Genomic DNA, 68524 nt, shown 5'->3' with positions numbered 1-68524 from the left:
CCGGCCCCGTAGGACTCAGGGACCCTCATCCTTTGGTACCCAAGGTGCCCAAGGATTCTAGGCACGTCTGCTGGGAACCGAGGGATGTTGGGATAGTGGGTCAAGGTGAAGCTCAGGCCACGTGCCCAGTGAAGTCCCCTGGTGACCCCTTACCAGTGGGGCAAGGCTGTCCATGGGGGCACAAGTCATCTCTGGAAAGGGAACAGCCCCATGCAGAGGGGCTTGGAGGGGGAGTGGGGGGTAAGGGAGCAGGGAGACAGATGCAAATGAGGGCTGGGGCAGCTTTCCCTGGAAAATGGCCATTTGCATAGATACTCTGGCCTGGTGCCTGAGGGCAGCGAGAGCTCCTGGTCCGAGTTCCTGAAGTGCCCGCCCAGCACAAGGTCAAGTTCACTGGGCTTAGAGCCTGTTTAATGTTAAAACCTGTGTCCATTTATCTGGATCTTTTAAGCCCTTTAATGGAATCTGTATTTATCCATAAAGGCATTTTTTTGGGGGGTCACCCCCCCAACATTGCATAGTATGCCGGATCCTAATTACCCAACCAGGGATGGAACCCGTGACCCCTGCAGTGGAAGCTGAGAGTCTCAACCACTGGATCGCCAGGGAAGTTCTTGTCCATACAGATTTTAAGCACCCTTTCTTAGATTAAAAAAAAAAAAACCCTCATATTTCCTGATCAGAAACCTTATATTTCCACAGTTGTATTTACTGTCTACAATATTTTCAGGTTGTCTTGTAGGAATGCTCTTGATTTTTCTGTGTTGATCTAGCTTGTTAAGACTCATTTACGGGACTTCCCGGGCAGTCCAGTGGTTAAGACTCCATGGCCCAAAAAAGAAAGAAAGAAGTTTGTTATCATTCTTTAGTAAGTTGTATCCAACTCTTTTGTGACCCCATGGACTGTAGCCCGCCAAGCTCCTCTGTCCATGGCATTTCCCAGGCAAGGTTACTGGAGTGGGTTGCCATTTCTTTCTCCAGAGTGTCTTCCCTATCCAGGGATCAAACCTGAGTCTCCTGCATTGGCAGGCAGGTTCTTTACCACTGAGCCACCAGGGAAGCCTGAAAAAAAAAAGTCTCATTTACCATTTTCCCTATAAAACTAACTGAAGTCCACTCCCCTCCCTGACCATGGTGTCAATGCCCCTCCTTCCAGGGGGGTTGACCGGGGAGCAGGATTTGTGACCCTAGTTCAGCATCCTCTAATCATAAGGGGAAGGGATGAAAGTCATCCCTGGCTACAAAAGTGGCTGCAAACCTTACTGGTTATGTCATCTACTCTTTCGGGCAGTGTGGCAGGTGGATCGAGACCCTCCTCATAGCTTTTAACTGATAGACCCCAGAACAAATGGGTGAAGATTTAGGCCCCGAGTGGTACCTGTGCTGGGCATCTGTGTTGCTAACAGCCTTTTAGGGGTCTTAGAAAAGTCCCCGGGACCCCCCCTGTCTGTGTGTGCTGGCCTGCTGGTTTGCAGCGGGCTTGGGGTGGGGTTGCTGGCGGTGGGGGCAGCCTGCTTTTAACACTTTGCCTGCAGGTGCCCTCAGCAGGTGGCTGCACCCTTCCCCTCACCCCGCCTTGGGTGCCAGGGGCCACCCTCCTGGCTCCACCCACCAGGTCTGACCTGACAGTGCCTTTCAGCCCATGGGGGAAGGGGCTGTCCTGACAGGTGCGGCTGGCATATGTCAGACCGGGGCTCTTTTGTGGCCCCTGTGGCTGTGTTTACACGTCAGCTCTCTCCAGCCCCAGCGCCCGCGACCTGCCTTTCACGTCGGGCTTTCATCTGGAACAGATGTAAAACTGTTTCTCTCCTAGGAGACTGAAGCAGCCCGCTCCCTTTGATGCAGACTCTGGCCATGTATTCTCTGTGGAACAATGCTGTCCTTATGCGATTTCTTTCTCAAAGGCCAGGGTGCCCCAGACACCCAGATGCCTGTCTTCGCCATCCGATGATGTCATGTCCATCTCTGCGTGCAGTTTGGTTGCATTGTTGGGAATGACTTGTCTAGACTCGCCCGGTGACACCTGGAGGACCCAGGACGCTTACCTGCCGGCCCACGAGCCCCTGCCCCGTCTTTGCGTTTCCAGCCGTCACCCTTTGCCGCGGGAAGCACGTGGTGTGCTGAGTGTAGTTCTGCCTCTGAGCCGCAGTCAGGAGTGAACACTGGTCCACCCTGGCCTGGGGAGCAGGAGGCCTGGGTGTGAACCAGTTGATTATTGATACAATTAATTTTTTTGGGGGGGGGTGCCACATCCATGGCATGTGGGATCTTAGTTCCCTGACCAGCAGTGGAACTGGTGCCCCCTGCAGTGGAAGCACAGAGTCCTAGCCACGGGACTCCAGGGAGGTCCCTACCATTAATTATTATTGAAAGAATAATGCATTGAGGTCCAGAGGTCATAACAGTGCTGCTCCCCACCAGGCTCTGCTCAAAGTATTAGTACTTGGGACGCCCCTGGTGATCCAGCGGTTAAGAGTCTGTCTTGCAGTGCAGGGGATGGAGGTTCATTCCCTGCTCGGGGAACTAAGATTCCACATACCTTGGAGCAACTAAATGGGCACATTACAACTAGACAGTCAGAGCACCGGAATGAAAGATCCCACATGATACACTGAGACCCAACACCGAGCCAAATAAATGAATCAATGTTTTAAAAAATGTTTTGACACTTAAAGGAGGTTCCTTCATCCCCCAGCAGCCTAGTGGGGGGACTCCGGACACCTTACAGATGAGAAAACGGTGACATCACACAGCTCCTGAGTGGATGAGCTGGGATTTGAACTCGGGCCCTTTGGTTCTTCATTGTGTTCTGGAGCGAAGGCTGTTTGATACCGCGTGGGGTAAATTCTGGTGAGCACCGTCATGGGCCTAACCAGCTGTCACACGTGATGATGTAAACAGAACTGCCCAGTCCATGTCTGCTCCCTTTCAACCCCCAGGTCAGACTCTGAGACCTCGTTGACTGGAAGTGGGTTACAGGCCCACCACTAGCTGCAAGGCATGCCGGGGAAAGTGAGAACAAAAGTGTTAGAACTGGCGTAGATGACACACGTCAGGGCCGCCCCAGTGAAAGCTAGTTCTATCAGCAAGGAACCCGGGGAGTGGAGAGGTGAGACAGTCAAGTGGAGAAAGGAGGTTATAAAATACTGGGGAAGGAGTGATTCCATTTTTTTTTTTTAGGTTCTCATTAGTTAACTGTTATGCATTTTGTTGTTGTTCAGTTGCCAAGTGGTGTCCAACTCTTTGTGACCCCATGGACCTGCCGCACGCCAGGCTTCCCTGTCCTTCACCATCTCTCAGAGTTTGCTCAAACTCATGTCCATTGAGTTGGTGATGCCATCCAACCATCCCATCTTCTGTCATCCCCTTCTCCTCCTGTCTTCAATTTTTCCCAGCATCATGGTCTTTTCCAACGAGTCAGTTCTTCGAATCAGGTGGCCAAAGGATTGGAGTTTCAGTTTCAGCATCAGTCCTTCCAATGAATATTCAGGGTTGATTTCCTTTAGGATTGACTGGTTGATCTCCTTGCAGTCCTAGGGACTCTCAAGATTCTGCTCCAGCACCACAGTTCAGAAGCATCAGTTCTTCGGCTCTCAGCCTTCTTTACGGTCCAGCTCTCACCTCCATACGTGACAACTGGAAAAACCACAGCTTTGATATACGTCAGTCTCAATCTCCCAGTTCATCCAACCCCACCCCTAGGAGTGATCCTGGTTTTGAAAATGTGTGTGCTATGCTGTGCATGTGTTTAAAAACTGACACTATCTCTCTGGCAGTTGGGATCGTGAATGACTTTTCCTTGCTTAGTTTATGATATTTGCCTTTTTCTGCTTAGGGGGAGTAGCAGTAGGAAGCTGGCAGAACCCAAGGAATTGGCACTCTGGATGGAGCCCAACCTTAGTCCACTATGACACCAGACATTTAGAGTTTTTTGCTTGACTATAGGCCTCTTGGGGACAGCATCAGAGCCTTGCATTTATAGTCCAATTTTCTCTTTTTGGGATGGCCACACCATATGACTTGCAGGATCTTAGTTCCCCGACCAAGAATTGAACCCGGGCTGTGGCAGTGAAAGTGTCAAGTCCTAACCACTGGACCACCAGGGGAGAAGTCCCTGATTCTCTTTTCACAAAGGAAGAAGGCAAGACCCCTTATAAATCTTCTCCAAATCCCTGAGAGATGGATGAGAGAGAACAGAGAGGCATGGTGACCCTCCCAGAGGCACACAGCAGAATTCATGCCGGGGGGAGCTGGGGTAGAGGTGAGGTGACTAGTAAGTGATACCCCAGACGGCACACTTCTGAGCATCCAGTCCTTGTCTTTTTTCTTCCAGAGAAGAAATGTATCAAGCAAGACCCCTCTCTAGGAACCTCTTTTTGTACACCTTCCTACAAAACCATGGCCCAGGCTTCCTAGATGACCAAGACTCAGGGCTTCCCGGCGTGACCAGTATCTTGGAGTTCCACCCCGTCTCCCCCTACAGGTAGGTCCCAGAAGCCTCTGGGCCTGGCCCACCCCCGTTCCTGGTCAATGACTGTGGCAGGCGGTTAGCAGAGTCCTCTGCATTCTCCGGGCAGGGCTGCGGAGTGGAAATTCCCCAGGTGTGATCACGGAGGCAAGCGCCCTGGGCGGAGCTGCTCATAGAGGAACCCCTCTGAGCACCCAGCACAGTCAGTCCCAGGACCGCCATGCGGTGCGGGCCATCAGAATGACTCAAGCTTATGGCCTTGACGGAGTGCCTCCTGGCCCTTCTGACCACAGTCACGTCAAGGCCTCATAAGAGATGGATTTGGTTTTAGAGAACCAGAAGGAGGTGGCTTCAGATGCAGTTCCGAACCCTGGCGTTCAAGGCAGAGAGGAGGAGACTGTCCCAGCATCAGTGCCAGGGTACTAGAGGCTTCCCTCCCACTTCAGGCCGTGGAAAACTCTTAGTCATTAGGCCTTGGACTTGGGCTTGGGGCTGGTCCGGATCTTAGGGATGGAGGGACTTGGAAACCTGCCCCCTTCCCCTCCCTGTAGATGGAGTTGGGGGCAGAGTCACCCTGACTTCAGCCTGCCACCTGATTGCCCGCCAGCCCTCCCTAGCGTCACCATCCCCGCCTCCCCACCCCACCCCCCACCCCCGCCCAGACTGGGCAGGTGGCCGGGGCTAGGCTGGGAGGGACTTGGAGTCCGGGGAATTTCCAGCCAAGTCACCGGGTTGGAATGTGGGCAGCCCCCTGGGAGCAAGGCTGAAGCCGGCCCAGGTGCCCAGGGTGTGAATGTGAGCATCTCCGTTTCCATCAGGGAGTCAGTGGTGGGGGAGGGCCAGGTAGCCCCTCCTTTCTCAGAAGGGGTGGTGACATCAGGGGTGGGCTCGGGATTAGGGACCCGGGAACACGTCCCAGAGCTCCTCCCTGCACTCGCTGGGGCGCTCGGATTACCTTGGAGGGGAAGGGAGGCTAACTGCTGCCCCAGGCATTGAGTATCTCCCTGCCCTCCCACAAGCTGGGGGGCAGGGGGCAGGCTCCACCCGGGCAGCCCCCTCCCCAGGGTCCAGCACCTGTGCTCCAGGGAGCCCCCTGAGGATGGGACCTCCCTGGCTTCTCCTGAAGCAAAGTAGGAGCCAGAGGCGGGGGCGTGCGAGGGTTCCCTGCCCCCACCCTGGTGGATCTGGGGGTGGATCTGGGGGTGGGTCTGGGGGCGTGGGGTCACCAGCCCAATCCCCCCAGGTCCCTTTCCTTGCCTCCCGCAGTGACAGTCCACACTACCTGGCCATGCAGCTGGCCTCCATTGCCGACGAGATGGAGCTGAGGTTGCTGCTGCCCCAGCTCGATGAGCCCTTCTGGATGACCACGTACAGGTGACAAGCCCCAGCGGGTTCCAGGATGCCCACAGACCAGGGCTGGCCCCTGAGGCTCCATTCATGGCGGGGGAGCCCAGAGCTCAGAGCCCCCTGGTCCCTGGAGCTGGCCTGGGCCACAGACCCCAGTGCCCTTCTTGCCCCCATCCTCAAGCCGAGACGGCCCCTTTCCCGCAGGGTCTTGACTGAAGACGACAGGAAGTGCTCAGGGAGCCGGGATGGAGCTCCGTGCCCAGCTTTACGGGCAGAGCCTTCTGCGTGGGGGAGGGGGTTCTTGCAGGAGGACTCAGCTGCCAGCATTTGCCAGCTTCCCTGCAGGTTCTCAGAACCTCGCAAACTTGCCCGGGTGAGACCAGAGAGAGCCTTGACTACCGAAGACCAGGATGCAAGCTGGCAGGGGCTCTTGGCGTCCAGGGAGGCAGCCTGCCTCAGAGGGGCCCGGGCCTCGCTCGGAACACGACTCCTCTGGGACGCAAGTCCAGATCCCCACCGGGGTGAATTTAGAACCAGAGGGCCGGGTGACAGTGGGTGGCAGGGGACAGGCCCTCTCCGCCCCAGCGGTCACCTGTGGGCCACCTCTGGCCCCTTTCCTGTCTAACGGCCCTGCCCCCTTTTCTGTCCTGCAGCTTGTTTTTCCCCTACAGCCACGTAGGGCTCAGGGATGTTCTGAGAAGCTTTATGGCTGCTTTCACCAACCTCAGGGAGAACCGAAGGCTCTGGAGCTTCCTGACTCTCAGGGACCGGGTAAGCGAGCCTTGAACTCCTGACCTTGATTTCCGTCTGGCGAGTGGTGACCGCTCTGGAGCAGCTGCTCGGGGCTCGCCCTCTCTGGATGTCACTCCCGACTGTCTCGTCTTGCCCGCTCCCCCCATCTTCTACTGCGGCCTGGTCCCCAGGGGCCTCTGGGTGTGAGGCTGTGGTTCATGGGCTGGATGGACGCATCTGCTTCCTCACCTGGGCTGTGTTTCTCCCCCTCTGCCAGGAATTGCCTTCATCGGGCAGACTGGCTGCTCACAGTTGCCTCTTGTCCTCACGAGCAGCTTTCCGGACCCGTCCCCTTCCCTCCCTACCAGTGCAGCAGAACGCCCCAGTCCATCCTGTCCGTATCACACCGGTTCTCCCAGCATACCAGCAGCCCCCAGTGGGCTGGCCTCCTCTCCTGCCGCATCCTTAGGGCCACGGTCCGCTCCTACCTCTCCCGTGTTTCTCATCTTTCCTGTCACCCGGCCCCAGACCCCTCCAGTCCTTCCTGCGGCCCCCACATTACCCGACGACTCCCCGCACCACCCCCGTTCCCACCCTCGCCTGGCTGATTCCCCGTGTCCACGGGGCGGGGGGTTGAACGGGCGGGCCTGCTGCCCACTGGAGGTCCTCACCTGTCGCCACCTTCATCCCACAGGTGTCGCCCAGCCTGTGGCCCGAGCTGGCGCTGTCCCTGCTGGTGGTGGCGATGCTCAGCTGGGGGTGCCGCCTCCACTGACCGAGCAGCTGGTCAGTGTGGGGGTGGGGCTGGCCCCTCCCCCTCGACCACCACCCTGGCGGTGGCCCGTTTTTGGTTTTGTCGTCTTTTAACTGTTTTCCGATGATGCTTTTTTTTTTTTTTTTTAAATATTTAAACTCTGAGTGCTGGGACACTGGGGTTCATACCAGTTTTTTTTTTCTTGTTTTTTTTTGTAAGAGAAATGAATTTATTATACCTCTGGGGTCGTTACTGGTTAACGACCTGCTCTCCCGGCCCCAGCCTGCTCTGCGGTGGCCTGTCCTGAGACGGAGCCTCCCTCTCACGGGCTGGTCGAACAGGGGGCTGCGGGGGGAGTGCTGGTCACACCCCCGTGTCTGGGATGCCCGTGGCACAGAGAATCTGCTGGAATAGATTTCTGCGGGGCGAAGAGAGCTCAATAAAATGTTGCTTTCCAGCCCGTCTGTGGTCCTCTCTGGGGGTCGCTGGGCTGCATCCTGCTGGTGGGGTGTGGGGGACGGCAGGGCGGGCGCCGGGTCACCAGTGCGCCTGTGGTACCACCAGCTCCTTCCTGCACCTTCCACGGCTGGCGTGCTGCTTGGCCCGCACGAGCTGGATTGCTCCCTCATCACGCCTTGGTGCCGGAAGCCGGCCATTAGGGAGTCCTTCCTTTGGGCTGTCAGTGCCTCTTACAATTGGGCCACCTGCCCTCCTCGCATCTCCTCATCCAGGGCTCCCTGCTGGGGTGCAGAGAGGGGGCTGGGCAGGGGCACCCGGGGCAGGAAGCCGGGCCCGCACCCTGCGGGCTCAGCCCACCCCAGACCTGACCTGGAGGCGGTTTCTAGACCCTGCGAGGCGGGCCCTCTTTCCCCTGGTGCTGTCTCTCCCCACCCCCTCGTGCCAGCCCTGGGCTAGGGTGAGCCACCTTCCAGCTCCCCCACCCCCGTTCCACTCCCCGGCCCCCAGCATCTTCTGCAGTCTCGTCCTCCACCCCCTCCAGGACTCAGGGATGCTGAGTCTTACGCTCACCCCCACTCGGCCCTGGAGCTGACCCAGCAGGTGCAGCTACCCCCCAGCAGCTCCAGGTCCAGCAGGCTGGTCAGACCCTGCCCGCCCCACCGCACACCTTCCAACCCTCATGACTGAAGGGACCGCCTCGCACCCAGGCCTTATGCCACAGCTCCCCAAGGTCTGGCCCTCCACGGTTTTGAGACTGGACTTCACTCCCTTTCCCAAGGTGTCACCATGTCAGGCCCTGAGAACCTCACGGCGGGGCTGGGGGGTGGAGCCCAGAATCTCCCAGTTCCCAGGCAATGGCTGGGATGTCCCATCTGTGCAGCCGGCTTTGTCTGGAGAGCTCACTCTCCATTCCAGACTGGTACCACATTCCCACCAAGCTTGTAGACCCGGGAGTGACCCCAGGGCTCACCCTGTGTGATCTACTGACTCCTAGGCCCAGGGACCCACTGTAGAATGGCTAGGGATGTGGCAAGGCCAAATCCAGAAGTGCCTCTTCCAGGAAGTCCTCCCAGCTTGTTCCATCTTGAGCTCTCAGGACAAACTGCCCACCCCGCCGTGTAACCCATGTGGATGCCCATGCCTTTTCAAGGAGTTTGGGGCTCCTCAGAGGAGAGAGGAGCCAGAAACACCGTATGGAGCCTCCGGGTGTGGCTGATGCTAGCTGGGCAGACTTCTCCCTGCGTGAATTCAGGGTTACTCGTTTGCCAGGGTCATCCTGTCCTGGGGTTTGCAACATTCTTTCCGTCTGTGGTATCAGGAGCCCCAACTGCATTACATCAGCCACTGGTGTAGGTTCTGGGGATGTAAAGAAGGCAGAGATCCCTGCCTCAGATCTCACATTCTCTTTAGGGAAGGAAAAGATGCACACTCATCAGCTAAGAGCACTGTCCGGTGTGTGCTGAGGGCACCAGGGGACTGAGAAAACGCTGGGGCCTGCAGAGGGTGAGGCGAGTCCTCTCCAAGGAGGGGCTTGGGGAGCTGGACTGCAGAACAAAGGCCCTGGGGTGGGGACGGGCTGGGGCGCGGAGGCAGAAGGGCCAGCGTCGGCCTCACTGTATCTCCCAGTTCACGCCAGCCCGGGCCTGGGTTAGCTGCCTGCCGTAGCTCTAGCTCCCACGCGGCACTTGACCTTCTGAGCCGATGCAGATCCGGCCGTGGAGGGCCAGCACTTCACTCCCGTCCACCTGGACAAGCCCCCAATGGGGGAAACTGAGGCCCAGAGGCAGGGGACTTGACCAAGGTGGCCCAGACTTCCATCACCCTAGGATCCTCCAATCCACAGACTGGGATCCAGAGTGAAACCCGCTCTGGCTGCTCCAATGTGGCAGTTTCCATAGGAGCAGAGGAGCTGAAAGCAGTCTCAATCTTGAGTCCACAGCAACACCAGAAACGACTCTCCAGTTTCCAAAAGGGAGAGCCGGCTTGTCCCTGTCAGGCAGAGGGCAGGGTGACATTCGGTTACCCACTGGCCACAGGACTCCTACTGGGCGGTCCCTGAGACAAAGAGCTGCGCCCAGAGGAGCAGGGAGGCCTGCAGCCTGGACGGCCCGCCCTCCACCGCCCGCCCGTGGGGCTGTGCCCCTCAGAGCTACCCGAGACACAGCCAGACGCCTGCGCCTGGACTGGACCGCTGAGACGCATGGTCTCCCAGGCTGCCTGTCACTGACAGCTCTCAGCCAAGGGGGCTCCAGCAGACTCAGCAACTGTTCACAAAGTAACGAGGGCTTCCCTGGGGGCTCAGGGGTAAAGAATCCGCCTGCCAGTGCAGGAGATGGGTGCGATCCCTGATCTGGGAAGATCCCACGTGCCAAAACTCCCGAGCCCATGCTCCCCAACAAGAGAAGCCTCCGCAGTGAGAAGCCCTCTTTCAGGGCAGCTAGAGAAAGCCTGTGCAGCAATGAAGACCAAGCACAGCCAAAAATAAAATAAATAAAATACAAACAAACAAAGTTCTTTGTGAAGATCTGATTCTCTAACAAAACAAAGGAGATCCAAGCAGTCCATCCTAAGGGAAATCAGTCCTGAATATTCATTGGAAGGACTGATGCTGAAGCTGAAACTTCAATCCTTTGGCCACCTGATGAGAAGCCGATTCATTGGAAAAGACTCTGATGCTGGGAAAGATTGAAGGCAGGAGGAGAAGGAGACCACAGAGGATGAGATGGTTGGATGGCATCACTGACTCAATGGACGTGAGTCTGAGTAAATTCCGAGAGTTGGTGATACACAGGGAGGCCTGGCGTGCTGCAATCTATGGGGTCACAAAGAGTTGGACATGACTGAGCGACTGAACTGAACTGAATAAAACAAAGTCTGAAGAAATAGTTCTTCACTGTGCTCCAAAGGGCATGCAAACCTAGGCCTTGGTCAAACAAGGATCTGTGGCAGTGATTCTCAGCTGTGGGAGGGCTGTGGGCTGTGGACACGGGTGGGCGTGTCTGGGGTCACAATGCCCAGAAATGTGACTGGCATGCAATCGCTAGGCGCCAGGACAGCGGCCCACGAGCACGTGACCATCCCACACAGTGAAGGCTGGTTCTGCTCAAAGACCAATAGCACTCTAGTTGAGAACCACAAAATTAAAAATGAGAGACCCTTAGGAGCTTGGGGTTTGCAGATACAAAGTACTACATATAAAATAGATAAAACACAAGATCGTACCGTACAGCACAAGCAATGATATTCAGTTATCCTGTGATTAAACCATCATGGAAAGGAATATGAAAAAGAATGTATATATATTAGTATACCTAACTGAATCACTTAGCTGTACACCAGAAATTAATACAACAGTGTAGATTAACTAGACTTCAATTAATTACAAAAGAGACACCCTACTGAGGGTTTGATGCATGCCTACACGAGTGACGTTTCCAGACGAGCCCAGACATCTCACCCCCAGTGAGGTTCCCCAGATCACTGTGTAATGAAAAAGCCACCCCAGAAGGTGAGAACTGATCACATTTAATACTGATATCAGCAGCGGGCCCCTGCGTGTGCTCCCGGTGTGGGGCAGACTGAGGATACGCTCGGAGGGCGGCCCGAGCTGGACGCGGCCCTGGGCACACACAGGCACTCGGGTGACTGCAGTCGAAGGGGTGACGTGGGGTGGGGGAGGACGCAGGGCCCCCAGCCGCCCTCCCCACGCCGCTCCCGCCTTGCTGAAGGACCCTCCTCCCCACCAAGGCAGAGGCCACTCGCTCCCTGGCACACAGTAGGCACTAGAGGTTTTCTGTTGGGAAGTAAACACATGGGGCACCGTATGAGTGATGGGGACAGAATGGCTGCCAAGGCCCGCTGGGTCCTAAAGCCCTTTGGATTCAAGGGGCACAGGAGCTAAGGTTTTGGCTGCGTCGTGTCCAGAGGAGGCTGGGCCAGCAGAGGAGGGTGTCCAGTGCTGGCCTCAAGCCATGGCCCACGGCGCCCACACGGCCAGAGGCCAGGCCTTCCCGGGCCTCAGAACACTTCTGCCTACGGAGGAGCCGCCTGGGGCCTGGGGAGGCGACGTGGTCTGCCCAGGAGGCGGGGGTGGAACCCACTGGTCTGCACAGAACCGGCACATTGCAGCTCCCCAGCGCTCAGACATGTTTCAAGGGCGGGAGAGACGGACACCGGCGTGTGAAGAAACACTCGTTTCTAGTGCTTTCCACAGGGCATTCAAAGCACACTATCCTCCCGCTCACGTGGAGGCGGCGGCCTGACAGGAAGGCCAGGCTGGGCTCAGCCCCCTGGAGCCCGAGTCCTCCTCGGCCACAGCCCGTCTACGCCAGGGTCCGCGGGAGGCCCTACAGCGGCTGCTCTGGGTCCTCGTCGGCCTCCAGCACCTCCACGTGACTGTAGGACCTCCAGGCCTGCAGGTTACAGCTCTTCAGGATGGTGCCCAGCTGCTTCCCGGGCCCCACCTCGAACGTCTGGGGGAACGCGGTGCCCTTCTTCCTCTCGTATATGGCGTGCATCGTCTGCTCCCACTTCACCGGGGAGACCAGCTGCCGGACCAGCAGTTTCTGGATGTGTCTGGCATGCGTGTATTTGTTCCCGTCGACATTCGAGTGCACGGAAACCAGGGGCTTCTTGACATCAATCGCCTTTAACACCCGCGCCAGGGGCTCCACGGCCGGCTCCATGAGGCTGGTATGGAACCCACCGCTAACTGGCAACATCTTGGTGCGTCTGAAGTGATACTTAGAGGAATTCTTCTGGAGAAACTGCAGAGCCTGGGAGAAACAAGAAGGGAGGTGTAAGCCAGCGAATCTTAGGGGAAGAAACACACAGGGAGGCGGTCACTACTGACCAAAGTCATCAGTCCTCCGTAGAGAATATGTGTATCTCTACACACCCACGCGTGTATTTCACCCCGCACAGTTGCAAAGTCGGTGTCCTGGAAGCCCCTCTGACCATTTGCATGCCCCGCCTGGGTAGGTGACCATCCTGGGCCTCAAAGAGAGCTGAGGCCGGGAAACGCGGTCCTGTCCCGGCTCCGTCACTCACTAGCTCAGTGGCCCCAGGCAAGTCTCTGAACTTCCTTTATTCCATCCGTGAAGTGAGCACAATTTCATCTACTTCATAAGACTGCTGGGAAGTGACCAGACAGGAGGTGTGAAAGGATCTGACACACAATAAAAGCGCTATCTAATCCTGCTACTCATCGTAACTGTTAAAGCTTGTTTCCTTGTTACTCCGTAAACTTCAAGATGACAATTCAGGAGGCTCCGAGTCTCATGTCACAATCCAGGGTCTGAAAGCTCCCATCTGGGGTTTCTCTAGAGAAGACCAAAGCTCTCCTTCCTGCAGCCCGAAGTCACTCCCCGAAGGCTCCTCTGTCCAGAGGGGCCTCTGGGACTAACAGGCCCAGACTCAGAACCACAACATACTTGGCAAGTATCTTTGAACAGTGTATATTCTTAAGAGATCCTGAGCCCTCAGGACACAGCCCAAGGCATACGACCCTGATAGCCATTCCCTGGGATCCAGCAAAGGGCTTCCTATGCGCTAAACCGTCTGCTGCGGCTCTCCAACCTGACGCCACCCATGGCCTGCTCAGAAGCTGGGCTAGCTGATCCCAAAGACTCAAGGAAAGTCACGGTAGCTGAATGACCTTGGGAAATTTTGCTTTATCCATCTCTGCCTCAATTTCCTCACCTGCAAAATGGGGATAACAACAATAGCTATCTCCGGACTGCGATAAGAACCCTGCCTGGCATACAAGCCCTACGGAAGGGTGAGCAATTACTGCCTTGTTACCGAGCCCTGGGATTGGGAACACGGAAAATATAGCAGGGGAGCTCTCTGTGCCACAAAGGGGACGAGGGGCTGATATTTTTGGTTGGATGGTGCTTGCTTGGCCCGCCCCGTGGGCCCCGCCCTGCAGGAATGTAGCCTGTGTCCAGGCAAGGCCGGTGCAGCCTGTGGCTCATAAGAGGTCACTAGCCTGGGCCCTGAGTCTGTCTATTCCACACCAAGGTCACTGAGCTGTCTGAGCCCTGGAGCAAAAGCCACGTGGAACAGAGCCCAGCACAGAGAACCGTCACGGAGGGTGATGCACACGTGTGGGCAGCACAGAGGGGGCTGGGCCGTCACTGCAGCAGAGTCCAGCCTGACCTGGTGCTTCACGCCCAGGACCATGCTCCATCCGTCTCCATCACCCCGAGGGATGTGCCTCTGGTGCGTCTCAACAGAGGCCTCATGGACTCCACAGCCCAAGCCCTTCCCACCTCACCTGCAGCTGTCTGATCACCGGCCCCTATGGAGACAGCTACTCAGCAGCACTTCCTGCATCACTGCTGGGGTCTAAGTCTTTCTGGGGGAAGTCTCTGGACTCACCCCACTCGAGTTCCAGGCGTCAAGGCCACAGTCCCAGGGTCCAGAGGCTCCTGTGCCTGGCGCTCAGCCCAGGCCCGGGTCTAGCAGAGGGCAAGCTGTTCCACATCGACCGCTGGGAAGAGCTCCGCTGCCCGGGGGGCCTGCTGCACCTGAGCTCTTTGCTACAGTACTTCCCGCTGCACCAAAAGGCTGAATCTGGGAAGCCCAGGAGTTGCCGCCTGGACTGGATGCCCACCTGTCTGGGAGCCCTAGAGGGAGACGCCTGCCCCTCCTGGCCCATTCCGGGCTTCCTTCTAAGACTACTAGTGGGAATGAATAGCCAGCTCCGTGACGAACTTGGGGCCACTGCAGCTGATCTTCCCGTCATCTCAGAACGGTTCCAGGAGGAACCCGCTGGCTCTCCCTGATTCAGAGAAGATACAGAAGGACCCCTGTACACCGACCGGCAAGGCCTTACCGAGGGGAGGAGCCCAGCACGGTTGAGTGGAGAACAGACGGGAGCCCTCCTCCCGCCTCCACCATCACGGGCGCTGGCCTCTCTGCCTCAGCTTCCTGCAGCGAAGCTGCCCTGGTCACAGCACATGACCAGCCCTGAGGACTGGATGAGCTGAGCCAAGACGGGGCAGCACCGGCCTGACTTCTGCACCCCACAGGCCCCAGCCGGGCTCACAGAACTGCCCCTTCTGTTTGGGGCGCCTCCTGGCCTGGGATGCCCCTGCTCTTGGCAACCCCACTCTCTGCGTGTCCACCAGACATGTCGGCCCTCAGATACTTCCCAATACCAGGGTTGAGCAGAGTGCCCACTAGGCTCGGCGGGCCGCCGGGTATGCAGTAATTCCACCTTCTGCACCTGACCGGGCTCTAGGAAGGCTGCTCCTGCCAACACCAACCTCCAGGTGTCCTGAGATCACCCTGCAGTCAGGAAAGAGGTAGTTGGACACCTCACACACGGGGTTCTCTATGCCCCGAGTCCTGCAGTGTTCCTGGGCTTCCAGACAGGCGAAGGCGAACTTGGACTGACGCTGGCCGAGGACGGACAGCATACCACTGGGGACGGCTTCCGAGGCTTCCTGCATGGCCTCAGCTCGAATTTTCACTGCGTACAGACCTACGCGGAGAGAAGTGCATTTGGAAAAATCAGGGCACGTGATTGAGAAGGGAAGCCCAGACCTGAGGAACAAAGCTGGAGACGTGGGCACTGGGGTCCATCGCCAGCCTGCAAGCCGCCACTCCAAGGACCCGACTGCACAGAGACGGTCCCCAACCAGCAGGGAGCAAGGCACAGTCCCGGCACAGTACAGATGAACCCACGGAGCTTCCTGCCTGAGAGCTGGCTGGTGTAGGACGGCGGTTCTTAACCAGGGTGATTCCCCCCAGGGCGGTGTCTGGAAACAGCTTTTGATCATCGGGGCGGTGGGGGGGGGGCACTGACATCTAGTGGGCACAGGCCAGGCATGCGGTTCAACAGCCTACGCTAAACAGCCTCCAAGTAAGGGTCATCTGGTCCAAAACGTCAACAGTGCTGCTGAGAAGCCCTGGCATAGAGTGGAAAGGAAGAGACTTTGAGCTGCATCACTTAAGGGAAGTCATAACCTCCTTCCAGGTCAAATTTCTGGCTAGTACAATGAAGATAATAATATCTAGCCTGCCTGAACTGTAGTGAAAACTGGGAACTACAAATTATTTCAGAGAAATGGCGCTGAACAAGGAAAATAATTAAGAACCTTTAGATGCTTGGAATGTGCAAAGATGCTTGTACAAACTACAAACAAGTACATGAATTTTAATGACATAATTATCGTAAATCAAGCATGACTGCCCTCACTGGAGAGCTCGGCACTGGCAAGGCAGATGAGCTGGAAGGCAGGGCTCCCGGCTCAGTGTGGCTCAAGTGTGAAGCGGGAGGACAGGGCTGTGTGCCCGGGGAGGCAGCTCCCGTGATCGTGATGTGAGAACGGACTGAACACGATTCACAACAGCCAGGACACGGAAACAGCCCGTGTCCACAGGTGAACGGATAAAGACGTGGTGTGTATATATACAATAGAGTGCCACTCAGCCACTAAAAAGAATGAAATAAAGCCATCTGCAGCCACATGCGTGAACCTAGAGACTATCATGCTAAATGAAGTAAGTCAGAAAGACAAGTACCATGTGGTATCAGTCACAGGCGGAATCTAAAATACGACACAGGGGGACTTCTCTGATGATTCAGTGGTTAAGCATTTGCCTTCCACTGCCAGGGACGCGGGTTTGAACCCTGGTAGGGGAACTAGCATTCCGCATGCGGCAGGGCAACTAAGCCACAACTAGAGAGAAGCCCACGCGCTATAACAAAGAGCTGATGCAGCCAAAAATAAATAAATAAAATATGAAAACAACTAAGAAAACCCCAACACCAATGAACATGCCTCAGAAACAGACTCAGATACAGAGAACAGACCACTTGTGGCCGCCAAGGGGGAGGGGAGGTGGGGAAGAAGAGGACCGAGAGTTTGGGACTCGCAGACGCCAACTATGATGCACGGGGACACACTCAATATCCTGTGATAAGCCATAGGTAAATGAAGATGAACAGGTATATATGTATAACTGAATCACTTCACTGAAGAGCAGAAATTGACACAACATTGTAAATTCACTATAGTTCAGTAAAAACAGAAGAAAAAAGAATGGACTGCGATTACTGGATAGCGTCGCCCTGGTCCTGGGCCTGCTCCCTGGTGGGGAGGAGATGATCAGACCAAGAAGCAGTTAGGGGACGAGTCCAGGGTTTGACGGGACAACAAGGTCAGAGGAACAAACCCTGCACCCTTCTCTCAACACATCTTCATTCTCCCAGCACTGTGTGTGTCTGTGCTGGAGTTTTAGCCCCTTACACAAGCAGAACTGTGGAGCAAACACATTAAGAGCCCGTGTTAGGAGGCAGGAGGGCATACACAGAAACGTGGATACCTTCCCAGGCAGGCATTAAATAATGCAAACGTCAAGTGAAAATACACATGTCAATAATTCTGCAAATTTTGTACACATTAAACTATATTTCTATAAAGTATCTTTATTAGGGTGAAGAAATACGAAAAATTTTTTCACTTTCTTGACCAGGCTTTCTTTCTATAATGCATTTTAAAAAAAGAGGTGAAATTCACATAAAATATAACCAGTTTTAAGTGCACAAATGCAGTGGTATTTGTGGTATCCAGCATGTACAGGACCTTCCCGGTGGTCCAGTGGTTAAGAATCCACCAGCAAAGGCTGGGACACAGGTTCAATCCGTGCTCTGGGAAGCTTCCACATGCTGTCAGGCAGCTAGGCTTGTAGGCAGCAACTACTGAGGCCACACCCTAGAGCGGTGCTCTGCAACAGGAGAAGCCTGTGCACCGCAACTAGAGACAAGCCCCCGTGCAGCAACAAAGACCCGGCAAGGCCAAAAAAACCTTCCCATCAGCCCACAAAACACCCCACCCCCACCGAGCAACCGCTCTCCATCTCTCCTTCCCTCCACCCCCCGGAACCTCTAATCGGTTGTCTCTATGAATTTATGTATTCCGGACATTTCATATAAAAATAAGTGAGTTCTGTGCCTGGCTTCTGTCACCTAGCATGTTTCTGATGTTCATCCATGCTGCCACATCAGTATTTTCTTTCTTTTTATGGTTGAATAATATTCCACTGGATCAATCTACCACAATTTGTTTATCCACTCATCTGATTATGGACATTTGGATCATTTCTACCTTTTGGAAATGAATATGAATAACGCTGTTACAAAGATCTCTGTACAAGTTTTCCAGTGTGGACATGTGTTTTCATTTCTTAGGTACAGACCTGTGAGCAGAACTACTGGGTCACAAGGTAATTCCATGTTTAACTTGAGGATCCACCAAACTGTTTCCACAATGGCTGCACTGCTTTGTATTTCATCTGTGTGTGAGGTTCCTACATCCTTGCCAACACTTACTATTTTCCTCTTGTTTTTTTAAATTAAAGCCATCCTGGTGGGCATGAAGTGGTACCTCACTGTGGTTTTGATTTGCATTTCCCTAATGGCTGGTGGTCTGGCATTCCCATCTCTAAGAATTTTCCACAGTTTGTTGTGATACACACAGTCAAAGGCTTTGGCAGAGTCGATAAAAGAGAAGTAGTTGTTTTTTTGGAACTCTCTCGCTTTTTTAATGATCCAACGGATGTTGGCAATTTGATCTCTGGGTCCTCTGCCTTTTCTAAATCCAGCTTGAGCATCTGGAAGTTCATGGTTCACGTACTGTTGAAGCCTGGCATGGAGAATTTTAAGCATTACTTTACTAGCATGTGAGATGAGTACAACTGTGTGGTAGTTTGAGCATTCTTTGGCATTGCCTCTCTTTGGGATTGGAATGAAAACCGACCTTTTCCAGTCCTGTGGCCACTGCTGAGTTTTCCAAATTTGCTGGCATATTGAGCGCAGCACTTTCACAGCATCATCTTTTAGGATTTGAAATAGCTCAGCTGGAATTCCATCACCTCCACTAGCTTTGCTCATAGTGATGCTTCCTAAGGCCCACTTGACCTCACATTCCAGAATGTCTAGCTCTAGATGAGTGATCACACTAGCATGATTATCTGGGTCATGAAGATTTTTTCTATATAGTTCTTCTGTGTATTCTTGCCACCTTTTCTTAATATCTTCTGCTTCTGTTAGGTCCCTACCATTTCTGTCCTTTATTGCGCCCATCTTTGCATAAAATGTTCCCTTGGTATCTCTAATTTTCTTGAAGGGATCTCTAGTCTTTCCAACAAACTATGGAAAATTCTTAAAGAAATGGGAATACCAGACCACCTGACCTGCCTCCTGAGAAATCTGTATGCAGGTCAGGAAGCAACAGTTAGAACTGGACATAGAACAACAGACTGGTTCCAAATTGGGAAAGGAGTATGTCAAGGCTTATATTGTCCCCTTGCTTCTTTAACTTATATGCAGAAAACATACAAAATGCCAAGCTGGATGAAGCACAAGCTGGAATCAAGATTTCCAGGAGAAATAGCAATAACCTCAGATATGCATATGACACCACACTTACGGCAGAAAGCGAGAAAGAACTAAAGAGCTTCTTCATGAAAGTGAAAAAGGAGAGTGAAAAAGTTGGCTTAAAACTCAACATTCAGAAAACTAAGATCATGGCATCTGGTCCCATCACTTGATGGCAAATAGATGGGGAAACAATGGAAACAGTGAGATACTTTATTTTCTTGGGCTCCAAAATCACTGCAGATGGTGACTGCAGCCATGAAATTAAAAGACGCTTGCTCCTTTGAAGAAAAGCGATGACCAACCCAGACAGCATGTTAAAAAGCAAAGACACTACTTTGCCAACAAAGGTCTGTCTAGTCAAGGCTATGGTTTTTTCCAGTAGTCATGTATGGATGTCAGAGTTGGACCATAAAGAAAGCTGAGCGCCGAAGAATGGATGCTTTTGAACTGTGGTGTTTGAGAAGACTCTTGAGAGTCCCTTGGACTGCAAGGAGATCCAACCAGTCCATCCTAAAGGAGATCATCCCTGAATATTCATTGAAAGGACTGATGTTGAAGCTGAAACTCCAATCCTTTGGCCACCTGATGCGAAGAACTGACTCATTTGAAAAGACTGTGATGCTGGGAAAGATTAAAAGTGAGAGGAGAAGGGGACGACAGAGGATGAGATGGTTGGATGGCATCACCGACTCAATGAACATGAGTTTGAGTTTGAGTAGGCTCCGGGAGTTCACGATGAACAGGGAAGCCTGGTGTGCTGCAGTCCATGGGGTCGCAAAGAGTCGGACATGACTGAGCAACTGAACTGAACTCAATGACTGGTGATGTTGCACATCTTGTCATATACTCTTTGGTTCTTTGTAGATCTTTAGAGACATGTCTATTCAAGTCCTTTGTACTTAACTATAAGCAAAATGTTTACCTGTTTACACACAAAAACCTTAAGAAATGAAATTAATCTCAAGATCAAACACTGATTTACTCTCTTTCACTTAATGAGTACCTACTGAGCATCTACCACATGACAGGCACTGGAGGTCCACGAGTGGACCAAGAATGCACAGGAACAGTGGGACAGACAGAAAAGCAAGATGCTTTCACAAGACTACAAGGAGAAAGGAATTCCCTGATGAATCATTCAAGATGAAAATCAGGCGAAGTCTGGTCCTCAGATCCCACTGTCATCTCCACCCATGTGCCCCCTTCTCTAACCCTGAGTAGGTCTAGAATTGTTTCTGGCAGTGCCCCTTTCCTCAGTGGGCCCTGCAAGACAACACCCCGTGCATGAAACCAATCCCCTTCCTGTGTACCTTCAGAAAACTCCATGGCTCCAGCGAACACTAGGGCTGCAAATTCTCCCACGCTGAATCCAGCAGCAGCAACACAGTTCTCAATGACCTGCAGGGACAGATGCAGAAGAACATGAGGCTGAATTCTCGGGGGAGTTCAGTCTGGGGCTCTGCACTTGGGCGCTGACTGTGTTCAGTGGCTCAGTGAGCCAGGTTCTGCTGGCCTGGTGCTCCAGCTGGAGGACAACACACTGAAGTGGTCTCGACCATCACTGACCAGCCCTTTACGGATGACGAACTTCCCTGGCAGTGGAGGTCAAACCCTGCCATTGGACTCCGTGGATAAGCTGTGACTCCAACCCAGGGCTCTGGATTCTGCTTCTGCCTCTCAGGCCCATGGAGACACAGGGTACTAAGTACAAAAGTTAAGCGCATGACCTTCAGAGTCAGAGAGCAGGATCTGATGCTCAGCCTGGGAGAGTTCCCTAACCTCCTTGCCTCAGTTATCTCATCTGTGAAATGGGCAGAGCACGACCTATCCCCAAAGGGTTGCTAAGAGAGAATTATATGGAGATAAGGGCTCTAAATCGCTCAGCACAGACCTGGCCCAGGATAAACACTGGATGAATGTTATTATCACGACTTCACAGGACCCCTTAAGCTAATTACTATCTCTGCTGTCCTCTTTCCCTATCCATAAAATAATGCTACCAACCTCACAAGGCTGTGGTGAGGATGAAATGGGGTAAAGCTCTGTCTTAACATGTTTTGATATTAAATCATCCCACAACTTCAAGTGAAGAAATACTTTCATCATCTTCTCAACGACCCTTCATAAAGGTTCATCCTTCTAAAACCGTTTAGTAATTCATTAAATGATTGAGGATCACTTACAATCGAAACCCGGCCCTTCACTCCCTTCACACACTAGGCAATTTTCACAGTATATTTTATTCTCTGCTATCTATCTCCCTGCAAGGAGATCCAACCAGTCCATCCTAAAGGAAATCAGCCCTGAATATTCATTGGAAGGATTGATGCTGAAGTTGAAACTCCAATGCTTTGGCCACCTGATGCGAAAAACTGACTCATTTGAAAAGACCCTGATGCTGGGAAAGATTGAAGGCGGGAGGGAGACCACAGAGGATGAGATTGGTTGGATGGCATCACCGACGCGATGGACAAGAGTTTGAGTAAGCTCCGGGAGTCGCTGATGGACAGAGAGGCCTGGCGTGCTGCAGTCCATGGGGTCGCAAACAGTCGGACACGACTGAGCGACTGAACTGATCTATCTCCCTTCCCTAACACGCAAGCACCGATTCTCGTTTTGCTCACGCCAGTTTATCTCCTGCGCCTACAACAGCGCCTGGCACAGGTGGGACCTCAGGAAGGACCTGCCAAACCGAAGTCGGACGCGGGGAGCCCGGAGCCTCACCGCCGGCTGCAGGTGATGCAGTTTCTCCACGGCGGCCAGCGAAGCCACGAAGACAGCGGGCTGGCAGTGCACGGTGCGGTCCAGGGCCTCCTGCGGCCCGCGCAAGCTCAGCTCCAGCAGGTCGTAGCCGAGCACGCGGCGGGCGGCGTCGTAAAGCTCGCGGACGCGCGGGTAGCGGAGCAGCCCGCGGCCCATGCCCACCACCTGGCTGCCCTGGCCGGGGAAGAGCAGCACAGAGCACTGGCCCGGCTCCCGCCGTCCCGCCGCCGCCTCCGCGTCCCGGGACCCTCCGTCCGCCGCGGTCGCCTCTCGTAGCAGCGCCGCCACGTCCACAGCAGCTGGCGGAGGCCGTGGCCAGTTCGAGGAGCCGTGGCGGCCGCTCACGCTCCGGGCCCAGGCCCGGGCGGCCCGCGCCACCCGGACACTCATGGTGAGGGAACCCGGCCCCCACGCTCGTCACCGGGGCGACCGAGGCCCGACATCCGGCGGCGCGGCGCGGTCCTTGACGTATTTCCCGCCGGGCGGGCCGAGGTACCAGCTCAGAGAAAGGTTCCGCGGGTACCAGTTCCCGCCCAGGCTCTGAAACTGGTGCCTGGGCTCTAGGGATCTGTGGGGCACGTGCTAATTTAAACTCGCGCTGGAAAGAAGAAAACAGCACACCGCACCCTGAGCCCTCATAAACATTTATGGACTAAGCAACTTAGCGCAAGGTAATATTCGACCTAGCGGTGGAAAAGCGCTTGAAACGTTTCCATGTTCCTTATTGTATTTGATTAACCACCAGTGGTGTGCTCTCGTTTATGTTAATAATTCCGACAGCCCAGACACACTGTAAGCTTTCAGTAAACATCTGTTACATCGAACAGAGTCCTGGGTATTTTTTTAATTCCTCACAGTAACGCTATGGTTACTTTGGCCTTGGAGTACAGAATGAAGCAGGGCAAAGGCTAATAGAGTTCTGCCAAGAGAAGGCACTGGTCATAGCAAACACACTCTTCCAATAACATGAGAGAAGACCCTACACATGGACATCACCAGATGGTCAATGCTGAAATCAGATTGATTATATTCTTTGCAGCCAAAGATGGAGAAGCTCTATATAGTCAGCAAAAACGAGTCTGGGAGCTGACTGTGGTTCAGATCAGGAACTCCTTATTGCCAAATTCAGACTTAAATTGAAGAAAGTAAGGAAAACCACTAGACCATTCAGGTATGACCTAAATCAAATCCCTTACAGTGGAAGTGAGAAATAGATTTAAGGGACTAGGTCTGATAGAGTGCCTGATGAACTATGGATGGTGGTTCATGACACTGTATAGGAGGCAGGGATCAAGACCATTCCCCCAAAAAAGAAATGCAAAAAAGCAAAATGGCTGTCTGAGGAGGCCTTACAAACAGCTGTGGAAAGAAAAGAAGTGAAAGGCAAAGGAGAAAAGGAAAGATATACCCATTTGAATGCAGAGTTCCAAAGAATAGCAAGGAGAGATAAGAAAGCCTTCTTCAGTGATCAGTGCGAAGAAATAGAGGAAAAGAATAGAATGGGAACAACTAGAGATCTCTTCAAGAAAATTAGAGATAGCAAGGGAACATTTCATGCAAAGAAGGGCTCCATAAAGGACAGAAATGGTAGGGACCTAACAGAAGCAGAAGATATTAAGAAGAGGTGGCAAGAATACACAGAAGAACTATACAAAAATGATTTTCACGACCCAGATAATCATGATGGTATGATCACCCACCTAGAGCCAGACATACTGGAATGTGAAGTCAAGTGGGCCTTAGAAATCATCACTATGAACAAGGCTAGTGGGGGTGATGGAATTCCAGTTGAGCTGTTTCAGGTCCTAAAAGATGATACTGTGAAAGTGCTGCACTCAATATGTCAGCAAATTTGGAAAACTCAGCAGTGACCACAGGACTGGAAAAGGTCAGTTTTCATTCCAATCCCAAAGAAAGGCAATGCCAAGGAATGTTCAAACCACCGCACAGTTGCACTCATCTCACACGCTAGTAAAGTAATGCTCAAAATTCTCCAAGCCAGGTTTCAATAGTGCATGAACTGTGAACTTCCAGATGTTCAAGCTGGTTTTAGAAAAGGCAGAGGAGCCAGAGGTCAAATTGCCAACATTCGTTGGATTATCGATAAAGCAAGAGAGTTCCAGAAAAACATCTATTTCTGCTATTGACTATGTCAAAAGCTTTGACTGTGTGGATCACAATAAACTGTGGCAAATTCTGAAAGAGATAGGCATACCAGACCACCTGACCTGCCTCCTGAGAACCTGTATGCAGGTCAGGAAGCAACGGTTAGAACTGGACATGGAACAACAGGTTGGTTCCAAATAGGAAAAGGAGTATGTCAAGCCTGTATATTGTCACCCTGCTTATTTAACTTATATGTAGAGTACATCATGAGAAATGCTGGGCTGGAAGAAGAACAAGCTGGAATCAAGACTGCCAGGAGAAATACCAATAACCTCAGATATGCAGATGACACCACCCTTATGGCAGAAAGTGAAGAAGAACGAAAGTGATGAAAGTGAAAGAGGAGAGTGAAAAAGTTGGCTTAAAGCTCAACATTCAGAAAACTAAGATCATGGCATCTGGTCCCATCACTTCATGGAAAATAGATGGGGAAACAGTGAGAGACTTCATTTTTTGCACTCCAAAGTCACTGCAGATGGTGACTGCAGCCATGAAATTAAAAGACTCTTACTCCTTGGAAGAAAAGTTATGACCAACCTAGACGGCATATTAAAAAGCAGAGATATCACTTTGCCAACAAAGGTCTGTCTAGTCAAGGCTATGGTTTTTTCCAGTAGTCATGTATGGATATGAGAGCTGGACTATAAAGAAAGCTGAGAGCTGAAGAATGGATGCTTTTGAACTGTGATGTTTGAGAAGACTCTTGAGAGTCCCTTGGACAGCAAGGAGATCCAACCAGTCCATCCTAAAGGAGATCATCCCTGAATATTCATTGAAAGGACTGATGTTGAAGCTGAAACTCCAATCCTTTGGCCACCTGATGCGAAGAACTGACTTATTTGAAAAACCCTGATGCTGGGAAAGACTAAAGGCCGGAGGAGAAGGGGATGACAGAGGATGAGATGGTTGGATGGCATCACTGACTCAATGGACATGAGTTTGAGTAAACTCCCGGAGTTGGTGATGGGCAGGGAGGCTTGGTGTGCTGCAGTCCATGGGGTCACAAAGAATCGGACATGACTGAGCTACTGGACTGAACTGAACGCTATGGTAAATAGGTGCTATTACTATCCTCAATTTACACATGCTGGATCCTTGGGTTGCGAACATCCTCAGGAGAAAGGAAGGGCTACCCCCTCCAGTATTCTGGCCTGGAAAATTCCATGGACAGAGGAACCTGGTAGGTTACAGTCCATGGAGTCGCAAAGAGTTGGACACAACTGAGCAACTTTCACTTTCACTTTTCAGACAAAGTCTCAAAGGTTGAGTGGCAGATGGTTAGTGACAGAAGGAGGACTGGAGATTGGGATTATCTGGTTTCTGGGTGGTGGTGCCAGCCTGGGTTAGAGAGAATCTAATTCTGAACTCACCTGTATCTACACCCCGTTCCTCCCCTGCCAGCCTCTAAGGAGCTCTGGACACACACACACACACACACACACATACCCAGGCACACAGGCTCACTCACTCCACATCACACACACACACACACACACACAGGCACACACAGGCTCACTCACTCCACATCACACACACACACACACACACACACACACACACACACACACACCCCCAGGCACACACTCACTCACTCCACATCTCAGACTGAGAAAGATCTAGGTGGACTCACATCATCATCTCCCAAGTGAGCTTGTCCTGAGAAAAGAATCAGATGAGCAAAGACATAGCTCTTAGGACATGTACAGACCCCTTGCTTTTGACACAGAAAAGATGGAAATGAGGTGCATATCCAACTAGAGGTGATTAGTTAATGATGGTAAGTCCATACAATGCTGTGTCCTCAAAGATGTGGAAGAGATTTTCAGGTTAAGACATAAACAGAGGACACGCTGCCCCCAGAAGCCCATCAACCCACAGAAGAGGAGTCTTCTAAAGACATAAACCACAGGACAGAGAGAACAGGAAAGGGGGACCTAGCAACAGAATCTCTTCCAGCTAGGAAGCAGGATGCCCAGTATTACCTGATTTAGCAGACTGCAGACAGCTGAGAGCTGAGAACCAGCCCTTATTCATACAACAGAATTCTCAAATGCTTAGGAACTGGCAGCGCTAGCCACTTGTAGATCTAAGGGTTAAAAAGGCTGAAATAGAACTATTTGAAGGTGTCTTTGAAGACGACAGATCTTTAGATATCTTTCCTCTCTCTAGCTCTCCCTCATTCTGGCAAATTCTTAGCTTTGGTAGGGGCTGGGCAAGCAAGGGACAGGGGTGAATGTGAGGACTGTCCCGAAACAGTTGGTACTGACTGCTGAATGCAGAGACTCTGCCCATGCTCCCCCCATCTGGGCTCCCAGAAATGTGCAGTCAGACCCCTACCCTCCAGGCGAGAGCCGGAGGGCCCTTGGGGACTGGGACCAGTCCAAGAAGAAAATCCTAAAGATACTGACAGGGACGTCCCTGGTGGTCTAGTGGTTAAGAATTTGCCTTCCAATGCAGGAGATGATGGTTGGATCCCTGGTTGCCACAACCTAAGATTCTTCAAGCTGAGCAGAGCTACAGAAATTAAAAAATAACAACAATGCATAGGAATCAGAGACTATGATGAGAAGAGAAAGTAACTGTCTGAAGAAAGCTGCCCTTGAGCCTGCGTGCCACAACAGAAGATCTCACGGGCTGCGGCTGAGGCCCGACACAGCCAAAAATAAATAAACAAATATCTAACAAATAGATGAGGATATTGACAGACCAGGAAGTTACCGAACAGCCACCAAGTTCAAGTCACAGTGAAGCTAATTCAACATATACCATCCATAGACTTATTTTCCTTTTTCTTCTAATCATGAGCAGCCAGCCAAAGATCCCCAAACATCTGAGGAGATCCTCTAACATACAGAAAAGTAAATAAATAAATAAATAAAACAGCAGCAGCGTGGGAATTCCCTGGTGGCCCAGTGGTTAGGACTTGGTGCTTGCACTGCTGTGGTCCATCTTCAGTCCTTGGTGGGGATTGGACCTAAGATTCTGCAACGGCGCAGTGTGGCAAAGAATAAAAAATAACAATAACAAAAATAAATCATAGCAACAATATAAAATAAAAAATAAGAACAGCATGTCCTCTGTTCATGTCTTAACCTGGACATCTCTTCCACATCTCTGATAGGAATCAAAGACTATCTTGAGAGAAGAAAGTAATTGTTTTAAGAAAACTACCCTTGATAACTGAGAGGTAAGTGAAGCCATTGCATCAGTGAAAAAAAAAAAACAACCAGGAAGTTTTTTCTTTAAAGAACATTCAGAAAACAAACAAACCAAAAAACAGTGCCTTGGAAATAACAAATAAGACAGCAGAATTTAAAAAATCAATAGAGGGAGTTCCCTGGAGGTCCCATGCTTGAGGCTCCATGTTTCCAATGGAGGGGGCACTGGTTTGATCCCTGGTCAGCTAACTAAGATCCCACATGCAAAAAAAAAAAAAAAAAATTAAGTAAAAAAATTAAAAAATCAATAGAGGGCCAGGAAGAGAAAGTTGAAGAAACTTCACAAAAGTTTTTCTTTTTCTTTTTTTTTTTTTAAAAAGCAAATTATGAGAAGTAGGAGAGGAAAGGAAGTTAGAAGACCAGCCCAGGAAGTCCAGGATTCTGAGTAACAGGTATGCAAGAAAGAGAAGTGAGGTGTAAGGAAGGAAACCAAAACTTTTAATTTCTGAAAAATAAAGGATATGAGCGTCCTGAGAGTTGGCACCATGGATGAAATTAGACCCACATCGAGGAGTTATCAGTATGGAATTCCAGAACTCTGGGGACAAAAAGCTTAAAACCGCCCAGGAAGAACAAAACAGGTTTTACACAGAAAGGCTCAGAACGCAGAAGGGCTTCAGCTGGCTCATCAGTATGGCCTCATGATGCCGTGGGGCAAGGATCTCTAACTTGGAATTGTCACTCAGTCAAGCATCCTTCAAGTCAGCCATGGGATAGAACGCAAGATCTCCGAAATGATACCTCCTCTGCTGTCTTTCTTAAGGCTGCCTCCTGGAGGTTTCCCTGGTGGTCCAGTGGTTAGGAATCCACCTGCCAATGCAGGGGACACGTGTTTGATCCAAGAAGATTCCCCATGCCATGGAGCAACAAAGCCTGTGCACCCCAACTCCTGAGTCTGTGCTCTAGAGCCCGTGCTCTGAAACAGGAGAAACCCCACAATGAGAAGCCAGAGCACCACAGCTGGAGAGGAGCCCTGGCTCGCCGCGACCAGAGGAAGCCCGTGCAGCGAAGAAGACCCAGCACAGCCAAGAAAAGAAAAAACAAAAGCTGAATATCCGCCGAGCCTGGCCTAGGCGCGCGTCCACCCTTGGCTGTCTCGATCACTGTCTGATGAGCCCTTGTTCTCCCCTCCATGTCCTGCTACCTGGCTCCTTAAAGGACACTGTTCCACCTCACAGAAGGGTCCACCTCACAGAAGTGTCCACAGAAGAGCTCCTGAGAGCTGGACACAGGGGCAGTGAGCTCAAAAGCAAGAAGACAGACCACCCGCGCCTCTGACTGCTTTGTACTGAATGTTCACACCGCCGCCCTGCCGTACACGCTGATAGGGGAGCCGCACCCCGGCCTTGCCCTCTGGCTGCCCCCGAGGACTCTTGTCAATGCTTAGGGAGGCTGAGGCCAGTCTGTGCCCCAGAGAGTTCAATTTCATCTTCCCAGGGGTCTTCCTCTGGCCTGGCCATCATGTCCACTCTCTCCAGCAGGCGAATCAGTATAGGGCTGTTTGATATATGTTTCTGTTTGTTTGAAACAGTTCACAATTAAGAGAAACAATGCAGACAAGTGTTTGATGAAGTAGAAAGAGGTTTTTGATTTATTGTAAGGGGAAGAAAACAAATTTACAGAACCAGTGACTGTACCGCCTGAAGGCATCCATGCAAAGGCACGTGTGCCTATATGCTTAGAGAAAGGCACAGAAAGACTCTCTAAGTGTTGACGGTGGGTGATGGGAGAGCAGGTGACTTTATTTTTTTCCTTTTGTCTATATTTTCCAGTTTCTTTAAATACGAATTACTCATGTAAGAAGGTAAACACACAGATAAAACAAGAGGGAAATAACTCCATCTGAATCACACTTGGAATTGAGAAGCCGAACGACACAGTGGTCAAGAATGCAGGCGCCTAACCGACTGGCAAGCAGGGTGACCCTGTCACCTCTGAGCATTCTCTGGGGTTTGGGAGGGTGTTTTCCACGCCTCCTTCCTGGACTGACTGGGCTTTGCTTGTGTTGGAGCCGTCAGCCTTGGACACGTCGAGTTGCCCAGGATGAGGGGAAATGTGTGCACAGTCATGGAGGTGGGACAGGGTCAGGTAGTCGGGGCCTTGAGCGTCAGGTAAAAGGCTTGGACTGGATCCTAAGGCAGTGGGAGCCACAGAGGATCCTGAGCAGAGTGGAGGGGGGGCATGGAAGGGGCAAGAGAGGAGCTGGGGGCCAGCTAGGGAGGACAGCAGACCAGGCTCAGGTGGGGTCTCTGGGATAGGACAGAGGGAGGCGCAAGTTAACCGGAGGCTTCCCAGCACGGGAGGGGCACCCACATCTCATCTGGCCCCGCGTGTGACTCCCTCGGGCAGCCACTGGCCCTGTGTACTGTAGGGTCTCCTTTATAAAAAAGGAGGGCCCGGGTAGGTTTCTTCTGCTCCCAGCCTGGCCCTGGTGTGCAGCAGGGGTTTGGGAGTGGACATCTCTGCCTCCTAGGAGGCTCCCCTGTGGGCCTGGAGCCCTGCATGCAGGCGGGGCTGGGCGGGAGGGAAGCTGCGATGCCTCCCCCCACGGGGCTTCCGGGGCAAGCCACCGGGCACCTCCTTGCAGGAAGAGGGCCAGGGCTGGCAGCTCGCTGGGAGGCGTGGCCAGACCCACTTCATTAGAAACAACAGCCGCAAGGCCTGGGCCCTGCTACTTTGAGGGATCCAGGAAAACGTAATTTCTTTTAAAATCAGAAGAAAAAGATGAAGAGAACGTCATCCTTTTTTCATCCCTGTCTTTATATCAACACCGTCAAAGGCAGAAGAGGCCCACGAAGGCAGAAATGCCAGGGCCTAGGAAAGTCAGACCCCAGCCCTGGGGACGCAGGGATGGTTCACCTTGTCCCCCGCTTCCCTGCCTCTAGTGTCCAGCGTGGGCAGTTGTGGTTGGGGCCCTGCCAGGCCAAGTTCGCCAAGGGGGCCAGGACAGGCCTGGGGCTGCAGGAATTGAGCAGCACCAGCAGATGAAGTGGTGAGGTGCTCAAGGTCCAGACCTGGACATGCTGTCTCATCAGAGTGACCCTGGCAAACTGGAGGCCACCTCTGGGCTGTGATGCTCACTGAATGTCCAGCTTCTGTGGTCTCCGGTATTACCACGTGGCATCCTCCTCAGTCCCACCACGCTGGGCCCGTTTTACAGATGAGGGGATGGAGGCAGAGCGAGCCAGCCACAAGGCAGCTAAGCCCAGACTCAGAGTGCACTCTGCCTTCTGTCCTGGGGCAACTGCTAAAGGAACTGGGGTACCCCTCCGGAGATGGGGGTCCAGGGCAGCTGTGGAGGAGGCTGTTTAGGGTTCTGCCATTAGGCACTGCAATTCCCCTCTCTGAGATCGGTGGCCTCTATCGCACCATTTTACAGACGGGAAAAATGAGGCTCAAGAGAAGGGACCTGCCTGCAGCGCCGGCTGGGTCTGCGCGGCGCGGCGGCCACCGCGGGGAGGAGCAGCGGCCGCGAGACTCGCTCGCGCCGGGGGAAGGCGGCGGCCGGAGGCGGGAGCGCCGGGACCCGCGGGGCTGTGGGCGGCACGGCCCGGGCTTCTAGCCAAGCCGGGCGTGGCCGGCCGGGCGGGGCGGGGCCGGCCCCGGGAAGGGCCGTCACCTCCCGCCGCGCACTGCCCTTCCCGGAGCCGAGTCCTCGTCGTCGCTGGTGAGTGGGGACGGGGCGCCAAGGGGGTGGCGGGAAGGGGGTCCCCCGCAGGGAGCGACCCCAGACATCACCCTCCAGCCGGTGCGGGGTCCGAGGGGAAACTGCGGCGGAAGGCCACGGGGTAGCCTCTGACCCGGATCGGCCGGAGGGGCGGCGGGGGCGGCGGGGGCGGCGGGGGCGGCAGGGACCCCAGTCCTGGTCTCCGCGCTCGCGTTTCTGCGCGGCGGGATCCTGGCGAGATGGGGGGCGCGGGAGGGGGACCTTGGGCAACCCCGCCCTGCTGCACCCCACCGGGGCCCAGGCACCCCTGCTTCCCGCCCATTCCCTAGCTGAGCCGCTGAGGCCGGCAGAGGGCGGGAGTGGCAGAGCCGGGTCCTTGAGGATTACAAAATGCCAGGGAGACCTCGTGCTCCTGACCCACTTGAGACACCCCATTTGTACGGGAGGAAACCCAGGCGAAGGGGGAGGTCACTTGCTCAAAGCCAGTGAAGGCCCTGCGGAGCCTTGGAACCGGGTGCCTAGATCCCAGTGTCTGGTGCTCAGGTGCGCAGGTGAACTGCAGCCTGAGCCCCTGGCGTGGGCAGAGACCCTCCGGACTTGCCTGTGAGCTGCCCGCCCCCCTGCAGAGGAGCTGGGAGCCCTGGTGGCAGGGGTGTGGTGTTCCCTGATGACTGGGTTTGCCTCTTGGTGTGTGCCCAGCCAAAAGGCACAACCAAGCCAAAGACAGGGAGAATGAAGGAGTTCTTACTTGCAACAACCAAGGAGAGGATCTTGCAGCTTTCCCAAGGCACTATCTCCTCCTACAGCAAAATGTGTGTGTTAGTCACTCAGTCACGTCCGACTCTTTGCCTGCCAGGCTCCTCTGTCCATGGAATCCTCCAGACAAGAATACTGGAATGAGTAGCCATTCCCTTCTCCAGGAGATCTTCCTGACCCAGGGATCAAACCTGGGTCTCTTGTATTGCAGGCAGCTAAGCATCCATGCGTATTCATAAAGGGGCTTGAGTGGAGGAGAATTCATAGAATTGGGACAAAGCTCAGTAATGTCCAAGCTTCTGTTGGTTGAAATCACAAGGGATCAGCAAAGGTCAACTTCTTGTTCCTTAGGTTCCAGTCGATCTGTTGGCTGGGAGTGGGGATTGCGAGGGTGGGGATGAAATTCTGCAAAACAGCTAAAAAAAAAAAAAAAAAAGTGTTTCAGGCTAACTTTCACCACTGAAACAACTGGGAGTCTTCACAACTGACTTATTATCTTTGCTGTTGTTACTTCTTTTGCCTGTTTGTTCTTTCATTCCCTTAAGATTATTACTGGGATCTGTTCAAGGGCAAAGCACCCCAGCCAGGCTTAGATCACGAAACGGCTCAGTCCTAAAATGGTTTCTCTTGTGTCAAGAGAGCCATGCCTGGTTCTTCCTTGGGGATTGTTCTGCCCTGTCAGCTTACAGTGGGGGTTCCAGCTACAGACACAATGCTGAGTGCCAGAGCAGCCTGGCAAAGGCCCCGTGGTCTGGCCTGGGTTGGGAGTCTCTCCGCTGGCCTGATGAAGTATGATGGTCCCTGGTACTGGCCACGTGCTCTGGAGTGGACGGCAGGAGGACCAGGACTCAAGCCTCCCCTGGGTATGTGGGATTGAGGCTGTTCCAAGAGGGTCAAGTCCAGGGAGGAGGCTGTGGTCCAGGAGCACGGCCCAGGGTGCCTGGCGCACAGGGCCACGGGCCCCCGTGTCTCTGTGAGGTGTGGGCACCCCACATGGGGCAGCAGCAGGCAGGGCCCGCCCCGGCCCGGTAGCTCTGGGTTGGGAAAGAAGCTAGGGAGGAAGGGAGGGGAGGCGACCAGCCTCTTTGGAGAACAGGGAAACAGGGGCTCAGCACCCCCAGGGGGAGCTCAGTGGGAATCCTAGGCATCCAGGGGAGACTTTGAACAGAGGGGGGCCTGACGCGCTTACCCAGCACATGGCCCAGGGGCTCAGAGCAGGGCAGCCGGGGTTCCGATGCTCTCGTGGTCCGATGGCAGAGCCCAGCCGCCTCCACAGTGCAAGCCCAGAGGCCACTTTCTCTGCCTGCAGAGTGTGTCTGTGTGTGTATGTGTGTACACACACGTGCCTGCCCGCCCGCCCATGACTGAATGGTATCTGGCTGGATCTGGTAGAAACCAGAAGCCACTGACAGTGGATTGCCAGGGAGAGGGGTGGGGGGGCTTGGGGGGCACTTCTGCTGCCTATGCTTTTGACCTTTCCCAATTTCATTTTTGAATCTGCCTCTCATTTGTATTTCCTGTGACTTATTTTTGATTGTGCCGGCAATGTCTTTGTATGCTCTCTGTCTTAAAAAAATTAGTCATTCTCCATAAAGCAGATTCCCTTTAGTCACCCCCAGCCCCCACTGCCCGCATCCCACACGGGCTGGGTTTCTAGCAGGAGGCAGACTCTTTTAGATCTGTGTGGCCTATTACATTGGATATTTTCATAATGAAAAAGATGAACAGAGCTTATTCTGAGGAGGATTAGCTGTGAGTCATTAAAAAAAAAAAAAAGAGGGGGAGAGCCTTAAAACAAGTCCCTGGGACCATCAGTGGTGGCTTGCAGGAAAGATAAGGCCTGGGAGGGGACAGCCTGGGGGTGGGGAGCACAGAAACGGCAGAACTCTGCTCCGTTTCTGGGCAGCGGTTTCTGTCCCCTGCTTTCTCTGGCCGCAGAGAGCAGAGGGCTCCTCCAGAGCCGGCTCGACCCCCACTTCGCAGACGGGGACACAGAGCCCAGGAATGAAGCATCACTAGGACTGGAGAGCCCGGGTCTCGCCCCAGGGGGACTGGGAGGACTCAGATCCTGAAACTGCTGCCCGTGGGCCCAGTCGGGGCCTGATGCCTCTCGGGGGATGGGACACTGGCCCTGAGGCTGGAGACAGCGAGGCTGTTGGCCCTGAGAGAATCCTCTTGCGTGCAGGCAGAGGGTGGAGTGGCCGAGGTGGGGTGGGAGGAGCTTGAGGGCTCACCCCACATCCCTGGACCTGGCGGGCTTCTGGGGCAGGCCTTGTCAGGCTGGAGGCAGAGGCTGGCAGAGGGGAGGTGGCCCAGCCCTCATCATGACTGGCCGTATGACCCAGAGCCAGCAGGCTCCCAAATCAGGGCCTGGAGGGGTGGTGTGGGCTTCAGGGTCACCCAGGCCTAGAAGCTTCTGGGACGCCCCGTGCTTTGGTTTTCTCATCTGGAGCGTGGTGTGCACCACGGAGGCCAGAGGCCGAGATGGTGTGGGCCTCAGGGCCCGAGTTGAGAGGCGGCTGGGCCCTCCCCGGTGGCTGCTGTGAAGCTGGGTGGAGCGATGCTGACCCAGTGTGAGCCCAGCCTGGGCCTCCGCCAAGCTCCTCCCCACCCTGCTCGCTCCCAGAGGCCAAGCGCCTTCTCCTGACCCCAGGGCCTGAGTGCTCTGCTTGGCCTTCTTGGTCTCGGATTCAGTGGCTTCAGGCCTCAAGGGTGGGGCCTTTCAGAAGCATTTTCACCCTCTGAGTGTTGCCTGATGGACCGGCTGACATTTTCTCAGCCTTGGGTCTGAAGACCCATGAGGCTGGGTCTTCTCCTGCAGGGACGCATGGCCTCCGACCCTGACCCTCCCATCCCTTGAGCCTCCCCATGACCCCATGAAGCAGGCAGGGCAGGTGGTAGCCATCTGATGTCAGGGGAAACTGAGGCCCAAAGCAGAGCTTTGGCCTGAATTCACCAAGAAAGTTGGGGACGGACCCAAAGTTCGGGCTCTGAGTCACCCTCTGACGGAAGCAGACAAAGGACAGGTGGGTGGCTTTGCCCCTCTGCTTGAGCCCCTTCCTGACCGCTGGTGGTCCCTAACCCTAACACCTGGGCCACCTGATGCGAAGAGCTAACTCATTGGAAGAGAGTCTGGGAAAGATTGAGGGTGGGAGGAGAAGGGGGCGACAGAGGATGAGATGGTTGGATGGCATCACTGACTCAATGGACATGAGTTTGAGCAAGCTCCGGGAGTTGGTGGACAGGGAGGCCTGGCGTGCGGCAGTCCATGGGGTCGCAGAGTCAGACACGACTGAGCGACTGAACAACAACCCCATCACAGAGTGGCTTCCTCTCAGGCCTGCCTGGGCCAGCTGCCCCACCCAGCCCTGCCCAGCCCAGCGTGACTCAGCCTGGTGGGTCCCCTAATCGGATGATTCAAGAGCCTGGCCGTCCCCATGAGGCCCCAGGAAGCTCCCTGTCTGACTGTCTCCACGTGGGCATCTGAGCTATGTGTTTTCTGACCCCAGGGCTGGGCAGACCCATTAATCCCCTTGTTCCAGCGGTGCATAAACACAGCAGCCTGGACAGGTGGGCAGAAGCGTGGGGTTCAAGCCGGGCTCTGTCACTGCGGCCTTGGGAGAGCCAGCACCCCTTCCTAGGCCTCTGCTTGTTCTGCCCAGCAAGGGGCCAGGGTGACGGGCTCTCCAGCCCGGTCAGCTGGCACGCTGGGGATTTCCTGGGCACTGGCTGGGTGCTGTGACTAGGTGAGACCTGCCCACGACACCTTGGGGAGAAGTATGGACACAGGCCACAATGTTCATAAACCTCAAAAACACGCTCGGTGAGAGAAGCCAGACCCCACAGTCCACAAATTGCGTGGTTGCATCTAGGTGCAATGTCCGGAAAAGGCAAATCTATAGACACAGGAAGCAGGCTGGTGGTTGCCAGGGGCTGGGGGCAGGAGGACTGGGGAGTGACCGCTCATGGGTGCTGGGCCTTTGGGGGGTGATGGAGATGTTTTGGAGCTTAATATAGATGGTTGCACAACATTGGGAATGTATGAATTTGCCCCCAAACTGTGCACTTTAAAATGGTTTCTTGTGTGTGTATGCCTTTCGTTTAAATGAATCACAAGCAACAGGAAATAAAAACCAAATGGTCAGGAGCCTCTGAGAGGCCTTGGTGGCAGGTGGGGCGTCTGGGGCCAGGGGTGGAGGTTAGGGACTGATGCTGTGATGAATATAGGGAGAAACAAGGAGGTGATGAAAATTTGTGTCCAAAGCAGGATACTCTTTTTAAAAATGTTTATTTTGGACTAATTTTAGACTTACGACAAAGTACAGAGGTAGTACAAAGTTGCCACACACCCTTCACCCAGCTTCCCTTCCTGGACCAGGAAATTCACACCCTGTTGGTAACCCTGCTAACACGATCCGATCCGTTGGCCCAGGACACCGTCTGCCCGGGATCCCACCTTCTGTTTAGCTGTTATTTGTCCTTAGTCGGTGATGCATCCTTCTGTCTTTCCTTGCCTTCCGTGACCTGTCCCTTTTCAAGAGTGCTGGAGGGCAGGGCAGGTGTGTGGTCAGATGTTCCTCCAGTCGGGACTGTGACAGTCTCTCGTGACTGGACCCGAGTTTGCACTTGTGGCAAGAACACCACAGGGAGCGCGTCCACCTCGCTGAACTGGGACGCGTGTCTTATGCCGGTGGCATTAACCTTGATCACCTGTAACAGGGACACTCCTGGCGGGGGAGTCATTCATTTGGGACAAACTGGGCATAAATTGGGACTGTCCTGGGGGAAGGTGTGTACGGTCATCCCGAGGAGGCCTGAGCTCTGGCCCGGCTCAGGGTCTGACCCCCGGCCCGCCCCTGGGCCTCTGGGCCTCGGTGTGCCTGTCTGTGTGTGAGAGTCAGTGCGGGGTGGAGCCCTCCCACCTGCCCAGCCCACGTCACGGTCCAGGGGAGCCCTCGGGCCCTGAACGCAGCTCGTTATGGTTGCCCAAGGGCTGCCACTTGACTGTGGTTTCAACACGTCTGTTAAACAGGCTGAGCAGGGTTGTGCCGGCTGGTGTAGACGAGAGAGCAGCTAAGGTGGCCTGGGCTCTGCTGAAGTGACACCGTGGTGGCCGGGTCCCCGGGCTCCACGTCCCCCTGGCATTGGGCCAGAGCTCTCCTAGACCCGGCAGAGGTGGGCCTTGTCCTGTAGTGAGATCAGATCCTCACCCCCGCCCCAGGAACAGTTCCATGCCCCTGGAAACCGGAGGGGTGGGCGGGAGGGGGTGAGGGAGAAACACAGGCTGGTTTACGTATCAGGAGCCAGCCCTGGGCAGTGTTTATCCTCACCGTTCACCTGTGCAGCGATCGTGGGGGGTGGGGGGTGGGGCTCACTGGCCCCATTCCACAGGTGAGAAAACTGAGGCCCGGGGAGGGAGCACTCACTCACTGGATGGCAGAGCCGGAATCTGCTAGATGCCTAACACCCTCCGACTGTTCCTTTTACTTTTTTCTAATATTTCTTTATTTATTTGGCTGCACTGGGTCTCAGTCGCGGCATGTGGGATCTTAAGCTGTGGCATGCGGCTTACTGTTTAAAAGTGTGCTCATTATAGACATTTTGGAAAACAGTAACAGAGCATCTTAAGTCCTGCTGGCGAGCGGGGGCTTTAGTCTCCCGAGCTACCTGCTTGTGGAGGTGCCCTGGGCAGCTGCCCCCGCCCTCAGCACCTCGGGTCCGTGGGCAGGGCGGGTAAGATGGTGTGGGCCCCTCGCAGGGTCAGAAAGGACGGTGCTCGGGCCGGGCTCACAGCGGTTCCCAGGAGGTGTTCGCTTTAGGGGGATGACGGCTGCTAACGTCTTCACGTGCTTGTTACATTAAAAAAAAACTTTGTTGGCCACACCCTGCAGCAAGTCGAACTCACACCCCTTGCATTGGAAGGTAGAGTCTTAACCACTGGACCTCCAGGGAGGTCCGTCTTTAAAATGCGCATCCATGTTATCTATTTTTTGCTAAAATCGGGATCATTCTGTCGTCTATTTTACATTCTGCTTTCTGCACTGACTATTGAGGACAGTTGTCACGTTATTAAAGAGTCCGCCAAGCTGGACTTGGGGGTTGACCCGTCCCTTGCAGTCCCCGGTGCTGGGCACTGAGCTTGCTTCTGCATCTCGGGCGCTTTGCGGTGCTCCAGGCCAGCAGCTGCCCTTCTGCCCCCGTCAGCCTTCTTCCTTCACCCGGCGGCTTGAGGGCTCCCCGCTGCCTGCGGGTGGGCACAGCCTGGTCTCTGCACCTGCCTGCCCCTCCTGCCGGGTGCCTTCCGGCCCCTCTCCCCTCCCATGTCCTGGGACAAAGTGCTGTCTGTCCTTCGTGCACCCTCTTCTCTCTGACCCCGGGTTGGGGTGCCTGCTCTGAGGTCTGGGCCCCTTCTCCTCTACCCACCATGGTGCCCAGCCCCCACCCAGCAAGTGTGCTGAACCGAGTCCTGCTCCGGGGCTGCTTATCTCCTACACACACACCGGGCCCTCCAACTGGAGTCAGGGTGTGTGAGCGGGAGCTCGGGCCCTTCATTTTGTGATGAGGAAACTGAGGCCCCGTCAGGGGTGCTGATAGGTTTGGGGGTCCCATGGCACACCCAGGCAGCACTGGCCCCCAGCGTGCAGCCGGCTGGACTCTCGGCCCCAGTGAGCTCAGCTCTCTGGCGCCCGGTAGGTCCTCAGCGCAGACCTGGGGGCTGCTGGGCAACGGGGAGTGGAGAGACCCGAAGACTGAGTCCCCTCGGCCCCTGCCTGGGGGGCTCCAGCCCCGGGGATGGTGTCGGCAGCACTCCTGCCCTGAGCCCTGCCAGCCTCTCAGGGCTGCTGAGGGGCCTTCACCAGCCTTAAACTCTGTCCCTTTTCACCCACAACCTTAAGGTTTTCGACCTGGGCAGAGCCTGGCCCCAGAGTGCTGTGTGACCCCAGGCAGGCTGCTTTCCCTCTCTGAACACAGGGAAGGGGAGGCGATTTCAGGGCAGACCTGTGGGCTGATGGTGAAACACCTATACACAGAGATACCCCCACTGGGCTGGACCTAGGTCGGGATGTTGATGTAGCGTCATTTGTTGGAGGTCACTGGGTTGGGAAGATCCCCTGGAGAAGGGAAAGGCTGCCCACTCCAGTATTCTGGCCTGGAGAACTCCATGGACTGTATAGTCCGTGGGGTGGCAGAGAGAAGTCGGATACTACTGAGTGACTTTGACTTTTCACAGCACGTTGGTGGGGAGTGGGGACTCGAGTGAAGCTGTGTGATACAAGTTGTCGCGTGAATGAGTGACTGAATGGGAAGTCCCGGAGCTCTGCGTGCAGGGGTGGACTGACGCAGCCTCGTAGAGCCTGGGCCAGCACTCGGCCTGGGCAGGAAGGGCTGGGTGGCCTTCTTGGTGGAGGCTACCCAAACGGCCTTGAATCAGGTGGCAGAGAGGAGGGGTCATTTACCAGGAGACCAAAGGTCAAGGGTGAGGATGCGAGAGCAGAGGAGCCTGGCAGCTGGAGCAGGAGCCGGCGTGGAGCCGGCAGTGGGCAGGGGTGCCTGGGGGCGCCTGCCCATCAGGGCAGTCTCGTGGGTGCGGCCTGAGTTTGGGTGGAAGTGTGCTCCCGGGAGCTCTGGGGCTGGGGCGCCGCGGGCTGTAGGGTGAACTCAGCACCCACCACCCCCCAGCCTTGCACGTCTTTTCTGCACCTCCTGCTTGTTCCATCAATTGCTTGGTCAGTCCATGAGGGACGAGGGGCCGGTAACAGACCCATTGCAGATCTGCTCACAGTAGGTCCTTAGGAAACGTCAGGGGAGGCCCCACCCCCACCCGGCAGCCTCCCCATCTCTCACCCCAGCCCTGTCTTCTCTTTCAGAACTTTCTGGAACAGCAGCTGCAGCCGCAATGGCCCCGCCCTGGGTGCCCGCCGTGGGCTTCACGCTGGTGCCCAGTCTGGGGGGCTTCCTGGGTGCCCAGTACATCCGCGGAGAGGGTTTCCGCTGGTACGCCAGCCTGCAGAAGCCCCCGTGGCACCCGCCCCGCTGGATCCTGGCCCCTATCTGGGGCTCGCTCTACTCGGCCATGGGGTAGGTGGGCGCAGGCGCTGGCGTGGCCCCTGGGTCTGTTCACCTGCCGGGCAGGCGGGGCAGGGGGGGCCCAGGCCCGAGGCCTGAGCGTCTCCTCCGGAGGTGAACTCTCCAGGTGCCCATTGGGAAGCGGGCACCGTTTCCCAGCCCCGTTTGGCAAGTGAAAGTGGAGAAAGCTGTGAGGCCTGTTGGTTGCACAACCGAACGCTTTCCTCTGAGGCCTCCCGGAAGGGGCGGCAACCCCTTACTGGCACTCTGGCTGCTTCCACAACTTCAGGGAGAGGCCGGCCCCGTGTGTAGAGTTCAGACGTGGGCAGGCGGATGCTTCCAAGATCAATAGCAGTGACTGCAGCAGCAGTTTGTTGGGCATCCGCCTGGGGTCAGGCTTTGCCTTTGTTAGGACTCACGACCCCTCGTTTGACGAGAGACCTCCCAAGGACACAGGGCTATGGAGTAGGGACCCCACAGGCCTTCCTGGACGTGACCCCCGAGGTGCCAAGGGAAAAGCAGGCCTGGGTGGGGGAGGGCGCACCCTGCTGGCTGCAGTGGGATTTGCACCCAGGAGACTGGTCAGCTTCCCACCGTCCTCTGCAATGTTCCGAACCCATATGCACGTTCTGTGCCAGCCCAGTGGGACTGCAGGGGGCAGAGAGCAGAGACCGGGCTGATGCCCCAGGCTCCTGATGGGACTAAGACGGTCCTCGAGGCCTGAGTGTCAGCCGGGCCGCACCCTCTTCCAGCCCCGGGCCCTGCCCCATTGGCCTGTGGTTCTTCCCGCATCCCGCTTTCTCCTCACTGTCCTGGTCCAGAGGCGCCGCTGTTGCTGCCTCCACTTGCTCCAGCCTCCGGGCCTCCCCTCCCCATCGAGATTCCGATAGAGTGTCAGTCTGGCATCACCTCTCTTTTTGCGGAACTCGGCAAACCTCTGAGTAGAGAGCTCAGCCTCTGGCCTCAGACTAGCTGGATTCAAAAGCAGACTCACCTCCCGACAGCCTGCCAAGAACTCTGAGCACTTCTCCCCTCTGTGCCTCAGTTTCCACACCTGTGAGATGGGGGTGACAGTCCTGCCCACCTCATGGTGGATGAGTGAGCTAATGCTTGCAGAGAGGTGCCTGCATGTGTAAATGTGGAAGAAGTGAAGTGAAGTGAACGTTGCTCAGTTGTGTCCGACTCTTTGCGACCCCCTGGACTATGTAGTGCATGGAATTCTCCAGGCCAGAAGACTGGAGTGGGTAGCCTTTCCCTTCTCCAGGGCATCGTCCCAACCCAGGAATCAAACCTAGGTCTCCCGCATTGTGGGCAGATTCTTTACCAGCTGAACCACAAGGGAAGTCCAAGAATACTGGAGTGGGTAGCCTATCCCTTCTTCAGTGGATCTTCCCGACCCAGGAATCGAACCAGGGTCTCCTGCATTGCAGGCGGATTCTTGACCAACTGAGCTATGAGGGGGGGGCAGTAGCTATTGTTATCAGTGGTGGTATCACTGCCCTTGTGGTCCTAGGAGCCCCCCGGGACCAGGTTCTCTTCTGCTTTACCTCCCCAGGGCCCCCCTCAGACCTTGAGGTACTGTCGACAGTAACACAGGCTGACTCAGGTCTCATGTATGTCCCTGAAAGTGTTAGTCACTCATTCGTGTCTGACTCTTTGCGACCCTGCCAGGCTCCTCTGTCCATGGGAGTTCTCCAGGCAAGAATACTGGAATGGATAGCCGTTCCCTTCTCCAGGGGATGTTCCCGGCCCAGGGGTTGAACCTGGGTGTCCTTCATTGCAGGCAGATTCTTTACTGTCTGAGTTAGCAGAGAAGCCCGTATATGGGCCTGTGAAGTCACTCAGTCATGTCCAACTCTTTGTGACCCCACAGACTGTAGCCTACCAGGTTCCTCCATCCATGGGATTTTCCAGGCAAGAATACTGGAGTGGGTTGCCATTTCCTCCTCCAAGAGAACTTCGCAACCCAGGGATTGAACCCGGGTCTCCCACATTGTAGGCAGACGCTTTACCGTCTGAGCCACCAGGGAAGCTCTATGGGCCTAAACCTTTACATATGTTTGTGGCCTAACCCTGGCAAACTCATCCTATCTCCTAAGGCCCAGCCCCAAATCCCCTAAGGCACGTTCACTGGCATGCCTTCTGTACACGCTTCACTCTTGACAACACTGATGATGATGATGGCAGTTATTTATTGAGTGTCCTACTCAATTACTTATTGAGTACCCGTCCTAAGGGCAGCCAGGTACTGCCCTTAGCACCGCCAACATATTAACTAGAATGTCTGCAGTGACCCCATGAGCAACAAAGGCCCAGAGAGGTTAAGCAAGTTCCTTGAGGTCACACAGCAGTCAGTGGCAGGGCATGCCTGAGTCATCACTCTGTGGTCTCAGAGGTGAGTGTGGCTTCCTGCCTTCCAGGGAGGCCCCTGGCCTCTTCCCTGTTGGTGCCCTGACTGGTAGCCTCTGTTTCAGGTATGGCTCCTACATGATCTGGAAAGAGCTGGGGGGCTTCTCGAAGGAGGCGGTGGTTCCCCTGGGCCTCTACGCTGGGCAGCTGGCTCTGAACTGGGCATGGCCTCCCCTCTTCTTCGGCGCTCGACAAATGGGCTGGGTAAGTGTGGCCTTGGCTTGTCTCCCTGGTCCCTGGAGATGGCCCCTCTGTGGGGGGACATGGGGTACCATATCCCAGTCCCCCAGGCCCAGGATCTAAAGGTGGGGGGCAGGGGAGGCACATGGCTCCTGGTCCATTCAGAAGTTCTTAGTGGAGGGTACTTCCCTGGTGGTCCAGTGGCAAGACTCTGCGCTCCCAATGCAGGGGGCCCCGGGTTCGATCCCTGGTCAGGGAACCTGATCCCGCATGCTGCAACTAAGCCAAATGCAGCCAAATAAATATAAATATTTTAGGACTTCCCTGGCAGTGCAGTGGTTAGGACATCACACTTCCAGTGCAGGGGGTTTGAGTTTGATCCCTGGTTGGCGAACTAAGACCCCACATGCCACGGGGTGTGGCCAAAAAGAGAAAACACAGAAGCTCTTAGGGGACCAGTGCCCCTCAGCTGCTTCTCCTCCATGAAGGAAGCCTTGTGGGGCTCTGATTGAAGCTCCGTGGATTTAGGGGCCTTGGGTGCAGGAAAGCCCACCTTACGGCTGATGCTGTGCACCCCTCCATGTGGCAGTCGGGCAAGGGTGACGGTTCCCATTTTACAGATGAAGAAGCTGAGGCAGAGGATGGCGCGGGGCCTGGCCAGGTCACTGAGAGGCGGCTGGAGAGTCCCCTCCGCCGCTGTGGTTAGCGGGCAGCTGGGACACACCGGCCCGTGGCTCGTGGCGCCTCAGGTCTCCCTGTCCTCGTCTCTGCAGGCCTTTGTGGATCTCCTGCTGACCGGTGGCATGGCAGCAGCCACGGCCATGGCCTGGCGCCAGGTGAGCCCGCCGGCCGCCTGCCTGCTGTACCCCTACCTGGCCTGGCTGGCCTTCGCGGCTGCGCTCAACTACCGCGTGTGGCAGGACAACCAGGGCCGCAGGAGCGGCCGGCGGCTCTCGGAATGAGGACGCCTCGCCCTCCGAGGACTGCAGCCGCTGCGGGTCAGGCACTGCCGGGCTCCCACAGCCACAGGCTGCCTGTCTGCTCTCAGCCCAGGGGGTGACCGGCTGAGCTCTCAGAGGTGTTCCGGGCTGAGCCCCCACCCCAGAAACAGCGTCCTGCGCCTTCAGCCCTGCTCGAGGCTCGCTTTCGGAACGTGGAATTTTATAAACCAAATAAAGTGTTTCAACTTCTTGGCCGTGGCCTGGTTGCCTGGGTGGGAGCCCTGGCAGTGGGGAGGGCGAGGGGCTCGCCCTCCGGCTGTGTCTGGGCTGGGTCATCCACAGGGTGCAGACTCACACCTCTCAGGACCCTTGCAGGAGAGGAGGTGGCCTGCCCAGGGTGGAGCGGCGGACACGGGCAGAGAACGGGTGCAGCCTCCGCCCCCAGCCTGGGGAGGGGGTCCCGTCCACCCTCTCCACATCCAGGAAGCCCAGCCCAGGCACCTGAAGGGCCCAGGCCCTCAGTCGGCCCAGTCCACCGCCGGGCTCTGCTCAGGCCCCAAGCATGGCCCTCCACTGGCCTCAGCCGGGATGCATGCCAGGCCTCATACCAAGCTCACCCCACCAGGGACAAACACCCCATCAGGGAGGGGATGTCAGAGGCGGTATGCAGAGAGCAGCCCCTCCCTGGCTTGGCTCACCCAGACATGGGAGGTGTCATCCTGACCCTGAATCTGGTGACCCATGACCTCTCCTGACATCTGTCCGGAGTGAGGCTGGCAGAGCCTTGGACACAGGCTCCTGCTAGAACCCCTACCTCCAGGCCAGGTTCTAACTGGGAGTGAGCAGGAGTGATCACTACCCCGTGAGGCATCTGATGAACAACCTGGTGTGAGCACTCGACCTGAGGGGCACAGGAAGGCCCCTGGCCTACGTTTCGGGGTCTCTGCCTTCATATTTTAACCTTCAAAACCCACTGGGGGCGCCCCTGTGCTGGCCAACAGCACCCAGGACCATCCCCTGCTGCCCTGTGGGAGCCTCAGGGTCTCCCATCATCCTCACCGCCAGGATGTGGGGACAGGCAGGGGGGAATTCCATCCCCAAAACCCCCAGGTTTAAGTGCTGGAGCCAGGATTCAGGGCTCACATGAGGACCCAGGTTCCCAGGTGTCGGTCACACACAGAGACGGGCCTCAGCTCCAGAGTGGTCCCTCCCGGGTCTGCTCTGAAACGGAACCAGTGCTGGGACCGTAAAGCTGAGTGCTGAAGAATCCTGGTGCTGGAGAAGGCTTCTGAAAGCCCCTTGGACTGCAAGAAGATCAAACCAGTCAATCCTAAAGGAAAGCAGTCCTGAATATTCACTGGAACGACCGATATTGAAGCTGAAGCTCCAATACTTTGGCCACCTGATGCAAAGAGCCAACTCACTAGAAAAGGTTCTGATGCTGGGAAAGATTGAAGGCAGAAGGGGACAACAGAGGATGAGATGGTTAGATAGCATCAGCGACTCAATGGATATGAATTTGAGCAAATTCTGGGGGATAACGAAGGACAGGGGAGCCTGGTGTGCTGGAGTCCATGTTGGACATGACTTAGCAACTGAACCACCAGGAAATCAAGCTTTGGGTCAGGAACTGCTACAGCCTGAATATTTACTCTCTCCAATTCATGTTGAACTCCTAACCCCCAGCGAGAGGTTGGTTGGTGGGGCCTTTGGGAGGTGACTACGTCATGAGGGTGGGGCCCCCACAAATGGGATTAGTGCCCTTTTGAGAGACCCCAGAAACCTCCCTCCTCCCTTCCATCACGAGGACACAATGAGAAGACAGCGGACCGAATCAGGAAGAGGGTCCCACCTCAGACATCATTATCTGCTGTCCCCTTGACCTTAGGCCACCCCAACCTCCAGAACAGATTTCAGTTGTTTAAAGCACCCAAACCCAAACTGACTGACAAGGACTTGGAGACCTAAACATCACCTCATTACTTCTGTTTTTCAAAGCATGTTTGTGCATGCTCAATCATGTCCGACTCGTGACCCCATGGACCGTAGCCCGCCAGGGTTCTGTGTCCATGGGATTTCCCAGGCAAGAATAGTGGAGCGGGTTGCCCGCTCCTCCTCCAGGGGATCTTCCTGACCCAGGGATCGAACCTGTGTCTCTGGTGCCTCCGGCATTGGCAGGCAACTCTTCACCATTGTGCCACCTGGGAAGCCCCTTCACAAAGCCCTCATCTTGGTACTTTGGTTTTCTTCGACAACCAGCGGGAAACAACTGACACATCAGGCAGGCCTGTGGTTCCAGGGCCCCAAGGAGAAAAGGGAGGCAGGGGTACAGAAGGCGGACTTTATTGTAGCACAAACCGTCAGGAGGGGACAGGACACAGCAGCTCTCTGCGGGGAAAACCAGAGTTGAGGCATCCTGCCCTCTAACCTCCGCTCGGCTGGAGGGAGGGGTGCTTCCCCAGGACACAGGCTGAACTTGTGGGTAACAGACAGGATGGGCAGACACACCCCTCTGGCGGACACAGAGGTGAGAGGCACAGTCAAGTCCAGTTTTGCTACAAAGATCACTCTTGGCTCCAGAGTGAAACAAGCCACACACACACACACCACACACACACACACCACACACACACACACACACACACACACACACACACACACGAAAGCTCTGCAGGCAGCTCTCCTCCAGAAGTCAGACCCACCGCCTTGTGAGCTGGGCCTGGGTACACTGTGGCTATAGAAACTATGCTGCAAACGGACTCAAAATTCCAGAAACATAATGAAGAACGAGAACTCTGTGTTTTCTTCCCATAAATGAAAAAGTAACAAAAATCCCACTTTTTGACTCTGGCTGGTGGAAGGCGGCCTCTGGAATTGTCTTCTCAGCCATCCACCGCCTGGTGTCCTGCTGTCCACCTGTCCCCGAGCCCCCTCACCAATGTCCCAGCCAACCTCAGATGAGGTGAGGACCCCTGCGGGGCCCAGTGGGCTGGCAGGACCTGGCACCACACTGTGGCCTGTCCATGGGGCCGGATAGAAAGGCAACAGCAGCCAAGAGAAATGGCCTCCCGCCCTGGAGCCTCAAGGAGGTTTTGCTGGTGAAGGTTCGACTCTAAGGGTGAGAGGTTTGGCTCTGAGAAGCCAGCTTCCTGGGGTGATCTGGGGACGCCTGTCCCAGGGCCTGGGGTGGAGCGTGGGAACAGCCAGTCTGGCCTGTTAGCGTCTGGATTCCCACGAGGGCTCCTGGGGAACCTCGTTCCTGAGAACATCTCGTCATGCTTCCCGGAACCACTTTCATGAACACCGCTGGAACCAAGCTCTCTGGGATAAAGCTCTTGCTGAGCTGCTATCGACCACCACACAGTCGCTGGAGAGGGGTGTGTGGACTAGGGCCTGGCACTCGACCCTAGGGACCGACCGAGGGGAGGTGGGCCCCCGAACCCCAGGGTGGGAGGCTGGAACGAGGGCTCGCGGGGGGTGGGGGGGGCACGTTGCAGAAGCAGCTCCGAGAACTGAGGCTGGAATCCGCCCGTAAGCACCAGCAGGAGGGCCAGCGGGCGCCTAGAGGAGGCGGGTGACGGGGCAGCCGCTGGGCTCGTCCAGGAACAAGGTGCTGAAGATGTCGTTGAAGAAGCTTGGGTGGTACCTGCAGGCTCGCTCACAGTCCGGGTTGAAGTTCACCTCCAGGATCTGCGGCTGCATCACTCGCTTCCCTGATGGCACAGAAGCACAGCCTGTCTCACTCCAGGGAGGGGGGTGCTGGGGGCTGCGGGGCTTCTCTGGGGGGCGGCCTGGCCTGAAGCCTGCTCTTGTAGGGGGAAGACTGGGGCCGCCTCCAGCCCCGGGAGTGCCACGAGCCACCACACCCCGCTCAGATGTCTGGTTCAGTGGGATGCTAGGCCCCCTCTCCTCGCACGCAGGGAGCCTTTCCCCATGAGCCCTCTCCTTTCCCCCTGGTGCTCCGCCCTGCAGGCTGCGGACCCTCAAGGTGGGCCTCCTCTGACCCAGATATCTCCAGGTTAATCAGAGGCAAGGGGCGTGGGGCAGCATGGACCAGGCCGAGGCAACAGCGTCCCCTCTCTGTCCCTGGGGGGATGGCGTGGTGTGTGTGGGGGGGCGGGTGGCTGGAGGATCGGCTCTGGGTAAATGGGGGTGGGGTGGGGGAGCCCCCTCACCATCTGGACGACTGTCCCACTTCAGCATGAGGTCGACGGCGTACACGGCCCGGGATGAGGGGTAGTCACAGATGCCCAGCGGGGGCGGCCTGGCACACGCCACCTGGAACAGCTCCGTGAAGGCCTGGAAGATTTCAGCCTGGGGGCCGGGAGGGGTCGGGGGACTGGGTCAGGGGGCCTGCAGGCTGACGCTGGGACCAGCCCCTCAGAGCAGCCTCTCAACACGGGGCTCAGTGCCCCTTCCTGAGTCCTGGGCTCCAAACGGCCACGTCACCTCCTCCGACATCTTCCATGACCTGCAGCCTGACTCTCGCTCCCCTCACACCTGGCACCCACTCCCTGCAGACCTGTGTCCTCCTGCCTCAGATCTTCCACAGCTCCTTCTGCCCCAAGCCTGGCATCTGAGATGCTGACTCCAGGACGTGGGGACCAGCCCCCAGGTATGCGATTCCTGGGATGCACAGAGCCCGTGTCTGTCTCAAGGGTGGTCCTGAAGGCCCCACCAGGCTCCTCCTCTCCCCAAGGAGCACTCATGACACCCCACTAGGGCCAGAGGAGAGGAGGGGGTCTCACCCATACCCTCTCTCTCTGGTGGAGGAGCCGGACCACCAAGAAGAGGCGAAGGCCCCCCATGTGCCTGATGCTGCCCGTGAGGCAAGCCCTGGCCCCTGGAGCTTGACCAGCACTCACCTGGACGCTCTTCCAGGGGAACTCTGGGTACTGCTTCTCAAACTCCGGGATGAACTCGTTGTAGTGTACCTGCAACAGACACAGGGCCCGTCATGCTCCTCCCGGGGCCTCCTCCACGCAGGGACGAGGGAGGCCTGACCTGTCCTGCCTTCACACTCGCTGGAGCTGACACTCGCTGGGGTCCCAGGGAGGCGCCCACAGCCTCTCCAGCTCCACCCCTGCCGGCACAGATCGGGGGCAGGAGACGGGGTCTGAGCTCTGGATGCATTTACTTCCCAGGGCCTCAGTGTTTCCATGTGTAAAACGGGACAGTGCTTCCCGCCCAGCAAACCTGCTTTGCAGGTGGCTGTGAGGTTCCAGTAAGGCAGTGAATGCTGAGGGCTGGCCAACGGGTCACCATGTCCCTCTCAGAATGGTCACTGGAGGCAGAACTTGGACCTGAGCCTGCAGGGCCCATGTCTGAGCTCGGCAACGGCTCAAAGTGCCTGCGGACGGCAAGGGCTTCTCAGGCCAAGACCGCACCCAGCACACACCTGAGCACGCCGCTCGGCGGCTCAGGTTCCTTCCAGAGAGGACCAGGATGGGCTCCCTAAGGAAGCCCAGGGTCCGCACCCTGCTGGACATGTATCCCCCATGCGGGGGCATCAGAGGAGACATGACCCTCAGAATGCCTGCTCCACAGAGGGACGGCGCTCAGGCCTGAGAGACGACCTCAGCTACAGACCTGAGCTCCAGGGCTCAGGGTCCTAGGGACCAGCTGCTAACACAGCCCCGGACAAGAGGAGGGACACGCAGCAGCAGCCCTGCTGGGTGGGCGTGTGGCCTGGCCTCTCTGACAGCACAGGGCCCCCAAAGGATACCTCACACATGGAACAGCGAGTGTTCAGTGCAGCTCAGGGCTTCCCTGGTGCCTCAGAAAGTAAAGAATCTGCCTGCGATGCAGGAGACCAGGGTTTGATCCCTCGGTCAGGGAGATCCCCTGGGGAGGGGCGTGGCAACCCACTCCAGTCTTCTTGCCTGGAGAATCCCATGGACAGACCATGGCGGGTCACAAAGCGTGGGACACAATGAAGTGACTAACACACACACACGGAGTTTCAGTTTGCTAATACATCGCCGTGTGCTGGGGCAGTAAGAGCCCCACTCTCAGGAGCAGCTCTGCTGTGTGGACGTGGGGACCTCAGGGCCACGGCAGGGCGGGACGGAGCAGGGTGGAGAGCGGCTGTGCCCTGCCTCCCGTCTGCCCCGAACAGTCAGGACCAACACCCCTCCGGGCTCTCTTCCTCCACCGGGAGCTGGGCCCTGCCTCTGCCCAGAAGGAGCCTCCCCCATCTGCCCCAGGTGCCCTGCAGGTCAGCTGGGGGTTGATGCCCTCACCTCGAAGGAGCTCTGCCCCCATGCTCTCTTGCTCAAGGCACCCAGACAGCCCAGGGAGGACAGAGGGTCCAGGCGGGGTCACAGGCCAGCAGCGGCCACCCGCCCTGGGCGCCATGTGACACAAGCCAGGGAAGCCTCAGGGCCCCGTTATCTCGACCTGAGTGTGTGTGCCCCTCCGAGCGCTGGGGGCAGCGCTGGGAGGGGACGCAGGTCCCAGAGGGCAGCTCCCCTGACCAGTATGCAGCTCGCCAGGAAGACACGCTGATGGGTGTGGGGTCCCGTCTGCACCAGCCTCCACGGGGACCTAGCTCCCCAGGCCCCGCGAAGCCTCACCTGCTTCAGCACCACTTCCGGGTCATAGTTCATGACAGTGAAATGCTTCTCGTAGTCGTCCAGGTCGTTGAGGGCAAAGGGCCTGCAGGATGAGCAGACGGACACTCAAGTGGGTCCCGAGCGCGGCTGGTCCCAGCGGGGTAGACAGGCAGGTGCTCGGAGCCCCCCGGCCGAGCATCCGTTCTCCCACTGGTGAGAGCGGGCGGGGTGGTCCCATGGCCCCCGTGGGCTCACCACTAGACCCCCACGAGCCCCTAAACATCGACAGGGTCTGGAGGACTGGGGTCTGTCACACAAAGGGGTATTAATTTGGGGAGGGTTACCGCCGGTTATCAGAAATGGGCTCAGCGGGGTCCCTGCTGGGGAAGGAGCCCCGGTGCAGGTGTTCTCATCCAGAGTAAAAGAGGCACACCTCCTCCCTCCCCAGCCCAGCCTCCCACCTGCCGCCCAGCTTTCATTACCGGTTGGAGAACCGCAGCCAGAACACGTCGTAGACGAATAACCTCAGGGGCTTCACCGACCGCAGCAGGAGGATGTAACGGATGTCGAACTTGACCCTCCCCACGTCTTCCCGAAGGAACAAGACGGGACTCTCGATGTACTTGGACACAACCTGAGGACACAGGAGCAGGCTTGCGTGTGCTCGCCTCGCCCCGGCCAGGACAGAGCGACCTGGCCTCCCTGGCCGTGGCTCATGCCCGGGGGACCCCTGAGCACGATCATGCCTGGAGGAGCGGACTCACTCTTGAGCCTACCTCCCCCCCAACCCCAGGCTCGGGGAGGCCCCCGACTTGGTTCCTGCCCCCTGCACTCTGCGTCTTCCTGTCTTTGCATACCTGTGTCTAAAACTGCAACAAGCTCTTTCTCGTCATCGTTAATTGAGAAAAGATGCCACTGATTTTTAGACTTTGAAAACCGGAAACAAATTCTCAGCCATAAATCCACCGGCTCCCCATCCCAGGGCTGGGAACCTCCCCAGTGGTCATCTGGTGACTTGTCTCTCTCGGGCCTCTGTCTGTCCAGGAGCAGAAACTGTGTCCTTCACTTCCCCCACTGCTGGCCCCTCGTTGCTACAGCACCTTTCTCCATGGCCCTGGGGGGCTCCCTGACTCCGCCACCTCCCTCCTGTGGGTGGCCCACTGGGGGGCCTCCCTCCCTGCTGTCAAGGGCAGCGAGCAGCGACTCCTCCCAGCTTAGCGACGACGCTGCCACCAGGACCTGCCGTCGCCGGTCCTCGAGAGCAGGCCTCCCCCCACCTGCCAGCGCCCCAGGGCCCCACCTTGGGGGAGCTCTCGCGGTGCCGGACGATGCTGTGCAGGTTCTTGGTGATGTGGGTGTCCAGGCTGCGGGCCAGGTTCCAGGGCTTGCAGATCCAGTGGTTGTCCTCACCCCTGGGAGCAGAGATCGGTTAGGCTGTGTGCCCCCAGGATTGCGGTCACAGAGCGGGCCAAAGGAGGGGTCCCAGAGAAAACCTCAAGGCTGGGCTTTGATAGCCAGCAGTTAGCTGAGGCCAAGGGAGCTGCCCTCCAGATGGAAGCGCCATCAAGCCCCGCAGCGGGCACGCAGCAGGCGCTGGCCATGGGGCGGGCCAGGCCGATTGGGATGGCGGGGTGGTCAGGGGTGGGGGCGACAGGCGCCTGCTGGGTGTTGTCTCAGCTAGCGGGGCGCACAGGGGAGCTCACCGCCTCTCCCGCTGCTGGAAGTAGCTGATGAACTGGGGCAGCTCCGTGCGCAGGTTGAAGGTGCGGGGCAGCCAGGCCGGGCCCTCGGGGCCGCCCGCCCGGCGCGCGATGGAGGCCAGGCAGTCCTTCACCGTCAGCAGGTTCTCACAGGGGAACTGGTTCAGCAGCACGTTGGGCCTCTCCTGGCTCAGCTTCCTGCGGGGCCCAGGCAGGTGCCGCCGTTCAGGAGAGGCGGGGGCTCTCAGGGGCAGGGGAGGTGGGCTGGGCCCCTGGGCTGGGAGGTGCCTCACCTGTAGTCCTTGAAGTGTGAGAAGTTGTAGAGGACGTCAGCGTCCGCCTCGCTCTGGGTGAAGGTGAAGCGCGGGTGGGTGAGGTGGCTGAGCACTTGTCGGATGTCTGTGAAGACCCTGCGGGGGCGGGGCTGAGGTCAGCCAGACGGGCTCGGATCGTGCCGTCTGCATTGTCCGCCCAGCGATGGAGCCCTCGGACCCTGGTGACCCTCATCCCCCACTTGTGAGACGGACCCCAGGGCCCAGCTCCTTGTGCTCACCCTGAGAATAAAACAGGACAAACCCAGTGTTTCACCGACCCGGGCTCCTGCCTCCCATGTGCCAACAGGACGGGCGGGGACACTTGAGGAGGGCTGCCCTCAGAGAAGCAAGCTGGCGCCCCAGGGCCCCAAGGCCCAGACAAGTGCCCCAGACAAGGCCTCATTCCACGCTGGCACCAGCCCTGGCCCTGGGCAGGGGAGAGGACAGGGGGCCTAGGACTGTGTCTGCCAGGGGCGGTAGACGTGGCCACACTTTGAAAGCAACGGGGCTGTGAGTGAAGGTGGGAGGGAGACAGGACTCCACCTGGACAGCATCTAGCTCATGGCCGGGGCACAGCTACGGCTGGGGACGAGGCGATGGGGCCTTGGTGCAGCCTCTGACCCAGGAAGTGGAGGGGTGTTGGGCGGTGGCCTCGGGGAAGGGGAGGATGGCTAGAGGGGAGGAAACCCCCAGGGTCTGGGGGGAAGGGACAGAGTGGAGGAGGTTTGGGCAGTCAGAGGGAGGGGACCCCCTGGAGACAGAGGCCAAGCTGCCCCGACGCGGCTTTATCTGGGGGGGCATCCCTCTGCACCTTCCTCACCTGTAAAATGGACCGTCTACTTCCACCCCGTTGGAGCCTGGGCTTGCAGGCCTACCTGGCCTGACGGAAGCTGCTAGCCCACAGCTGCAGACAGCTGGCCGTGGCCCCTCCTGGCCGCCTGGGTGCCCAGCACTGTTGGCACTGTCCGCGCTGGCTCCCGGCTCACCCTCCCTTCTCGGGCGTCTCTCTGTGACCCTCAGACCCCACCCCTGGGGGTCCCGTCACTGCTGTGCTGCCCGGAAGCGGCAGCCTGCACGGGGGATGTCCCAGGAGTCTGGGGACTGCGTGAGGAAAGGCAGCGAGGAGAAGTCTCGTCACAGTCTGGGGGTGCGGGCGGGCTACGCACTTGAAGATGTGGTCGCAGGGGTACCCCGCGGGGCTGATGGCCAGGGGCAGCTTCTCCTTGTTCTCCTCCAGTATGGCCTAGAAGGGAAACGCTGGAGGTAGAAACAGACCTTCAAGAAAGGGAGCAAGTGGGCACAGGCCTCCCGCCCGGCACACCAGGCTTGTGTGACCCCGGAGCCACACCTGGCTCAGGCAGAGCCCTTCTCAGGTGCCAGGGCGCCCGGAGCCCCCCGACCACCCCCGCTCCAGGATCCTGGGGCTCGAGGCCGCTCAGGTCCCGAACAGCCTGTTCCGTGTCAAAAGAACAGTGTAGACACTGCTCTCAACCTTCCTGTCGCTTCTGAACGCCTCTTCCAAGTCACAGGCCATCCAGAAGGTGCCGGGCCTTTCCCAGACAGGGTCCTCTCTGAGGGTAAGTGGCGTGATGGTTTAAAACCTGTTCACATACTGACATTCCGTTCAAAAGGCAGAGTTAATAACACATCTCCCCTTGAGTGTGGGTTGGGCTGAATGACATGTTTATAACCCACGGGAAGAAGCGGAGTCTGCAAACTCGTGAAAGGGCCTGTGGCCTCCTCCCATCTCCCTTCGGATCACTTCCTCCCAGAGTCAGCCGCCATGTCTCCCGAGGATGGTCAAGAGGCCCCCCCCACCCCCACAGCCAGCGCCGCCTCCCCAGGCGTGAGTGCGCCACGTGGGGGCTGGTCCTCAGCCCGACCAAGCCTCAGACGACAGCCTGAGTGTGCTCATGAGAGCAGAGGCTAGAAACACCCAGCTGAGCCACTCCCCATCTCCTTTCCACAGAAAGCAGGACCTAACAAACATCTGCTGTTCTGAGCAGCCACGTTTTGGAACAAGCTGTCACCTGGCACCTGCTGACTCATACAGGCAACCCCAGGGCCCAGAGCACAGGCCTGACCCAAATGGGTCAAAAACCACCAGGATGTTTAAGAAAACCAGTGTCTGGACTCTTCTCCTCTTCTTGGGCCAGTGGGGGGCATTCCCCCTACACCCCTGAAAATTACTGATTTCATGTTCCTTTAACAAACTCAAGACCAGGAAGTCTTTGTCCCTAAGCCACCCGTCATCCACTCCTTTGCATTCACACACTCATTCAAGTGTTCAGTAAGCCGCTACAAAGCGCAAGCACTCTACGAGGCTCTGAAATACACCTCTGAATTAAGAAGGGTGGTCACTGAGTTTCTAACAGGGCTCAATCACCATTGGCTTAAATTCACAGGGAAAAGTGCCAACAGGCCCACCACGTCAGCCCAGCCCTCCCAGCCAGAGGATCACAGAACAGCTAACACCAGGCACCCTGCCCACTCATCTCGGGGTTAACTCGCTTCCTCCTTTCACAATCCTCTGGGGCGCTCGGTGGACTGGTAGGGGGCAGAGAAACGTCAACATGATGTGGAAAGGCTAGAGCCTCGGCCCGCAAGTTCCCAGGACCCTCCGAGTTTGGACTCCAGCTCTTCTGCCAGCTGTGTGGCCTTTGACAAGTGACTTAACCTCTCTGCGCGTCAGTTTCCCCATCCCCCGCTAAATGACGATACAACAGGAATGGAGGTCCTATTCTAAGGGCTACAGCTGAGCATGCCCATCAAGTGCTAAGCAGAGGCTCGTGCATCCCTTGGTTTCCAACTGGGATGAGTGGATGAGAAGCAGCGGCTGGAGATGAAGGCGGGGGAGGAGGAGAGGGAGCTGGGGTGTTAATTCCCGCTCAGCTCTACCTGGTTCTGCTCCCAAAGGCTCTGCTGGCCGCACCAACCCTGGCTCCCAATGCTGGCCTGCCCCACAGACTGGGCCCTCCACCAGTCAGGCCCTGTGAGTGGGTCCCCTGGTCCCAGGGGGTCCCAGACAACAGACTGTCATCCCCAGCTACGATGCTCATGATGACCACTTGTGGGCCTACTGTGCGCCATGAAACATAGCGTGTAGTGTGTAAAGTGTCCTCACACCCCCGGTGAAGGAGGTGTCATGAGACGAGGGAACTGTCCCAAGCCAGGATTCACAGCCCAGCTGCGTGGCCCCCACCGCAGACCCCATATGAGGAGCAGCACCCCACCACCCTCCACCAGCTCCACCCCACCCTCTGGAAGGACGGTTCCTAGCATTGGGACCCCGGGGTCTGGGCTCTGAGCTGATGCCAAGGGGTGCGGCCACATGCAGTTCATGTTTGCTCGCCGAGCTCTGAACTCGTGTCTCGCAAACACCCCCAGACTCCTCTCTACCTCCCACTGCAGCCAGCTGCGGCTCCGTGACATTTGGTGACCTGGCGGAGGACATTCCAGAAGCCATCGGGCAAACAGGCCCCGGGTGTCGGGGCCAAGGTCCCACCTGGTAGTGCTCGGCGGGCGGCTCAGGCGTGGAGGAGCTGAGGTCCAGCAGGTCGGTGGGGGCCCAGGGCAGCAGCACGCACCTCCGGATCAGCGGGTCGGCCTCTCCATAGGCGAAGTCCCGGGTCACCTCCTCTGCACCAGGACACACGGGCCGTCAGTGGGGTGGCGGGAGAGCGGCCGGCCCCTCCTTGGGGGGTGGCGGGGCCCACTTACCGCCCGTGTCCAGGTCCCTCAGGGGCCACAGCAGTGTGTAGGCCACCTGCTGGGGCATGTAGAAGAAGGGGGCGGTGGTAAAGCTGGGCACGTCCGCGTGCTGGATGCGTGAGCCGAACTCATCCATGATGTACCACACGGGCACCTTCTCCTCGGCCGTCTGCGGGCAGAGCACACGCCACCCTCACCCACGGGTCCTCCGGTCCCCACACCTTTCCTGGCGTCCACAAACCGAACACCGGCTGCCAGCCCGTCTACACTCAACTCTCAGGGCCTGGAACACCCAGCAGGCACGCCTCTGGCCCCCTGAACACAAGGCTGCCGGGCCAGGGGGCTGCTGTGTGATCGCGGGTGGGGTAAAGGTGTGTGTAAGGGAGGCACTTAGCCCAGCAGCCACATGGGGGTGCTTGGTTTTGTGTGGGGGTGGGGAGGAGGGGGAGTTCAGGGAAGGCTTCCTGGAGGAGGTGACGGCTGTGATCACGAGAAACAACTTTTGTCTTTTCCCCAGCCTGAAAGTAGGGGGCTGGTGCATGGGGGTGGGTCTAGGGGTGAGCTGGGGAGTGATATAAGCCCCAGAGCGTGCTGAAGGGACCAGACTCTACTCCTGAAGGCAGCAAGGAATCACTAAGGGCGTTTAAGAGAGTGCTGGAACCTGCAGATACTGGGAAAGAGACAGCCAGGTCGCTGGGCCCACGTCTAGGGGCCTGGGCCAAGGTTGTGTCCAAGGCCATGCGGACACCTGGATCTCCGGCACTGGCTGGGCCGAGGCCAAGAGTAACAGGCCCATGACGAAGTCGCAGGGAACCAGGGCAGCTCCCACTGGCCACGGGAAGGGGAGCCTGCTCACTTGTGGGGTCAGGGGACTGCCTCCCACCAGCCCTGACAGCACGGGGCAGCGCAGGCCCGGCTGCCCCCCCTGGGGCCTGGCTGCCCGCTCACCCCGTGCGCCAGCTGGTAGGTCTGGTTGAACTTCCACATCTCCTCCAGAACCAGGTCCACAGCCTCCGCGCTGGGCAGCTCGCCGTGGAACTCGACGCCCATCAGGTTGGCCATGCGGTGCAGCAGCCCCGGCACCTGCTGCAGCTGCTGGCGGGCGTGCGTCACGCGGCACGTCCAGGCGTGGTCGATGAGGAAGATGCTGCGGGCAGAGGCCACGGGGGGTGGGGGTGGGGGTGGGTGAGGCTGCCACGCAGGCCAGGCAGGAAGGGGGGAGAGGTGGGCGAGGACCAGCGGGGGGAGCCGCGCGAGGAAGAGCTCGCGGCTGTGGCCTGGACCCGGTGCCGGGCCTGGGTGGGGGTCTGGCTCTGCCCGCTGATTTGTCCTGGGAAACTTCCATCCCTCTCTTCCAGTTTTTCTCAAACAGGGCAACACATCCCTACCCACCCCATCGCGGGCTGACGTGAAGATCAAATGAGACAAACAGCCGACCGCCTACATCGGATCCTCACGCGTGGAGGGATTGACTGTTACAGTGATCACGGTGAACATTAAGTGTCCTTGGCTGGATTCTGAGCTGCTGCAAAGTGGGCCCATGCCCCCCACCTTGCGACCTGCAGGCAGATGCGCCAAGAAGCCCCACTCAGAGCTGACTTGCGCTCATCCAGGACTTCTGGGCGTTGCTCAGTAGGTGCCAAGGCCTTGTGCGGGAGAGGCTTCGAGTCCTCACGTGTTCAGACAAGCAGCCCACCCAGGCCAGTCTCCTGGGCTGGCTATGTGGCTCCCACACCACCTCGCTGGAGGGCGAGAAGCTCCCCTGCAGGCCCGAGGCCCTGCCTGCCCCCAGCCTGCCAGTCAGGCTGCCCGACACCACCCCAGCCTGGTTGGACGTGGACTCCCTGACGCACAGCCCTGGTCCCCCCCACCCCACTAAAGCAAAAGCAACAGCAAGGATTCCAGTTCTGCGGTTGGGGGCCGGCTCACCACGCTCATACCACTTTTTGTTGGCACATCCTGAAAAAAATGAAGACTTAGCCCGGCCCTCGTGCACAAAGCCAGGAGCACCGGAGCGGGCGGGGGGGAACCCGGGCAGGTGCACACGGGGCCTGCCGGAATGGGGGGTGTGGGAGCGGACGGAGGCTGGGCCTGGCCACTGGGGTGGACTCACAAAGGTCTGAGCTCCCAATCTCAACACCATGCCCGTCACACCCCAGACCTGCCTGCTGCTGCATGTGGAGGGGGCAGGGAGGCAGGGAGCCCCGGAACCCCTTGAGGAGGCCGCTGGGCTTGAGTCCTATGGCTGGCACAGGCGGGAACAGAGCAGGCACACACACAGGTCCGCTGTACTGAACTTAATGAGTTTCTGAGTCAGAGAGTACATGGGTGGTGGTGCCTGTCTGCTCTGATTACCAGTGTGGCCCCTCCCACCCCACCAGTGGCCAGCGAAGGAGCTGGGAAAGCTCTGCGGGAAGAGCTACGGACAAAGACGCCCAGGGACCCACAGGGTTTGGTGAGTTCCCCCCGGCCCACCCCTGCCCAGGGTTTCAACAAAGTCGTGCCTGCCCGGCCTGAAGACAGTCCCTCGGCCCCTGAGAGGCAGGAAGCCTGGGGTCCAGTCCTGGCCCTGGCCCACCTCTGGGCCCCCCACAAGTCCCCACTCAAGGAATCAACCAGGCCACGCTGCTCATGTTCCCTGATGTGAAGTCCATGGCTCCTCCCCGGAGAACCAGATTCAGCAGGACCAGTGGGAAGGCCCGGTGCGGGGCGTGTGGGGGGGTGTTCCTGGAAAAGCCCAGGCTCACGAGTTAAGACGGCCCTGGGGATGACACCCACACCTGTAACCAGCTGGGCGATCCTGGGTGAGCCTGTCCCCACTGGGTCCTCACCAGCAAGACGGGACCTCGCCACACGTGGTCAGTGGGACCACTGGGACAGTTTAAGAGGCACCCGGGGGGAGGCTGCTCTCAGGACAGTATGAAACATGACAAACACGGGAACATCGTCAGTGTCGGGGCCGATGGGGCCCAAAGTCCAGCTGGAAACGCAGCGGCCACCACGCACCCCGTCTCAGGCTGGCTTAAGTGGCCAGTGGTCTGGCCCGGAGGAGCAGGGGCGCCTGCAAGTACTGCTTCTCCCGGGGGTGATGGCCGGGGTGACGCCCTTCAAGAGGGAGCCGCGGCGCAGGTGAGAGGCGTCCGGACCGCGGCTCCTTACCTGTTGGGGTCGGCCGCCTGGAGCCCATTCTCGTTGGTCACGATGACCTTGTAGCAGAGCTCGCTGCCAGGGTTGGGCTTCTTGCGTGCTTCTCGGGCCACCTCGTCCTCACTCTCCTCCTCTTCGGCTTCCTCCACCTGCATGATCCCGAACATCTCCCCAGCGTCGAAAACCTGGGGGCCAGAGGCAAGGGGGCATTGGCAGGACACCCCATTCCTGCCCCGTTCCTTCTGCCACACACTGGCCTCAGGGACAAACTGAGCCCCGAGGAGGACAGGGCCTCTTTACGGTCCAGTTGCCCATCTTACACCCGGGAGTCAGGTTCCCAATGAGTGGGAAGGAGGCCCTCACCTCCCCTGCCAACACGGGCACCATTATCGGGCTGCCCCAGCCTGTGGGACCCACGCCTGGGGGAGGGACTACAAGCGAGCCTCCCAGTGACAGCCAGTCTGGTTTCCTGCTTCACAGGGAAAATGTGGCCCAGAAGGCCGACGGGGTGGCTCCGCTCACAGTTCCTGGAAAAGGCAGGATTATGGTGGGCCAGGGACTTCAGCTCAGCTTTGTTCTCACCAGATCCACTAACCCAACACCAGGGCAGCGGAGGAGATTTGGAAGGAAAAGGGGGGGGGGGTCAAGAGCGCTCTGCAACCATGCCCGCCCAAGTCTGCACCAAGCATAGGCCTGGCGCTGGTATCCTGGGGCCCCGGGCCAGGAAGGGACAGAAGGGAAGGGCCTGGGTTTCCTTGAGTTTCCCTGGCAACTGCGAGCCACTTGCAGCTGGTGAAGGGGGCAAGCCAGTCAGTCCCCACAAGGCCACACTCAAGACCCAGAGTCTGCCACAAGTTGGCAGGTCACCGAACCATTCCATGCCTCAGTCTCCCCATCCACACAATGGGAATATTACAATCTATCTGCGGCTTGTTGGGAGGACTAGCTGATTCACACACACGCAGAGCTTAGAGGCTAATAGCTCTGTAAGCACTGGCCACCACGACACTTCTGAGCCTAGTCTCTCACCAGCGAAGGTGCCATCAGCCACCTTCCAGGGGAGCTGAGAGCAACACATCAAATCAGACAGTGCACAGAGTCCCCGGCACAGCAAAGACTCAACAAAAACCAGCTGCCCCTAAGATGTATTTCCCACGACTCCACTAAAAACCGGAGACACACGCATCCCAGCAGCTGGCCATCAGCCATCCATTCAGGCACGAACGGCGCTGATGTGCTGGGCTGGACAGGCACCCGGGGGTGTGAGGATGAGTGACGCATGGCCTTGCCCTGGGAGCTGACGACACAGAGCCAGAAGGGGCCATCTGAGCAGCCCAGATAACCCCTGCAGGGGCGCCATCCTCTGAAGTGAGCAGCGAAGGAAGCAGAAGATTAACTGATTTGGCTGCTCCAGGTCTCTGATGCAGAATCCTATAGTTGCAGACTGTGGGCTCTTGTTGCCTGACCAGGGATCAAACCTGGGCCCCCTGCATTGGGAGTGGGAAGTCTTAGACACTGGGCCACCAGGCAAGTCCCAGTAAGGGGAAGATTTCAACGTGTGGCCGTGGGATGGTGGTACAAGGACTTCAGGCAGAGTAGCTGGGGCAGGAAGGGCTGTGGGGCCGGTCAGGTGCATCCCAGGGGAGCTAGGGCACTTTCTGGGATGGAGTCTTGAACCGCCCCCCACCTCCCCCCTAGAAAGCCTGGAGGCGGGGGAAGCCACAACCCTTTTTCCGGTTTGGAGTTTAGGAGAGAACAGCTCAGAGGCTGGGGTCCAACCCAGAACCCCAAATCTCAATCCCTCCATGCCGAAACCTGACAAGGGGGAGGTGCAGTGTAGGACCCACCCTCCCCCAGCTGTGACACCATCCCTTCACAGAGGGGCTGGAGAATCCCCTATGTGGTAGAGGAGAGGAGTGGTTTTGCAGCTGGGAAGTTCCTCTTGGCCAGAAAGAGCTGAAATTTATTTCAAAACACTCCCCATGGTTTCCAAGCCAGTGGGGGGCTGGAGGGGCCCCCCTTCCTCGGTCAGCAGGTGTCTGTTCTGTCAGCCAGCATCCTCCCCCACACCTGGGCCCCTAACAGCAGGTCTGTCAGAACAAGGGCTGCAGGTTTGGGTCTGGCAAAGTGGTGACTCACAGGTCTGCCCATCACCCAAGGGAGGGTCATGGAAAAGTACTAGGTGCCCCTGAGCAGAACAATGGTGGCCAGGATGGAGGGGACATTACACTTTGGTGACTACGTGCTGGGTACACCTCTGCACCCAGACTCCACCAAGACCGTGGGAGCTGGGGCCATGTTTCCAGGACTTGAACTCAAGACGGGCAAGTGACTTGCACGAGCGCCTTCACTGCCCACGGAGGCTGGCAGGGCCAGGGCTAGGGTGTTTCCACCTCATGATCCATTCACCCAGCACCAGAAGGCCATTTTATCCTATCAGACTCTGCGGTCCCCTTCCTGCCCAGCAGAGGCCTGGGACTAGGGCAAGTGCTTGGGAAATGCTGGCAAATGGAGGGCAGGCTTGAGGGGGAAGGAAATTCACTGTTAGAAAAGGCAGGTGCCAATAACACTGTATCTTTTTTATAGCAACTCCCCTTGTTTTGAACAGGAAGGTACTTGGACCACGGCCCCACCCCCTTCCTGGAGGTCACACGTCCAGAGGCCGGCTGAGAGGGTGGGGTTCACCCAGCAGCCGCTGGGGTCCCAACGCACTACTTGCACTGCTTGGTCTGTCTTGACCCAGGAGGCAGCCCGTGAAGAGCCTGGCTCCAGCTCAGAAGGTCCCAACAGCTGGCCCATGAATGTGCACTGGCTTCAGCATCTGGGCAAACCACCAAAATCCAGGGCTCACCCCTCAGCTAGGACCCTTCGGAGGTAGAGGCTAGAGCACAGGCCAGCGGAAAGGAGCTGTTTCTACAAGGGAGACCCTCGAAGCATCCGAGCTCTTAAAAAAAATTTTTTTTTTTAAATTTTTCGGTCGTGCCATGAGGCATGTGGGACTGAACCCCTGCACTGGAAGCCTGGAGTCTGGACTGCCAGGGAAGTCTCCGAGCTCTTTTTTTTTTCGTTTTGATGCTGTCTCTGCCTCCCACAGCCTGTTTTCCTTAATCAGCAAGATGACGGTGACCTGGGGCTCAAATCAAATGAAGGAACACGAAAGAATTCTATGAAGAAAGCTTCTAGTTCTGAGGTCAGACAGACCTTAGGAGGGTCACTTCCTCTTTCCGAGCCTCAGTTTTCTCAACTGTAGGAAAGGGGTGATGGATCCTAACCCTCACAGGGCTGCTCTGGGCTCGGATTGTGGAGGACTCAGCCCAGGGCCTGGCATGCACAACGGGAGCCAAAGTTCATTTTAGTTCCAGTTCTCGCCGCAGCCCTGGCCCAGCCCCAGGTGCTGGCAAGACCGGGGCTACAGGTAGAGGCTCCGGCCGCCGCTCTTAGGCCCCAAACCGCCACGAAAGTGAAAATTTAAGGCTTTTGGACATTAGGCCATGCTCAAATATCCGGCCGCGTGCAACTCCTGCGTCGTCCATCCACGCCGGCCCCCGACTCTCCCCGTGCGCGTCTCACCCAAGCCCGCCCGGGAACGCGCCTTCCCTCCCATCTCCACTCCGCCAAATACCCCCGGCGCGCGCCTCCCCCCTCCCCCCGCCCCCAGCGGTTCTCTGCCCGGAACCGGACCGCTGACCACACCCTCCCAGGTAGAAAAGTCCAGAGCCACCCAACCCGGCGGCGCGCTCGGGACCGCTGCAAGCGCGCCGCGAGGGCCCGCACCCCGGCTCCGCCCTGCACCCCGGGCCTCCCCGCACGGCGCCCCAACCGGCACCTCGTGCTCCAGCTTGTGCAGGAGGCGGCCCCAGTACCGCTCGGGGACTCCCGACGCGCGCAGCGCCGGGCCGTGCAGCGCCACGAACTCGGCCAGGGCCGCCCGCGCATCCTGCTCGGGGTCGAGGACCGACTCTGGGCCCGGCTCCGGCTCCGGCTCTGGCGTCAGGACCCGTCTGCTGCCCTCCGGCGTCGGGTCGGCCTGCATGGCGCCTCCGCCAGCGCCAGAAGCCCAGCGCGGCCGTGGAGCCCGCGGGCCCGGCCCTCCAGACTTGGCCCGCACGCCCCGCCCTCCTCCGGGTTCCCCCGCCGACCCCGCCCGCGAGCCCCTCAAGCCCCGCCCACAAGCCCAGGCGCCGGGCTGGCGGAAGGGCCTCCGAGGCAGCCCGGGGGGCGGGGCCTCCCGAGAAGGGCGCGTGCGTGAGCGCTCAGGGGCGGGGCCTTTGCGGCTCGGGGGCGGAGCCTTTGTGGCTCTTGGGGCGGCTGCCGGCGTGTGCGCACGCGCGGCTGGTGTGGGGGCGGTGGTGTCTTCTCTTTCAGCCCGTGGCTGTTCGGGCGGATGCCGGAAGTGAGTATGTATCGCTCCCGGGCGGTCGGAACAGGATGGGGTTCTAGACTGCACCGAAAGGGGATAACGGAGGCTCAGAGATACCCGTGGGGCAGAGAAGCTTCCCCGAACCGCACCGATCCGGCCTTGATGACTTGCAGACGCACGGAGGCGGGAGGCGGGGAATCCCTCGTTCTTTTGAATGCATTACCAGATTTTAGGTGCAGCAGAGCATTGACTTGTCTCAGTTTCCTTACATTTGGTTTCAGAATATGAATTTATTCAGATAAAACTGGGAGTTTTTTTTTTTTAATCCTTCCTAGAAGTGCGTTGTATTGTTTTCCATTTTTCAACTTTTCAGTAATTGTAATTTGCTGGAAAGTGCTGCTCCTGCTGCTAAGTCGCTTCAGTCGTGTCCGACTCTGTGCGACCGGGTAGATAGCAGCCCACCAGGCTCCTCTGTCCCTGGGATGCTCCAGGCAAGAATACTGGAGTGGGTTGCCATTTCCTTCTCCAGGAAAGTGCAAAGGCAAAGATTTTTTGTGTGTGTGTGCTTCAGTTGGTGAATATCTTGATTAAAAAACTTTAAGCTGATTTTGAAAAAAATGCACTAGTTTAGAGGACTTGTTCAATGGGACTAGAACACTTTAAGTTGTTGTGCAAAAGCTCAAACTTCCAAATTCTAGGTGATGATGAAATAAAATTCACATTTTATGGCAAGACAGAAACTTAAGCATAAAATCCCTCCCTTTTAGTATAAATTGTACCTCTGCATTAACCAAACCTCCTTGGAAGATAACTTTCCTAATCTTATCAAGGATCTGTACTCCTTAGGAGATTAGCTTCCTTCTTAACCCTACAAGAGGCCACAGTGACCCATGACCCACTACTTGTTTTGTGCACTGTGAATCTGGATTGTGTAGGCTGTTGATAATATATCATTTAATGTATAGCACTTTTGGAGAAGGAAATGGAAGCTCACTCCAGTTTTCTTGCCTGGAAAATCGCATGGACAGAGGAACCTGGCGGGCTACAATCCGTGGGGTCACAAAGAGTCCATGGGGTTGTAAGAGTCAGACACGACTTAGTGAGTAAACCATAGCATTTTGTCTCAAAAACTTAAAACACACCTGTAACTCAGTCAGTAAAGAATCCACTGCAATGCAGGAGACCCAGGTTTTATATCTGGTTTGGGAAGATCCCTGGAGAAGGAAATGGCTAACCACTACAGTATTCTTGCCTGGGGAATCCCATGGACAGAGAGCCTGGCGGGCTACAGTCCGTGGGGTCACAAAGAGTCAAACACAACTTAACGACTACACCACCACCACCACCTCCATGGTCAATGTATAGCACTGTGTCTCAGAAACTTACCATGCTGAGCTCTTGACCTCTTAACAGGCAAGACAGCTCTCACAGCTCTCTGGAAGACTGCTTCCCAGATTATAATATTTGGCTAGAATAAAAATGTCCATTTCTTTCTTTCTTTCATTGACATGGTTGAGAAACATGTTATAGGGGGAAAAAAGGTTACTGCCATGTTGGAGGGCTTTCCTGGTCGCTGAGATGGTAAAAAAATCCGCCTGCAATGCGGGAGACCTGGTTTCCGTCCCTGCGTTGGGAAGATCCCCTGGAGCAGGGCCTGAGCACCCACTGCAGCATTCTTGCCTGGAGAACCCCTGCAGACAGAGGAGCCTGGAGAGGTACGGTCCACGGAGTCGCAGAGTTGGACATGACTGAGCGACTAAGCACAGCGTAGCCAGACTGGAATCCTTTTTTCTGTCTCACATCAGCTGTGTCTCAAAAATTTTGCAGTTCAATCACTCTGTGTGGAAAAATAATTGTAAATTTTGACAACTATGATATCTAATTCTACTGATAAAATTTTACAGTTTGTTTGGATTTAATAATTACATCCAATTCCAGGTACGTTTCCGCTTCATGGGTTTTGGTTTGTTTTTTTGGATTTTATTTTTGGCCATGGTGGGGGATTTGGGATCTTAGTTCCCCTGCCAGGAATTGAACCCATGCCCCCTGCAGGGGAAGCATGGATTCTTAACCACTGAACTGCCAGAAAAGTCCCATGGTGTTCTTAATTTAGTAAGAATGTCGGTTCATCTATGCAGTGCCTATTGAACTTTATATGAATATTACCATTGCAAAAAGAAAAAAAAAAAAACGCCTTTAGTGTTCAACTGTTAAGCTAAATTTAGCTGAGTAGCATTCACAATAATGTTAGTTTGGCACCTTGGAGAGAATGAACTTTCCAAAAGCTTAATTTTGATTGCGTGAATTGGAAGCCAAAAATGGAAGCAACTAATGACTTTGGTACAATATGGCATCCACAATGAAATAATTTCTCAGCCAGGAGAGCCAGCACTTTTAACAGTGAAAGGAGCACAAGAAAACTTGGAATTAGAAAAATGAGTGAAACAAATGTAAGAAAAAAATCATTTGATCTGAGTGAAGAGTCATGATTTATAGACTGTTATGTCAGTTCATTTCTGCAACTTTACATGTTCATTCATTTTGAGGCAGTCTTAAAATAATCGCTGACTTTTAAAGTTCATGTGATACTTCTGAATGATTGATTTGCAGTGAAAGATACCTCTTTGGCCCCCATGGTGAAAGGTAAACATCAACAAACATTTTGTAGAAGTTTAGTTGCATAATCCTGAGAAATGAAAATATAGAACTTTCATTATTATTTTAAAATATCTAGTTAATTAACTTGGCTGTGCCTGGTGTTAGTTGCGGCAGGTGGAGTCTTGTTTTGTTGTTGTTGTTTTTAAGTTGCGGCATGTGGAATCTCTTTAATAGTTCCCCGATCGGGGATCGAACCCTGGCCCCCTGTACTAACAGTGTAGAGTCTTAGCCACTGGACCACCAGGGAAGTCCCTAGAACTTAATTTTCAGTTAAATGTGGACTTAAAAAAGGCTTTATTGAGACTTCCCTGGTGGTCCAGTCGTTAAGAATCCACCTTGCAATGCAGAGGACCCAGGTTTGATCCCTGGCTGGGGAACTTAGATCCCAGGTGCTGCAACTCAGCCTGAGGGCATAACTATAGAGTCCTTGCAGCAGAAGGTGCCACATCTAAGACATGACACAGACAAACAAATAAAAGTAAATAGCCAAAAGTTTATTGCTCCTAAAAAGGTTTATTGCACAATAAAGAAAAAATACCAGAAAACAGAAATAAAAAACTGTGAATTTATACCGTACTTCTTGTTCAGCCACTCTGTCCTGTCTGATACTTTGCGACCCCATGGACTGAAGCATGCCAGGCCATCCTGACCCTCACCATCTCCCAGAGTTTGCCTAGGTTATTCCATGCAAGAAGGGACAAAACCCTCTGAACAACGAAAGTGTTCCGACTTCTCTATACAGTCTGCAGCGGGACCACTCAGCCTCAGTCTGCCACACGTGACTCACCCACACCAACTGTCGTTTCCCGGAGTCGTCATGCACAGAAAACTGTGTGTCAAAAGGAATGAACATGGACGTGCACCTGGTAGACCACAGAACAGGCGCTCGGGCGGTGTGGGCGGGGGCAGCAGGGCCTCACTGTGAATGTTAGTACTGGCGTTGGAGAAGGCTCTTGAGAGTCCCTTGGACCGCAAGGAGATCCAACCAGTCCATCCTAAAGGAGATCAGTCCCGAGTGTTCATTGGAAGGACTGATGTTGAAGCTGAAACTCCAATACTTCGGCCACCTGATGTGAAGAACTGACTCCTTTGAAAGACCCTGATGCTGGGAGGGATTGGGGGCAGGAGGAGAAGGGGACGACAGAAGATGAGATGGTTGGATAGCTTCACTGACTCAATGGACATGAGTTTGGGTAAACTCCGGGAGTTGGTGATGGACAGGGAGGCCTGGCGTGCTGCAGTCCATGGGGTTGCAAAGAGTCGGACACAACTGAGTGACTGAACTGAACTGAATATTATAATTAGGAATGTCTATCTCACAGACCTCATCACTATTAGAAACTGTTACATTGTTTATCACACCTTACAGTCTGTGCCTATACAGATACATAGCACACGTGTGCTGTCGCTTCAGACGTGTCCGACTCTGTGACCCCATAGACTGTAGCCTATAGACCCTCTTGTCCATGGGATTCTCCAGGCAAGAAGACTGGAGTGGGTTGCTGTGCCCTCTCCCAGGGGATCTTCCCGACCCAATAATTGAACCTGCATCTCCTGAATTGCAGGTGGATCATACTTATAGTAATTATTTTGTTATGAGCAAGCATACGTTACACTAGCTGAAAACCTACTTGTCATCTTGGCATCTGCAGCTTCCTTCCCCACTGAATCAATCTGTATTTTATCCGATCCATGGGACAGTAAATCTAGCTCAAACTGGCTTAAGGCAAAAGGGTGTTTATTGGCTTCCATGGTGTTCTGGACTGGACATTTGCGTTCTTCCCAAATTCATGGTGCCCTAACCCACAATGTGACAGAATTTGGAAACAGAGCCTGTGAGGAGATGATAAAAGTTAAAGGAGGTCCTAAGGGTGGGGTCCTTAAAAGAAGAGGAGTAGATACCAGAGCATTCTTTCTCTTTACCTGATGAGGACAGAGCGAACAGGTGGCTGTCTGCAAGCCAGGAAGAGAACTCTAACCAGCACCTTGATTTTGGACTTCACAGCTTCCAGAAAATAAACTTCTGTTGTTTAAGCTGCTCAGTCTGTGGTATTTTGTTATGGCAGCCAGAGCAATCACGTAACCAAGGCGTTCATGTGGACTTCAGGTTCAACTTGATCAAGGGGCCCAAACATCACCAGGATTCACTTTTTCCATCCTTGTCCCAGCCTTGCTGTTCTGTGCATTGGCTTTGCTCTTTGATAAGGCTGTCCTCTTGTAGTGACAAAGTATTAATGGCTGCAACAGCTCCTGCCTATATCCTCCCAAGAATCCAGTCCCAGTGGGGGAGGGAGTCTCGCAGGTTCTCTCTGACACTGATCAGGTCATGTGAATGTCCCTTGGCCCATCCCTGTGACCGGGCAGGCCTATTTTCCATTCTCGTCCCCAAATGCAAACCCAATCAAATCAGATTCTTACTAGAAATCTTTTGTGATTGCCCAGTGCCCAGGAATAAAAACAGCCCTTCATGTGACCTCCAGAGTTCCGCGTGGTCCAGCTCTGCTGCCCTCTCCAGCCTCCTTTCAGCACACTCTTCTCCTCATTTCTGAGCCTGACCCGCTGGCTGTCTTCAGCCTTTGGCATACAATGCCTTGCCCCTGCCTCCAGGGTTTTCACGTGCTGTTCTGTCTGCCTGGGAGTCCTGAGCCTCCTCCCACTTTGTTGATTCCAACTCATTCCTCCAGTTTCAGCTGGAATGTTATCTTCACCAGGGGTCTATGGATATGCAATTAACAAGTTTTTTTTTTTTTTTTAATTGGAG

The 68524-nt window shown here is 56.0% G+C and overlaps 3 protein-coding genes and 1 non-coding gene across 9 annotated transcripts; 2 read left to right on the top strand and 2 right to left on the bottom strand.

The window, feature by feature from the left end:
• Positions 1–11269: 11269 nt before the first annotated feature.
• MCAT (malonyl-CoA-acyl carrier protein transacylase) lies at positions 11270–22361 on the bottom strand. 2 transcript variants are annotated; one of them, XM_043881969.1, is made up of 4 exons: positions 21877–22360; positions 20463–20550; positions 15032–15249; positions 11270–12535 (listed from the first exon to the last, which is right to left on the bottom strand). In XM_043881969.1, exons 1-4 carry the CDS (start codon positions 22303–22305, stop codon positions 12107–12109), a joined length of 1164 nt encoding a protein of 387 aa, XP_043737904.1. In that variant the 5' UTR covers positions 22306–22360; the 3' UTR covers positions 11270–12106. The 2 variants fall into 2 exon arrangements, with proteins under 2 accessions (XP_043737904.1, XP_043737906.1); XM_043881971.1 differs by lacking the exon at positions 15032–15249 and having other exon boundaries at positions 12456–12535; positions 21877–22361.
• A 3231-nt stretch (positions 22362–25592) lies between these two features.
• TTLL12 (tubulin tyrosine ligase like 12) lies at positions 25593–62885 on the bottom strand. Of its 4 annotated transcripts, none has more exons than XR_006336642.1 (15): positions 62572–62885; positions 58758–58930; positions 56547–56745; positions 55608–55767; positions 55393–55526; positions 53054–53130; positions 51867–51983; positions 51577–51771; positions 51174–51285; positions 50356–50507; positions 49895–49976; positions 48185–48253; positions 47495–47633; positions 45942–47032; positions 25593–25672 (listed from the first exon to the last, which is right to left on the bottom strand). XR_006336642.1 is itself a non-coding variant. In XM_043881144.1 (14 exons), exons 1-14 carry the CDS (start codon positions 62776–62778, stop codon positions 46881–46883), a joined length of 1968 nt encoding a protein of 655 aa, XP_043737079.1. In that variant the 5' UTR covers positions 62779–62885; the 3' UTR covers positions 45647–46880. The 4 variants fall into 4 exon arrangements, 1 of the variants encoding a protein (XP_043737079.1); XR_006336641.1 differs by having other exon boundaries at positions 25593–25668; XR_006336640.1 differs by having other exon boundaries at positions 25593–25664.
• On the top strand, positions 30829–43571 carry TSPO (translocator protein). 2 transcript variants are annotated; one of them, XM_043881147.1, is made up of 4 exons: positions 30829–30966; positions 39591–39801; positions 42264–42402; positions 43152–43571. In XM_043881147.1, the coding sequence occupies exons 2-4, from the start codon at positions 39620–39622 to the stop codon at positions 43338–43340; spliced, it is 510 nt and encodes a 169-aa protein (XP_043737082.1). In that variant the 5' UTR covers positions 30829–30966; positions 39591–39619; the 3' UTR covers positions 43341–43571. The 2 variants fall into 2 exon arrangements, with proteins under 2 accessions (XP_043737082.1, XP_043737080.1); XM_043881145.1 differs by lacking the exon at positions 30829–30966 and adding an exon at positions 32434–32585.
• Positions 42565–42637, top strand: TRNAG-CCC. The gene has a single exon. It is a non-coding gene; the product is annotated as a tRNA-Gly (tRNA).
• Positions 62886–68524: the final 5639 nt, after the last annotated feature.

This window comes from Cervus elaphus, chromosome 22, assembly GCF_910594005.1.
Source record: "Cervus elaphus chromosome 22, mCerEla1.1, whole genome shotgun sequence".
Classification (NCBI taxonomy): Eukaryota; Metazoa; Chordata; class Mammalia; order Artiodactyla; family Cervidae; genus Cervus; species Cervus elaphus.
Note: the sequence above shows the minus strand (reverse complement) of the source record. Positions and strands in the feature narration are given on the sequence as shown.

Coding starts and splice junctions, on each gene's coding strand:
- MCAT (XM_043881969.1), bottom strand. CDS start 22,305: ATGAGTGTCCGGGTGGCGCGGGCCGCCCGGGCCTGGGCCCGGAGCGTG. Junction 20,551..21,876: donor TGCATCACCTGCAGCCGGCG/GTGAGGCTCCGG, acceptor CTGTCCCTGCAG/GTCATTGAGAACTGTGTTGC. Junction 15,250..20,462: donor AGCCATGGAGTTTTCTGAAG/GTACACAGGAAG, acceptor CTCTCCGCGTAG/GTCTGTACGCAGTGAAAATT.
- TSPO (XM_043881145.1), top strand. CDS start 32,435: ATGCTGAGTGCCAGAGCAGCCTGGCAAAGGCCCCGTGGTCTGGCCTGG. Junction 32,586..39,590: donor AGGACTCAAGCCTCCCCTGG/GTATGTGGGATT, acceptor CTTCTCTTTCAG/AACTTTCTGGAACAGCAGCT. Junction 42,403..43,151: donor GCGCTCGACAAATGGGCTGG/GTAAGTGTGGCC, acceptor TCGTCTCTGCAG/GCCTTTGTGGATCTCCTGCT.
- TTLL12 (XM_043881144.1), bottom strand. CDS start 62,778: ATGCAGGCCGACCCGACGCCGGAGGGCAGCAGACGGGTCCTGACGCCA. Junction 58,931..62,571: donor TGCACAAGCTGGAGCACGAG/GTGCCGGTTGGG, acceptor TCTGGCCCCCAG/GTTTTCGACGCTGGGGAGAT. Junction 48,254..49,894: donor CGGAAGTGGTGCTGAAGCAG/GTGAGGCTTCGC, acceptor TGTCTGTTGCAG/GTACACTACAACGAGTTCAT.